This window comes from Chenopodium album, chromosome 17 (assembly GCF_948465745.1).
Source record: "Chenopodium album chromosome 17, dcCheAlbu1.1, whole genome shotgun sequence".
NCBI classification, from domain to species: Eukaryota; Viridiplantae; Streptophyta; class Magnoliopsida; order Caryophyllales; family Amaranthaceae; genus Chenopodium; species Chenopodium album.
The window spans coordinates 50,754,195-50,808,900 of NC_137850.1; the positions used below are offsets into that span (position 1 = coordinate 50,754,195).

At 35.2% G+C, this 54,706-nt stretch overlaps 8 protein-coding genes across 8 annotated transcripts; 2 read left to right on the forward strand and 6 right to left on the reverse strand.

Moving 5' to 3' along the window:
• Nucleotides 1-3,528: 3,528 nt before the first annotated feature.
• Nucleotides 3,529-4,883, reverse strand: LOC145589277 (putative F-box protein At1g65740). The gene is made up of 2 exons (XM_081645803.1): nucleotides 3,900-4,883; nucleotides 3,529-3,843 (listed from the first exon to the last, which is right to left on the reverse strand). The coding sequence occupies exons 1-2, from the start codon at nucleotides 4,881-4,883 to the stop codon at nucleotides 3,529-3,531; spliced, it is 1,299 nt and encodes a 432-aa protein (XP_081501929.1).
• Nucleotides 4,884-10,160: 5,277 nt separating this feature from the next.
• On the reverse strand, nucleotides 10,161-10,679 carry LOC145588476 (basic form of pathogenesis-related protein 1-like). Its single transcript, XM_081645123.1, has one exon. It carries the CDS (start codon nucleotides 10,665-10,667, stop codon nucleotides 10,161-10,163), a length of 507 nt encoding a protein of 168 aa, XP_081501249.1. The 5' UTR covers nucleotides 10,668-10,679.
• Nucleotides 10,680-12,199: 1,520 nt separating this feature from the next.
• On the reverse strand, nucleotides 12,200-12,748 carry LOC145588477 (pathogenesis-related protein 1A-like). Its single transcript, XM_081645124.1, has one exon. It carries the CDS (start codon nucleotides 12,746-12,748, stop codon nucleotides 12,260-12,262), a length of 489 nt encoding a protein of 162 aa, XP_081501250.1. The 3' UTR covers nucleotides 12,200-12,259.
• A 2,001-nt stretch (nucleotides 12,749-14,749) lies between these two features.
• LOC145588478 (pathogenesis-related protein 1A-like) lies at nucleotides 14,750-20,649 on the reverse strand. The gene is made up of 2 exons (XM_081645125.1): nucleotides 20,610-20,649; nucleotides 14,750-15,195 (listed from the first exon to the last, which is right to left on the reverse strand). The coding sequence occupies exons 1-2, from the start codon at nucleotides 20,647-20,649 to the stop codon at nucleotides 14,750-14,752; spliced, it is 486 nt and encodes a 161-aa protein (XP_081501251.1).
• An 809-nt stretch (nucleotides 20,650-21,458) lies between these two features.
• LOC145588480 (putative xyloglucan endotransglucosylase/hydrolase protein 10) lies at nucleotides 21,459-23,433 on the reverse strand. Its single transcript, XM_081645126.1, has 4 exons — nucleotides 23,233-23,433; nucleotides 22,965-23,065; nucleotides 22,652-22,845; nucleotides 21,459-22,082 (listed from the first exon to the last, which is right to left on the reverse strand). The coding sequence occupies exons 1-4, from the start codon at nucleotides 23,420-23,422 to the stop codon at nucleotides 21,680-21,682; spliced, it is 888 nt and encodes a 295-aa protein (XP_081501252.1). The 5' UTR covers nucleotides 23,423-23,433; the 3' UTR covers nucleotides 21,459-21,679.
• Nucleotides 23,434-24,407: 974 nt separating this feature from the next.
• LOC145589278 (uncharacterized) lies at nucleotides 24,408-24,896 on the forward strand. Its single transcript, XM_081645804.1, has one exon. It carries the CDS (start codon nucleotides 24,408-24,410, stop codon nucleotides 24,894-24,896), a length of 489 nt encoding a protein of 162 aa, XP_081501930.1.
• Nucleotides 24,897-42,774: 17,878 nt separating this feature from the next.
• LOC145588481 (uncharacterized) lies at nucleotides 42,775-46,753 on the forward strand. The gene is made up of 2 exons (XM_081645127.1): nucleotides 42,775-43,061; nucleotides 44,881-46,753. The coding sequence occupies exon 2, from the start codon at nucleotides 44,919-44,921 to the stop codon at nucleotides 46,458-46,460; it is 1,542 nt and encodes a 513-aa protein (XP_081501253.1). The 5' UTR covers nucleotides 42,775-43,061; nucleotides 44,881-44,918; the 3' UTR covers nucleotides 46,461-46,753.
• Nucleotides 46,754-51,161: 4,408 nt separating this feature from the next.
• On the reverse strand, nucleotides 51,162-53,637 carry LOC145590143 (uncharacterized). The gene is made up of 2 exons (XM_081646892.1): nucleotides 52,804-53,637; nucleotides 51,162-52,089 (listed from the first exon to the last, which is right to left on the reverse strand). Exons 1-2 carry the CDS (start codon nucleotides 53,457-53,459, stop codon nucleotides 51,333-51,335), a joined length of 1,413 nt encoding a protein of 470 aa, XP_081503018.1. The 5' UTR covers nucleotides 53,460-53,637; the 3' UTR covers nucleotides 51,162-51,332.
• Nucleotides 53,638-54,706: the final 1,069 nt, after the last annotated feature.

A 54,706-nucleotide genomic window follows, 5' to 3' on the forward strand; every position in this document is an offset into this window, starting at 1 on the left:
ATGGCTCTTGTCACATTTACTACATGGTCGATTGCGAGATCCTTGCTGATTCTGTTGTCCCTGGCCCCAGTGGTTATTGCTTCGATTGTTGTTATTACGGCCTCCCTGCTAACCATTTCCACCATTCCCAATGCTATTACCCCCGAGGCGTGGTCTCTTGTCATAACCTTGATGGTTCGATGAACTATCACCATTCCTTTTCCTCTTATGCCTATCCTTGACCTCATGTTCACGTTTCAAAGTCCTTTAGATATTACAAGCTCTATCATAGGCCTCCTTATAAGTAGCAGCAGTACCACCCCCAATCACCTTCTTTTGGATCCTAAAAGTCAATCCATCTTCAAACTTCTGAGCCTTGGATCTCTCATCAGGCACTACATTGGGACAAAACCTAGCATACTCATTAAATTTCTCAGCATACTCCTGCACACTCATACTAGCTATTTGGTTAAACCTACTGAACTCACTGTATTTCTGTCTCTTAATGTGTTCAGGAAAGAAACGATCCCTGATTGCTTTCTTAAAAGCCTCCCAGTTAAAATTCTGTTGAGCTCTTATAGTGGCTCCTTCATTTTCCCACCAAATATCAGCAGCCTCACGTAAATAGAAAGTGGCTTGATCCACCTTCTAAGCATCAGAGGTACCAGCAGCAGTAAAAATCTTGTCAAAGTTGCGTACCCAGTTCTCAACCAACATTGGGTCTTCCTTCCCCATGAATAGTGGAGGTTTTAATGCAGCAAGTTTCTTAGCCATGGCAGCTTGAGGGTCATTGTCATTGTTGTTGTGGTTGTTGTTGTTGTTATTCAGCTGGTTTTGCAACAACATTCCAAGGTTCTGGTTCATTTGCTCAAGAGCTCTTAACCTAGCAGCAAGTTGTTTAGGAGTCTCAGCCATTTGTGCAATTCTTCTCCAACGAGACCTAGTGTAAACGTGGTAATTTTGCATACACAGTCTGCACAATTTCAACACTGGTGTTACCACCATACAGATTTTAACACGACTTATTTAGATCGTGTGAATTGCAATTAAATTATCAACCATATTCTTTCATGTAACACATCAGCACATATAGACAAGAATTAAGAGATTTATTAAATCTCAATAGCATTCATAGAGTTGCCAAATTCCAAACCAAATAATGCAACAACTTAGCATTAGATTATAAATTCGCGCAGTGCTTTTGTGATTTCACTATCATTCAACCAAATCATTACTATACTTGACTAAAGTAAGCACAAGAAAATAAGAGCTTTTTCTCCATAAATAAAATAGATAGAAAATTGAAAAGATTTTTATTACGTGAAATCATAATCATAAAATAGCAAAGTATAATATGTTAATCAAAATTATTTTATTGCATAACCAAAGGAGAATGGAAATCCTCTTTAAAAATACCAGTACTAAACAGCTCAATAAACTATTAGTTACAAATAACCAAAACTATAGTTTCTAGTCATAAGAACTAGCTTTTATTTGTAAAATTTTAACCAAATAAACTAAACGCGACTTTTTTTTAAAAATAAAATAAAATATTCAATCATTATTTTCCCCTTGACTCTCACGAGCTTCACTTTCTTGGGGCTCATCCTCCTCATCATCATCTAGGTTATAGTCAAAGTCTCACTTGGCTTCCATCTTCGCCTTCTCAAGGTATTCCACAGTAGGGATCCATCTTCCATCATAATAATATTTATCATTTGGTTCATCATTGATGTATAAGTCAGCATATTTCTTCTTAAGTTGAGAAAAAGGTCCCCTCAAATGTAGTGTGTGTAAAAGAATTTGAGATCATCTCTCCGGAGTAAGGTAATCAGATTGGCCCTCAAGTACATTGTAATGGAAATGTTCAATGCAGAGATTTAAACGGTTCACGTAATGTCGAATGTTTTCATTGTATTTCATACGAACCATGTAAGGAGAATCAGGTAATACATGTGTACTCTTCCTAGCACTCGACCTTCTTGCAGTTTTACGTTCTCGTACCATCTAATAAAAGAAAATAAATAACCACATAATAAATATAAAATAAAAGTACTATAAAACACATAAGTCCCTTATCGTGATTCCCACACTCACGACTTTCCTAAGCTTAAATCAATTTACAAACTTATAAATAAGTTTTAAACCTAAGTTTTTAATTTAACTAGTTGTTGGCCCGCGCGCTACGCGCGCGGTCCCCCAATTTGGTGATATATATTCGGTGAATAATGTGTAATTAGTCGTTGTTGTATGTATAGATTATTTCTAACATTGTCTTGGTAACAAAATCAAGTACATTTGTTAGCGTTGAACAAAGTTGAAGTTGATGGAATGGATTGTTTTGCTAATCAATTAATGTAATATATGTGCGTTGATTAGCTAGATAATGTCAATAAATTACTCACGGTTTCAAAAGCGGTAGTATTCATTGAAACTTTTTTTAGCTGTTACTCGATCATCCAGGTGAACAAGTAAAAGCGAGATGTCCAAGTCGACTTCAGTGAGATCGGATTGGGTTGAGATCAATTTTAAAATTTGATTCACATTGAATTGGATATTATTCAAGTCGGTTTCGAATCAAGTTGATTGAGTTAGCTTTTGACACTTACATGACATGGTGTAGATTGTGTAGAAGTCAGGGTGTGGTTGGGTTTTTTTTTTCTTTTTTTTTTAACAAAATAATTACACAAATTCTTGATTAAAACAGAGCTAACAGACTTTCTTTGAATTATTGCAAAACGAGTTAAAGTTACAATTTTAATAACAAAAATTTTACCATAAAAAATATATATAATGTACTTCGTATTAGATTAATCATATTACTTAACGGGGTTAAGATTACTGTTACCCTTAAATTGATTGTCTTACAATAAAACTAGGTTAGATCCCGTGCCATGCACGGTAATCTACAATTATATATAGTTAAAGATTATTAATTGATAAGTATTATAATCGTAAATTAGTCGAGTAATAATAAAAGTATATGATATGGTGATACACAATTAAAACAAAAGTAGGCAAAAAGCTGAGCTGTATTTTTTCTTGTTCTAATACATGTCACAATTTATTTTACGAATATAATTTTTGGTTTATATTAGTCCAATTTTTTTAAAAAGATTTGTAAAATCTTTTTATTTTAAATATAATAATCAATATGTATTAATATAGAATATGATAATACGAAGTATTATTTTATGAATAATTTGTTTCCTTAATTAATAGATTTAAAAAATAAAAAAAATAAAAAAATAACTAAAGACACACCAGAAGATGACACGTATCATTGCTGGTGTGTCTTTTAGTATATAGTTATTGATTAACGTAAACTCACCTTATAGAAGACTTGAAGTAAAAATCACAAACTTCTTAATTAAGGTTTTATCAATGCTACTAGTATTAATTTATATTTCAATTACACATAATTGAAAAAACATAAGTACTAAAATGGTGCTACAAGACTACTATTTCATGGTTAACCACGGAACAAAGATAAAACATAATACTAATCTTGCAATTAAGAAAGAAAATCAGTACAAAAACAAGCAAAATCTAAAAGTTGGGCATAAACCATATAGGAGCAAAGTACTTGGAAATTGTATCACCGCCATCATAGAATGATGTAATTTTTCCGGATGTCATGTCAAACATACCCATATCATGTCCACGGACATCGGTTCCCATTGAAATACCCCAATACATTCTTTCTTCATCGTCAATAAAGTATATAGCGTTCCTTTGGCAATTTGGAGCCTCTGATATATGAACAGCAGTAGCATAGTTATCACCAACAAATAACAAGAAATTACCCAAATCCTCAACATTTTCCCACGACGAAGATTTTGTGTCACGAACAAGCTTAAAAACCTTGAAATTAATGGTACGGTAGCAATGTTTATTGTCCCAGAGGTATATATACTCACCTTGAGCATCTTGATATTCATCCGAAATACCACTCTCTTTGGCGTAAGACTAAAAAAATTACCAGATAACTCCACCATATACATCTCTCCTTGAGTCGCTATTGCATGGATTGATGTTTCTCGTGTTTTTCCATACAAATTGTAAGGGATGGTAGTGTAACCTTTAGCCATAACAGGATTAGAAGAATTAGCCGCAATACTAGCTGTATCACAATATCCAATCCCTGCATTACCAATTCCCCCAATATGACTACCCAAGATGACTACTTTTCCATCCCAAACAATGGCATGATGAATAAAAGGGCGGTGTGGATTTCGTGGCCATGGTTCGACTACTTCAGTCCATGCTTTGTCTCCGGGGCGAGCAAAAGATATACTATCAATTGGGTAATGGATCACAAACACAACTAGCTCATCAGTGTTGTTGCTTCCAGGAATCTTTAATACAATGAATTTTCGCACCAAAATTTTCATAGCCCAGGGATAACTCTCCATCATCTCATCTGATGATGATCCGTCTTCATCGTCTGCTGATACGTCTTCATCGTATGTGTAAGTATTTGAATAAGCTGGCAAATCATACAACGAAGGGAGGCTTAATTGAGCTTTAGTAATAGGATTAAATAACTTAACATTCTTGTTAAATTCTTGGATCACAATCCACCCATAGGACGAACCCCAACATCTTTTCTCACTTATGTCAGGAAGCACCATGTTATAGCATTTGCTTTTGCTGATGCTGAAAATTTTCCTACAATTCGACTTGTCATCGTTGCTTGGCTCCAGCTCCGACTCCGACTCTGCTAGCAGCAACCAAGGCGGAGTTGGTTTATTTTCACGACTCCACTCGGGTATAACCGTGGAGTAGGAAACATGATTCCATGAATGACATACAGCGGAAAAACGAATAACTTCCTCAACGGAATCCAATTTCAAAGCAATTCCAGCAAGAATATCAGAGGGCAACAAGGACCAATCACCCATCTACGAACATTATCACATAAATAATTAAGAGTCTCAAAATCAAATCAACTCATAACAAAAAATACCTAAATTAAAAATTAAATCCACCCCGTGCGAGAAATTCAAAATCAACCAAAAAAACAGGGAATATACATTAATTGAAAAGATAAACAGGTTTATTAATCGAATTCTTCTTATATATCCTTGTATATTTGTCGATTTGAGCCTGTCAAAATTTGAATTAAGTTTATAATAATTTAATACTTTTTTTTTTTTTAATAAACCCACCCCTCCACTACCAGCCCAGCCTTTCCCCCTTTTCACGGATTCCCCAACTAAGGGGGCGTTTGGTTCAGACAATGGTATAGGTTTGGAATGAGGAATGAAACCTGGGTGGTATGGGGTTGGAACTTGATACTTAATTTCATGTGTTTGGTTTTTATCTAGGAATGATAGTTTTCCTTTTAATTTTAAACTAAAGGTATGGGTATGAGTCATACCCACCTCCCCCTTGGATTTCAAAAACCCATACCTTGGGGTTTTGAGGTATGGATTTGAAAAATGAAATTTCTATAAACAAACACAAGGTATGGGTTTTGGTCATTCCAAACCCATACCTTATACCTAATATGCTTGAACCAAACACCCCCTAAAAGCATTAGGTTTGGTCCCCGATTTCCCAACAAATTTATAAGAAACCAATTCATGAAGCAATACTTTGAACAGATCTGAATATAATTAAAATTAAAAAAAAAAAAAAAAAAAAAAAAAAAACCAAACTGAAAACAATGACTAACCTGACTTGTTAATCTGAACAGAAAATAGTTATTCAGTTCCGGAAACTGCTTTTGTTCTATGTACTTTCGTCTTTCGGCACCGCTCACTCTTATAACTTTATTATTAGATTTATTGGGTAAAATTTTTTTTAAAAAAAACAAAAACCAATAAAACGATGACACGTGGATATGATAGGCCTCATTAACGGATTTATGGACGGAATCCGTTAGTTGGCGGTGATTGGTGGTAAAAGCCAACTTTTATTTTTTTTATGTGGTGGTAAAATAAAATTTTTTTTTACGGAGGTGGTAAAAACAAATTTTTCATTTTTTGCAGGTGATAAAAGTGAAAATAACCTATAAATAATACGAAGTAATAATTAAGGTAAAGATAGGAATACACCAATCAATTCTTAACACATAAGGATTTCCATAAACCTTTACCGACTTGAATTAGGTCTACAACTTTGTACTCCGTCCCCTCAAAAAAAAAAAAAAAAAGGAAAATAAACCTTTGTACTCCGTAGTAACAATTAAAGCCTGTAACAATTAAAGCCTGTAACAACCAACTCACCTTTCATATGCACTCGTTTGGCCCGTGAGAATGGGAGGGGTGAGATAATTCCTGACCCGACCCGAAGTTATTGAGAGTAATCCTAGTCCGACTCGAACTGAATCTGAATGACCCAAATTTCATACTACTATATCGTAAGAATATTAAATTTTACTCTTTTTTTTTTTTTTTTTTTTTTTTAAGTTTTAAGGAACTTCATCATACTATGAATTACCGCATTTTGAGGATTGGTAACGGTCTTCCTAAGACTAGGTGCACAATAGGGATGACAATTTAATTCGAGTTCCATTCGAATCTGATTTGATCCGAAGAAAAAATCTTCTGTTTAAAATTAGTCCGAATCTGATAAAATACATCTGACTTCGAATATGAGGCGGATCGGACTTGGACCCTACGCAAAGTTCGACGAAGTTCGATCCAAGTTCGAATCCGAGAGTATGAGCATATGCTTTATAACTTGGGACATTTGTTTGCTTGTTTTGTAGCAAAATTTTATTATATAACTTAGTTTATAATTTAAATATGTAATGTTTAAACTTTATTTGGTATGACAATACAAGCAATTATAGGTATACATTACAAAAAAAAAATATTCGAATTATTTCGGAGGTCCATATAAACGGATCGGATTCGGATCCGAAAATTACGAGTCGCATCAGATTCGGATCCTAGTCCAGGTCCATTTACTAAACGGATCGGATTTAGCCACATCCGACCCGAATCCGATCCGTTGTCATTCATATAGATAAATATGCAACTTTGAGCAATTCAAGTTCGAGTGACTTTGATTCTCAAGAAATATGATTTCTGCTGTGTGGTGCCTCTCAGCTCGCTCACTTCAGAGTTTCATAATTTTCAGTATTAGTAAGGGTGGAGCCAGGGGGGCTAGTGAAGGCCCGGCCCCCCGTGGCCCAACTGGCGGCCTTTTTATTTTAAAGGTTGGCCCCCATATATAGATAGATACAATAAAGGTGGAATTATAGCTAACTTTCTAGTGTATAGCTTAGTGGTTTGACTGGAATATGTAAATTTTATCACTTGTTGGTCTGTTGTTCGATTCTTGTGGGTGTCACTTTCATGTTTTTTTTTTTAATAATTCTTTTACTTTTTTTTGGACGGCAATCTTTTACTTTTTAAGGGTTTTTTTTTCTCACTTGAAATTACTACTAGTTTTATTTATATTGTATATTTCTTTTATCACTTCAATCTTACTTTTTACTCCCTCCGTTTTTAAATACTTGCTTCACTTTCCTTTTTTGACCGTTTTTAAATACTTGCTCCATTTTCTTATTTGGAATGATTTTACAATATTTAACTCCTTTCTCTCACCTAGTGGACCTAACCTAAATCATATTTTATTAATTTCATATTCTCTCTCCTTCAATTCTCTCTATTACTTTTGCTTTTTACAATTTTTTATTCTTTCACTTACCCCACTACCTCCATATTTTATCACTTTCTCCAATTTCTCCTAAAACTCCACGCATGGAGAAATGGAGCAAGTATTTAAAAACGGAGGGAGTATTTGTTTATCAATTGTTTTGATTTCAAACTTTCTTTTATTATTTTTTTCTATATTCTAATTTACTAAATTAGTAAATCGCATAACTTTATTTTAAAATTATTCTTTATTCTTATATTTATTTTATTGATTTCACACCAAAAAAAATATTTATTTTATTGATTTTTGTGCAAATAAATCACAAGAGCAATACAAAATATAAACGGGGAAGACCGGAAGACATAAGAGAAAGCAAGCCTATACTCTTATGTCGTACAAAAATCCTTTGCTTTAACCAATAAGGGAGGACTTCATAGGTTGTAATGTTGATTATTTTGATGAAATATTTTATGTTAGTCAAATCTAATTTATAATATTGCAAATATCGTCGGAAAATACAATACTATTTTACTTAATAAATCTCGGCCCCTCATATTTCAATTCCTGGCTTCGCCCCTAAGTATCATTTGCAAAAGAAAAATAGTGTACAAGTATCAGAGTGTTGTTATTATCATTTGCCTTTGTTTAATTTCCCCCTTCTTATCTACCATTATTGTCCATTACTGTCATATATATATGGTCGTAAATCGTGTTTAGTTCTTCCATCTTTGGCTATAAATCTTATAGCATATTGTACCAATTAATGTAATAATGTGTGATGAATAAATTAAACAGCAAGATTATGTATGATAAAAGGTTGTTATGTTGTGTGTTTCTACATCTTCAGGCTTCAGCTCTATCTTGAAAAATGATTTGGTTAAGTGGGATTAGTGAGAAAGAGAAGAAATAGATGAAATTTGCAAGAGAAGAACAGAGGTGAGAGTGGGAAATCTGATTTGGGGGTGATTTGATTTAAGAATTTGCCAATCCGGAAGTGATGAGCATGTCACAGGACTTGCTACCCCATACTCCCATAGTGATTCGTAATACAAATTCTTAAATATGACGAATTTTCATTAATTTATTATAAAACGGATTAAAACTTGTTTCTAATCATGTAGGTAGAGGTATTATAAATTTTACCCTTGTTACTTATAAGTTTTTCTTGATTATATATGTAGTTGTTGTAAGCTATAATTGATCATAAGAGTCCATAGCCCATATCCATGTCATAATTTTGAATTCATGTTGTAACAGATGTATATGTTTGGTTACTATTTTTGTATAATAGATATTTATAGGGGTGGTTGCATCACAACTTTTTTATGTGTCTAAAGAAAATCGAGATGAATATAATCAATATATACAAGTGGTACATAAAGTACAATATCAAATGTGTAACACATTTACTCCCCATATATGAGCGTATGTAATTTGTAAAGTGTCTTACATATAGAGCTTTTTGGCCTATCCCTATGATTGTTACTCCTTATGACTTATATTAGTCACACCAGAATTTTTTAACTTTCTCAGAAGATGGCCTTGGATGAATTAATGAATATATTCCAAGACAAAGAACATGCATGTTATTTTAATATTATTTGCAAATTTGTTCATAAGTGATTTTAGTCATCGTCCAATAATAAAGCATAATACTTGTACACTATTTTTCTTTGGCAATAAATCTTGAAGGAAAAGGTAATAATGTGTAAATGAGTAATAAAAGCTGCCAAGTTGTGATTCTACTATCTTGCAAGAGGCTTCCTTTCAAAAAAAAAAAAAATAAAAATAATAATAATAATAATAATCTTGCAAGAGGCATTTAGGCCGAATTACAAATTGGGAATTAGCTTTTGATAAATGAAAAAGTAATTAAATTTTTATTTAGACTTAATTGGGAGTTGAGAGTTGGAGAAAGGGTAAAAGAATTCTCACCTTCACATTCTCTAGATTGATCCCATTTTGCACCCAGTTTATATAAATTTCTCATTAAAATGAAATAAGGCTTCTTTTTTTTTTTTTGACAAGTACAACTAAAGAACACGCAAAATAAACTAGAAAGACCAAAAAGAAATTGGCAACGAAGAGAAGAGCTTTCATCGCAAGCCAGTGCATAGGAGCAACCCAAGATCTAATCCGTCAACCTTTTTAGCCTATTATAAAGGCCTATAATTTTGGGAAAATAAAAGAATCTTACCAAATGATTTATTGCAAGATTAATTGTTAATTTTGTGAGCTAGACACTTGAGAGTGGAGGGGAAAATAAAAGAATCTCTAGAATTAGAGATAAGAATATTACCAAATGAGTCAATACTTTGTTGGTTCAACAGAACAACAATAATGGATTGGAGTATATAGCAATATTGTCATTCTAACCATAATGGTTAGCTTTGAGTCATTTGTTATAAGAAAACAGGAAATTAAATGATACATGAATACATTTTCATGCAAATTGTTAAAGGATTTTTACAATAATCCCAATGAACAAACAACCACACCACCACCACTGCGGCGGGTTTATTTATTTATAAATTCACAACTTATATTTATTTGATATATAATAAGGCTTAGAAAGGCCTTTGGCCAATTATGTTGCCTGGTGGATTATAGCTGCACATAACAAAAATCCATCCATTAACACATTGAACCCTAGCACACCCAACATTAACCGAATCATGCCAAACCAGTTGAGTATAGGTCAAACAATCTGTACCAACTGCACAAGTATTCGAACTATAATCATACTCAACCTTCTGTTGCAACCATAGTTCTACGGCGTCTGTGCCAGTGAACAACGGGTTGCTACTTACGGCGAGGTTTTCTCCATAGGGCCCGTTAGAACGTAGGAGGGCACAATCGTCAACCCGGCTCAGGGCATATCGTCTGGCATAGGATGCCAATGTGCTGTCCCAATCTATGTTTACAACGCCCACTTCCGCCCTTGCGGCGTTATGGGCATCAAGGTAGTCTTGGGGAGAATTTTGTGCAAGGCATACTTGGACAAAGGCTAGGGTTGCTATGATGAGGCATGAAAATGTTGCAAGTGTATTACTTTTAAACAAACTTGTACACATCTTTTGTTTTTGGAAATTAAGACAAATAAAAAGATATATTAAGGCTCTTGGAAAATATATCAAATAATGCTAAAGATGTTGTACAATTTATAGTGGATAAGTAATTAAAATTTATTTGCAATGTCACCGTCTAAAAGCTCATGAGCAAGAATTGATCAAATGGTTGTCAAAAAATGAAAATTAAAAATTAAGGATTAAAAAAGAAGAAGAAGAATTGATCATAATTTCATTATATATGCTTCAAAGAAATTATCGAAATATTGATTTTATATACTATGTATGACTGTAAACATGCCTATCATTTTGCTACTTGATTTGTTGCTGATCAAGACGATTAGTAAATCACAAATTAAAATGCGGAACTTTAATCTAGCGACCAACCAACTATGCCTATAAGAATTATGAAATAATCAACTTATTGATCCATTCAATTCATAATTCTATACTCTGTGTTCTTTTAACCCCAACTTTTATTATTATTTATTTATGTTTTATTTTTTTTGAAAGATAACCCCAACTTATTATACGTTGAAAAATTATAGATTGAAGTTCAATCCTTGAAAAAGAATTAGCACTCTATAACATAAAAATCCAATCCTTGAAAAAAAAAATAAACAAAAACTAATCAAGATTGAAGTTTCCAAATTAAAAGTGTTGATAGATACCACATGTGAGTTAAGATGTATGTGGGATTGTGGGATGTATGTAGTACATTGGAAAAAAATGGATGGATGGGGATAGCATGTAGTTCAAGTGGGCTACGTCATAGGTACGTATTTCACGTACTTATGAAAATTAAACCTCATAGATTTGTATGAGAAAATAATTCTCTTCTTTAACCTATTAAAAACGGAGTATTCGTGAATTGGAAAAATTCAAAATGAAAAAGAAGTATTTGGAATGCCTGGCTGATTGTAAGAAAAAAGAAAATAAATATGCAGGAAATGTTTGAAAAAACAACCCATGTTGGAATTGGAATCATTTTAAAAATAATTAAGATGGGGCCCAGCCCAACTCATAAGCCCGATACGATTTGGGATGATTTTGGACATAAGTCTGAACTTATTATTTTTTAAGAATTTTAGTTATATTTTTGCCTCTCTCAAAATAAACATGAAAAAGCCATTAAGCCCAGTTCAATTTTACGGGTTTTGGGCAAGTATTTATTGTCCGGACCTTGCCCATTCTAACCCGACATAATTGCTTACTTTTTCTCCTACGACCCTGCCCAATTTTCCATTTTATAATTAAGAAAATCTAAGTACGAGTATCAATTTTAAGTTATAGAGTGCTAAAATGAGTCCGACCCACCATGCATCCGTAATAAAGTTACCCTAAAGTAATACAATAACCGGTGTAGGATAATTGTAAATAAGTTGCACACTTTATTCATTTGTTCTCTTGCATACATCGGTATATAACATACATTGTATATCAAGTAGTGAATATCAAATGCTCTAGTGCCTTAGTGAGCTGATTCAAAGTTTAAACTATACTTTCAACAAATAATAATAGAGATATAATAAGTAGATATTATATGGTTCCAAGGCTCACTTAGAGGATGCATGAGTCGTCATTTTTTCTCCAAAAGATTAGTAAGGTCTTTCGTCTTGGTAATTGCCTGGTGGATCATAGTTACAACCAATGAAATACCCTCCATTGTTACATTGAACCCTAGCGCATCCAAGACGAACTGAGTTACGCCAAACCACTTGAGTGTAGTGCAAACATTGCCCGCCAACACATGAATTTGAATCGTAGTCGTAATTGGCCTTCTCATTCACCCACATTTGTACTGCATCCGTGCCACTGAGTTCGCCGCTACCTCCTGCAAGATTCTCTCCGTATTGCCCTTGAGAATGCTGCATAGCACAATCATCGATTCGATGGTTAGCATATTGTTGGGCGTAAGCCGCCACTTGGTCATCCCACTCTATGTTACCAACACCCACCGCAGCCCTAGCTGCATTGTGGGCATCAACGTAGTCTTGTGGTGAATTTTGCGCTATACAAAGTCGCGTAAAGGCTAGGATTGCTATGATGAAGCATGAAAAAGTTGCAAGGTTTTTGAGTGAACTCATTTTTATTTTTTTTGGGTTGTTACTAATGTAAGTTATGTTACATACAAAAAGGTATGTATTTAATTTGATTACTTGGGATGGATTTTATGTCCATGAGATAGGGGTTTATATAGGAAAAAGTTCTTGGAAATTCTTAGCAAAGTGTTGAAAATTAGATGTAGAAGATGCAGAGCCTAATTAAAATTAGGTGGGATAGCATTTGGAAAATATGGAAATTAGTCTTCCAAAACATTCATCAACATAATACTAGTCGTCTAGAAAATTTTAGTGGTTACAAATAATAAAATGGTGATTGATAGTACAGAAGATGCATTGTTGTATTGTTGGAATAATAATAGTTTGTAACAAATAATACTAGACTTCTAGTATTAAGGATGACATCTTGCAATGCTAATTGCATGCTTATGCTAAATAAGTAAATAGGAGATAGATTGACTTCTCTTGACTTTGGTGTATATATATATATATATATTTATTTATTTATTTTGAAATGGAGGGGGCATAAATTACATTAAGATCTTTCTAAGAGTTTTTTTCCACTAAGAGTTTTTTTTTTCCTTAAATTACATTAATATTTCCCACTAAGAGTTTTTTTTTTCTTAATTTTTCACCACAACACTCGAAAACTCCATCCTTACAATTCTAGCCTGTCTATAATTTTATTTTATTTTTTTCATTTTTGAAAATTACCAATAACTACCCATTTTATTCAATAATTATCCATTTGACTTGACATGTTAAAAAGATCTACCTGTTCTATTACATTATCCAATAATTTTTTTTAAAAACCCCAATATTATAAGGAACATATCCCATGATAAATCTTAAGCACAGGTAGTTATTGTTAATTTACAGACGAAGTATTGTTGGAATAATAATAGTTAGTGAATTGTTAAGGATGACACAAGAATGCAATGATAATAAATTGCTGATGCTAAATATATCAAAATAATGAGACATACTTGTTTCAAAAAAATAGTGAGACATGTTGACTTCTCTTGACTTTGATACGCCGGGAATAAAGGGCTAGAAATTAGTGGTGTGTGTCGAAAAAGTCTTTGCAATGAATTAATTACCCCTCCAAAACGAACAGTTAAATTCACTCTTCTATTTCTATATATACTCCGTAATATTTACTCATTCTCAAGGCTATAAGGACGACGAGAATCTACAACCACAATTTTGCATGTGAGTCGTACTATTTTTGAACTTGCGATGTAAATTTACAGTGGCCTGAAATGTACAAACAAAATTATGATTTTCGTTTCATGTACGTCGTGACTTGCAATTGCAATTAATTTTGGAGTTGCTACAAATTTGACGTAATCTACGACTGATGCAAATAGCTTTGATAAATATAAAGATACTAAGCTAGTGGCCATGGATGGGCAAAGGATGAAGTTGATTTTTTATTTATTTTTGTTTTTATTTTTTGGAAAATCCGTTTTACTTGAACAGGTTACAAGTCATAAAACTTACAAGCTATGGTCTTGCATGCTTGATAATTTTTAAATTTATTGACCAATAGGCAATAAGAATAAAATATCTAGTAGTATCTTTGAATAGTACATACGTAATTGAAATAATTTAGTATGGACTTAAATGAAAACAAAGGAAAGTTGCTAAAAAGAAGCTATGCGTCACTACAAAAATGAACTCAAATAAAAGAGAGTAAGAAATATCGAATAACACGTAAATGACTTCTTAAACATAAAAAGATTCTTACATGCATCATATATATTAGTGTACCCAAATATCATCCAAGTATTATCCTTCTTAATTATTTAAATATATTCAAAAGAGCAAAATATATATCCCTATGATGGTAAGCAGGAGCATGAATAGGGATTATTTATATATTACTTTATTTGATATTTTATATAGTATACACGCTTATTGACTTCTCATAATTTATTAAGTATAAGTGAATGCCCTAGTGAGCATGAAGTATTATATGGTTTAACAAGCTGAATAGCTGATTGATCAGACCAAAAACTCTAGCTAGTAGGGGTTTTCTCCATTAAAATTGCCTCGAGGATCATAGTTACAAGTGATGAAAATCCCACCACCGTTACATAGAACCCTAGCACATCCAAGACGAACGGAATTACGCCAAACCACTTGAGTATAATGTCCACACATCTGATTGAGAGCACAAGTATTGGAATCATAGTCATAATTAGCCTTCTCATCAACCCACATTTTAACTGCATCTATGCCACTAGCATCACCGGGACCTGCAACGATATTCTCTCCATAAGGCCCCTCAGAATGCTCCAGAGCACAATCATCCATACGTTGGTTGGCGTATTGTTGGGCGTAGGCTGCCAATTCATCGTCCCACTCTATGTTTTTGACACCCACCTCGGCCCTAGCCGCGTTGTAGGCATCAACATAGTCTTGTGGTGAATTTTGTGCATGACAAAATCCAGCAAAGGCTAGCATTGCTATTGTTAGATAATAGATTAATATTATCTCGTAAATATTCTGTAAAATATATCTTGTGTATTTTAGGTTATTCTCGTGATTAGGTTGTAAACCCTATATATATTGTTTTAATGAGAAAGCTTCTCCAAGGAGAATTACACTATTCTACATGGTATCAGATTCACTTAGGGTTTTCTCTCTATTTTTTTTCTCACAAACCCTACCGATCCTAGGCCGGCCTCCATACCGTCCACCACCTGATTCTCGGTCACATCACAGCCGCACCTCCTTCCCATGGCCATTGATGATGTCACTCCTCCCCCTCCTCCTCCTCCTCTTCCCCCCTCAAACAACTTCCACCCGGCTTACGCTGTCAACAACATCAACAACCTTATGCGTGTCACTCTTGACCATGAGGAAGCCCATTATGGTACTTGGTCCGAACTTTTTCAGATTCAAGCTTGTGCCTATAACGTGCTTGATCATATCGATGATAAGGTCTCTTGTCCGTCGGACATTGATGATGCAACATGGAAGCGTTTGGATGCTATCGTGAAGAATTGGATCTATGGAACCATATCCAAAGACCTTGTCCACACTATTATGAAACCGGGTGCTACGGCACTTGAATTGTGGAATCGACTCAAGGAAATTTTTCATGATAATAAGCACACAAGGGCGGTTTATTTGGAAAAGCAATTCAGCACCACAAAGCTTGAGAATTATGCTAACATGTCCGATTATTGTATGCAATTGAAACTTCTTGCCGATCAATTGAGCAATGTTGATAACCCGGTTTCCGATAGAAAAATGGTACTACAACTGATTGCGGGTCTTCCCGAAGGAAAGTACGATACTGTCGCTGCTTTGATATCCCAAACAGAGCCCACACCGAATTTCAACAAAGCCCGTTCCATGTTCATCTTGGAGGAGACAAGGAAGAACAAACAAGAAGAGCATGGGCAAGCCTTTATTGCTCAAAATTCTCAAGCCGGAACCGCCTCAACTCCGTCGCAGCAGCAACCTGCCTCCGACCAGCAGCGCCAGGGTGGTGGCCGTGGCGGTGGCTGCGGTCGTGGTCGTGCTCCTAACACCAAAAAAAACGGAAAAGGCAAGGGGAAGGGTCGAGGCAGTAGCAATTCGCAGCAGCCTCAAAATGCAACTGGGCCTCAACACCAAGCCCAACAGCAATCTCCTCAATGGGGAAGTCAGCCCGTGTGGCAACAGCAACCATATGGACAGTGGGCCTCACCACCCTGTCCATATCCCACTGGCCCAGCACCACAATTTCGTGGCCAACAGCAGTCCGTGTTGGGCCCACGCCCATCCAATAATCAGGCCTACTTTGCCGCACCTTCTCAATCCAGTTATGGGCCGCCAATGACTCCAACGGAACTTGGGCAAGCCTACAGCTCCATGAGCCTTCAACCTCCCGACAACGGATGGTATATGGACACCGGGGCGACCTCTCACATGACTCGTGATTCGGGTATATTTTCTAAACTGTTTAATTTGAGTTTTCCTCAATATATTTTAGTTGGTGATGGCAAACGCATTCCGATTTATGGTTATGGCAACTCTAAACCCCCCCCCCCACCTAACCCCTCTTTTCACCTCAAAAATTTTCTCTATGTCCCTAACATAATTAAAAATTTAATTTCTGTTAGGAAATTCACTTGTGATAACTCTATGTCTGTTGAGTTTGACCCTCTCGGTTTTTCTGTGAAGGACCTTCATACGGGGACAACTCTAGCGAGGTGCAATAGTGTGGGGGAGTTATATCCATTCTCAAAGTCTTCCGCTACTCATGACAATAGTCATCTATCCTTAGCTGCTATTTCTCCTTCAACTTGGCATCATAGACTTGGACACCCGGGAAAACCTGTTTTTGATTTTCTTAGGAAAAACAATTTTATTAATTATAATAAGAAAGATAACTCTCATTTTTGCTATTCATGTCCTTTGGGTAAACATGTAAGGCTTCCTTTTAAGCCATCTACTTCAGTTACTTTTTCACCGTTTGACATTATTCATGCGGATCTATGGACATCTCCTATTTCTAGCAAATTGGGACACAAATAATATCTTGTTTTACTTGATGATTTCTCTCATTTCTTATGGGTTTACCTTCTTAAATACAAATCTCAAGTCTATGATATTTTTCTACAATTTCGAGCATATGTTAAAACTCAATTTGAAAAGGAAATCAAATCATTCCAATGTGATAATGGTCGTGAATTTGACAAATCCCCTTTTCATAATTTTTGTGCGGAAAATGGCATGGTTTTTCGGTTCTCTTGTCCTAACACTTCTTCCCAAAATGGCAAAGCCGAAAGAATTATCCGTACCATTAATAATATGTCTCGTACTATTCTTTTCCATGCCTCTCTTCCCCCCTCTTTTTGGGTCTACTCCGTTTGTTTGGTTGCCTATATTCTCAATATACTCCCTTCCACAACCATACAAAATAGGACTCCAACCGAAGTTTTATATCGTAGAGTGCCCTCCTACGATCACCTCCGTGCTTTTGGTTGTCTATGTTACCCAAATATTAGTGCAACCGCGCCTAATAAACTCTCTCCTAGATCTAAGCCATGTGTTTTCTTGGGATTTCCGTCTAATCATCGAGGCTATATATGTTATGATTTATCAACTAACAAAACAATGATTTCACGTCATGTAACCTTTGTCGAAGATATTTTCCCTTTCTCAAATCTTCACACTCCCAAAGCTACTGACTATGATTTCTTGCATTCTGTAGCCTCTGATGATCTTACTCCTTTATTTCACCAAACTCTTTTCCCTCACCAAACACACGGCCCACTCACTCAAACTCCTCCAGCCCCGCAAATACCCACGCAAGCCCACACTCCCTCTCCTAAATCTACCCAGCAGAGTAGTCCGCAAGTGGGCCGCGGTATAGGCCTGCAGGCCGCGCCCACCTTGCGGACTCCCCTGTTTCCCTCCCCTATTTCCCCTACTAGCCCACACCATACAACATACACTTCCCCTTCCTCACCAAATGAAATCCAATTCGGATCTCTACCTCATCCAAGTCCCATTCCTCACCCTCAGCATGATACCCGACCCACTCACACCATGCACACTCGTGCTATGAGTGGGATATTTAAACCGAACCCGAAGTAAAATCTAACGGTTCAATCCATCTCTCCCATTCCAAAAAGTCCCAAACTAGCCATGCTTGACCAAAATTGGAATGCCGCCATGAATGAGGAATTTAATGCTCTTACTAAACAGCATACTTGGGATCTTGTTCCAAGACCGGAAGGGGTCAATGTTATTCGTTGTATGTGGTTATTTAAGCACAAGTACAGGGAAAATGGTGACTTGGAAAGACACAAAGCAAGACTTGTTGTGAATGGCAAGTCTCAACAGGTTGGTGTGGATTGTGATGAGACATTTAGTCCCGTGGTGAAACCGGCGACTATTCGTACTGTTTTAAGCATTGCTTTGGGTAGGGACTGGCCTATTCATCAGTTAGATGTCAAAAATGCGTTTCTTCATGGTGACCTTAAAGAAACCGTGTATATGCATCAACCTTCGGGATTTGTTGATCCCAAAGCTCCCACTCATGTTTGTCGGCTAAATAGATCTCTTTATGGTCTCAAACAAGCCCCACGGGCTTGGTACCAACGGTTTGCTAATTATCTTTTGCAGATTGGTTTTGTATGTAGCAAAAGTGATAATTCTCTCTTTATTTTGTGACATGGTGCTAATGTTGCATATCTCTTGCTCTATGTTGATGACATTGTACTTACAGCTTCCTCAGAACAACTCAAGAGTGATATTATTGCTCTTCTCAAGTCTGAATTTTCCATGACTGATTTAGGGAAGTTGAGTTATTTTTTGGGAATTTATGTCACCCGCACAAAGGATTCCATGGTTCTTTGTCAGAGTAAGTATGTCGAGGAAATTATTCACAGGGCAAAGATGGACAATTGCAAACCGGTTGTTACTCCTGTCGACACTAAGTCGAAGCTTAGTGCTCACGATGGTGAGCCAGTGCAGGATCCCTCTCTCTACAGGAGCCTTGCAGGTGCACTTCAGTACCTCACTTTCACAAGACCTGACATTGCTTATGTCGTTCAGCAGGTTTGTCTCTTCATGCATGCTCCAAGGGAACCTCACTTTAACTCTCTTAAGCGTATTATCAGATATATCAAAGGCACTTCTGATCATGGACTATATTTATATCGTTCTGCGCCTACAAGACTTATTTCTTATACAGATGCCGATTGGGGCGGCTGCCCGGACACACGACGTTCCACTTCAGGGTATTGTGTTTATTTGGGTGATAATTTGGTCTCATGGTCTGCAAAACGACAAGCTACATTGTCCAAGTCAAGTGCCGAAGCAGAATATAGAGGTGTTGCTAATGTTGTTTCTGAATTATGTTGGCTCCGGAATTTGCTCATCGAGCTACATTGCCCAATTCGACGGGCATCCTTGGTTTATTGTGATAATATTTTTGCCGTCTACTTATCTTCTAACCCGGTACAACACCAACGTACCAAGCACATTGAGATGGACATTCACTTTGTACATGACAAGGTTGCCCTTGGTGAGATGAAGGTTTTACATGTTCCGTCTTCATATCAGTACGCGGATATTTTCACAAAAGGATTACCTCGCCAACTGTTCTTAAATTTCAGAGACAGTCTCAGCATTCGACCTCCTACCGCTTCGACTGCGGGGTTGTGTTAGATAATAGATTAATATTATCTCGTAAATATTCTGTAAAATATATCTTGTGTATTTTAGGTTATTCTCGTGATTAGGTTGTAAACCCTATATATATTGTTTTAATGAGAAAGCCTCTCCAAGGAGAATTACACTATTCTACAGCTATGATGAAAAATGAAAAGGTTGCAATGGACTTGAGAAAATTCATTTTCTTTTCTTTTCTTTCTTTTTTTTTTTTTTTTTTGTTGTTGTTGTTGAATTACACAAATGAAAATAAATAGGCTGTGAAATTTTTGCATAAGATTGAGTGAAATTTATAGAGGAAAATTAATTTAAAAAATGTTAGCAAGTAGGAGATTAAATATTTACACAATATGGTTTAGCCGGCTTTAGGAAAATCACTAGTGTTTAACATTTTCTAAGGCAAATGGTTGTGCAAATAATTGTATAAAATTAAACATAAAATGAGTCTATGTACCACGTGGTCAATAATCAAAAGCTAATGATATAAAAAAAAAAAAAGAAATTGTATATACGTAACATTTGGTATGTCTACGTAAAAATGTGTTGAAATTTTAGATAGGGCCAAACTAGATTGTGCGATTTTTATCCTCCCTATATCAAGCTAGTGGAACTAAAGTTTAATTTCAAACAACTATGCCTAAACTATAAAACTACTATACGTATATATATGCATGCATGATAATTCAAAGTTGCATTTCTTAATTACAAATGAAAATAATTATTTCTAGGATCTGACTGACAAGCATCCACGCCCCCCCCCCCCCCCCCCCCCCGAATATTAGATGATACTTATTATTTATAACTTAAAATAGTATAAATTTAGAATGTATGCCAAAATCACGAGTCAATCGATATTGTTTATATATGTTTATATATTTTTCATTGATAATTTCACGTTTATTTAGTTCTCTTGTCTAATGCCCTGAGAACGCTAGTTAGTTTTTTCTTATTTTTAAGCATCAAACCCATCTCTAAAATTAAAGAAACAATTAATCCAATATTGATTTATTGTTTATATTCAATGTGATGCGTGATTCAAATAAGGTGTACACAACCATGATCAAGTTAGCTATGCATTTTGACAAATGGCATAGGGTAGGTAACCATGCCTCAAAGAAACAGTACAATAGTATAATTTAATTTATTACATTAGGATTTACAAGTTATGTACGTCAAATTATAAAGCGGATAGTTATGCATAAAACTACACCTAAAATGGCTAAAAGTAATAACAAACATGCATAAATGTATTATAAATATTTCATTCTTATTATTATAAATCATGTGTTGAATAATTCAGCCAGTGTACCGGTACAAATTGAATAATACTACTGCGTATATATTATATCAGCTAACGGCTGCTTGAATATCAATTAATTTAGTACCAACTTTAATAAATTTTTGCTAACTCGATCTAGAAGGTGTACTATTATGGATTTTGGAGTTCAAAGTTGGCACATACATAATCAATTCGGAAAACTAAAAAACATGATGGGAATGAAATTGAGTAATGAATACTGAAATTAAATAAATTTTCATGTTGATACAACTCCTAATTATAACTTCATGAACAAAACTACTACTTACAAATTATCGAAAATATACTCCGTATAAATATTATTTCCATTCGCGCTTCTAAAAGATAAAATAAAGATACTACTATGGGTTTATGACCACAATTGCTAGCTATTCATCTGGTCTCTTATTTGTCTTAATGTTACATAACAATTAATGGCAAGAAAATTCTGAATTTGCACAACATTATTCCATGTAATTTTAATATTTAGGAAGGGAGCACTCCTTAGGAAGATTGCCTTGGAACCTCTTATTATCTTGGCAATAATCATAAATAAGGTGATATTTCCTCACCCATTTATAAAACCTTCTTTGATTCCAATTTAATGTGTTGAATCTTTCTTTGTTCCACCAATTAGTAGAGCTAACTGCCTTACAAAACCTTTGATTTCCTCCCCAAACACATGCATCAATCTTGTAGTTTCTGAAGGAAGCAACAAAGGGTGCCTTCTTCCAATCGATTTTATCCTTCCCTCCTCTTGTTGCCCAATCTTCGCCGTTCCATAAGCTTGTTTTTAGGCTCATTGGTTGTGATCTTGGAAACCCTACTCCTTTATCTGCATGGTTTCTGTAAACCCTTATAGGGACCCAATCCACCATGATCCTGTATGCATTAATCCAACATATATTATTGGTTATATCATAAATTATAAGCTTGGAAAATTGAATAAACAATATTGTATGTATTATTGATGTTAGGGCAAATGTAACTATATTATTGAAAGATTATTACTGATATGATGTATGTATTATTGATGTTAATTAGGACGAATAATATAATTATATTATTGAAAGATTATTACTGAACATTGATATGATGACTTATTAATTTATTAGACAATGCGAATTGATTGGTAATAATTTTGATTGTTATATGATTGAAGGGTGACTTGTTGTGTGTCTCGTACATAAATTTAGTGCAACAAATTGTGGTTAGGTAATATAGTTATTTATGCACAATGAATCAAACCAATGCAATTTTTTATGGGAAAAAAAAAGGTTGATAAGTGCTTAAACTTTTTAAAGTTGATAGATGATGCACTTTGGTTGTGCAAGCATATGCATATATGAAGTTTTAATTTTTAAACAAAGCTATATCTTATAAACTTCACTAACTAAGCTAATTGAGATCCACATTTTCTAAAGCAAAACATGAATTGAAGAGTGGCTTACACAATTTCGTAAACGTTCCAGAGAATAGAATACGTATGGAAGTCTGCTGATGGATCAAACCACAAAGAAACCCTCTCTTCCCTATCGCCGAAGCCATCAGAGTATATGTTTGTTTGAAGCATATAAGGTTGCCCTGTAACATTTCCTAAGAACTCCAAGTCTATCTCGTCTCGATTTGGTGAATTAGATGCAAGCTGTATTGGTGTTTATAACAAAATTTTAGAAAATCTTCAAAATTAACAAGAAGGGAAAAGTACTAAAATGATGAGAAAATTGTTGAAAGGAACAAGAAAATTATAATTATAATTCTTACATAATAGGCTACAACAGTGCCTGCTGAATAACCTTGTATTAGCTTAATTTGCATGTCTATTTGCCCGAACAAGAACAAATTGTTCGAATCAAAAGAAGCACCTATGAAAAATAATTACCAGATACAATTATTAGCTACATAAAAAAAAAATTGTAACAAGTTGAAAATTGGGTTTTGCATGCACAAATAAATAGCATATATATATATACGTAGTAGTACACGTACTTTGTATATGTGATAATAATAAAAAGGGACCGTACGTACGTACCTGATTCATGATCAAGTTTTAGGGTTCTTGTCGTGCCGTCAGCTGATGTGTTTACATGATTTGGAGCCCATGAGATGAAGAAATCCTTGTTGAAGTTCCCTGTAGAAACAACAGAAGCAAGAGAAAATGGAAACAAAATCGCGCTAGTAACGAAAACTATTGCAAAGAGTCCATAGTGATAGTTTGTCATGGTGACTTTGAGAATAATATTAGCTTATGAAGAAATAATAAAAAGATTGGTGTGATTATATATAGGTAATGCATGAGGAAAAGAAAGGAATAAAATAGCAGACTTTTATGGTTTAAGCAAGACATATCTTTTGAAGGAAGTAAAGAGAAGTCTTAAATTAATTCGTTGTCAACTTCTCAATGGATGTACAAGTTTCTTTCGAAAGTTTCCTATGATTTAAACTTGTTACAATGTTGATATGATACTTTAATTTAGCAAAATCACATGACATAATATCAATCATTCTGCATTTTTTACTTTAACTACTAGAATCCATTTGATAATAGGTGATCAGGTGGGATAGTCTATCAAAGATATATACGTAGTACTTGTACTTTATATTCTTTTAATTACATAACAATTAATCTCAATACACATTTTGAGTTTATTCTTGGTTTGAAATTTCGAATAAAATATATATTGAATAACATGTTGAGCCCCTATGCCACGTCAGCTTTGTACAGCTGGCTAGTTTGTTAGCTCTAACAGAAAGTTGTTAGAGTTTGTTATTATTACACTATATATTCTGTAATTGTAAGATTATTCTAGAGATTCTTCTATAATAAAATTTCCTCTCATAATTTCTCTCATATTTTCTCTCTAGAATTTCATCTTCTTCTTCCGCTTATCATGGTATCAGAGCTCGGAATTTGATGATTTCTGAGTTTTTCCTCTGTTTTCTTGCTTGATTTCTTCTCTGTTTCTTCTCGATTTCTTCTTTTCTTCTTCCGATTCTCTTTGAATTTTTCTGCAATTCATTTTTCAGTTCGATTTTCTGAAAATGGTTGCGAATTCTGAAGATATTTCTAATTCAGTTTCTAATTCTTCGAACTCTATGAATTTCAATGATCCTTATTATCTTAGTAATGGCGATCATCCTGGAATGCAGCTTGGAAGTCATATTTTGACTGGATCGAATTTCTTGAATTAGAGTAGGACTGTGAAAATGGCGTTGATTGCACGTAATAAGCTGCAGTTTGTTGATGGAACTCTTCCAATGCCTGCTTCAGATTCTTCAGATTATCAGAAATGGATACGAAACGATTATATGGTGATGTCGTGGATTTTAAACTCAATGGAGAAGGTATTAGCTGAATCCTTTATGTTTGTGAATTCGTCTCATCAACTTTGGCTTGAATTGAATGAGCGATTTGGACATACAACTGCACCAAGAATTTTTGAGTTACATCGTAGTTTAACTTCGATTCAGCAAAATAATGCTTCGATTGCTGAGTATTTTGGCCAATTGAAGGCTATTTGGGATCAATTACAGATCCTTGAAGGTTTTCCTGATTGCACTTGTGGTGCTATGAAATCATGTAGTTGTGGAGTGCTCAAGAAGATTCTTGAGAATGATCAGCGTAATAAGCTAATGCAATTACTCTCAGGTCTGAATCGAGATTATGACCAAGTTAAGGTGAATCTCTTAGTGTAACACCCCAATAATTCTCTCTTAAAAACCTGTGAGAAACCTGTAAATAACCTGAACAAATCCAAGAGAATTACTGGTGTGCTACCGCCACGTGTTCAAACGTTAAGGCTATCTCAGAAGTTAGCAGCGGAAAACCAAAACAGTTTTAAATAAACCTCAAAGCAAAGTATTTAAATCAAAATAAGTATTACAAGTTGGAACCTTTAAGGCCCTTATTCAAAACCCAAAAGTAAAAGTAAGTAATTAAAATTCAGTGTTAAAACAAACTTAAACCAAGAGAAATAGTGTCAAATAAAATCGAGTTAAATAAAATCAAACTTGCAAGAAACGCGAAAATAAGCAACCAACTCTCTACTCAAGATCCCACAACCCTGATGAATGCTGCATGTGAGAGAACCTGTGGTTATTCTGCTCCCCAATATTACAAGTGCAAAAATTGGATCGTCACAGGGTCATTTGAAGGCGAAGGCCATGACCAAAGAAGGACACACACACAAAAGCACGCAATCAGCAAAGCTGAGTACATACAAGCTGCAAAGTAAAATAAGGGAGTACTTAACATGCTACTAATAATCAATCATACGCATCATTAAATCACAAACTCAACACACGACTCGATTATTTAATTTATTAAGACTCCACTAGCTAATAGTAGCTAACTCATTTCAATTTATTCATTGGATTTAGCAATAGACAAGGTTGTCCAACCCATGTCCCATTTGGAACATCAATAAAGAAAAACCCCATGCCTCCTTTCGGAAACATCAATAAACATCCAACGACCACGGGCGCGACTCCGTGACCGTAGTTAGTATGAGATCTCACCTAACTCCTAGTTTTATAAAAAAGTATTTGAAATAAGAGACTCGTAGATCAGACGGCCTCGAGAAAAGTACACGGCTAATACCCCATGCACCCCAACCCCTGATTGTCATTACTCTAGAAGTGCACCAATCCAGAGTTTTATTGCTCATCCATCTTGCACTTTACGTGATTTACAGGTTTAGACTTGGTGATGACTCACATGCATAACAATTCAATCAATCCAATATCAATTCAATCAAGTAAAACAACTTTTCAATTTCAATTCTTGATTTATTAGTGGCAAGCAACATTTATTATTTATTCCTTTACTACCTCGGTGTATAAACACCTTGAGTGCATAAGGCACCCCAAACTCTTAACCTTGTCTTATAAGACATGAACCATTCCTTTACTCATCCTATTTCATTAAATCATGAATGAGTAATAATTGAATCATTTCACCAATCACATACCTTTGCCTCTAAGCACACCTTGCATAATTAGTACATAACCAATAATTGCAATAATAAATAATGCACATCAAATGAAATTCACAATGTATAACCAAACAATTTAACCCAGTCATCCCTAGACATGGTACTAAGTTCTCGATCCATCCTTAAACATGCACCTAAAAGCAAGGTTTTGTAACTTGTACGTACCTTGAGTAAACAATTCGATTGGCCACTTTAAAGACTAGAAATCACCTTCTACAAAGTCCTCTCCTAAACCAAATAATAAGGAATAAATCAATACCAAAGCAATTAAAATTACAGCAATACTAAATTATTTAAAAACCTCTCAAACCATTAAAATAAAGTCCTTAAATTAATCCAATTAGCCAAAACTAATAGTACAACATCCCAACTACAAGTTTAGGTGTTAAAATCATGAAAATATAGTGTTTAATAGTAAATTACAGCAACTTTAAAGTGGTAAAATAAATCTGAAAATTTGGTTTAAGCATATAAAATAATCCCATAAGCATAATTATTTGAAAAAGCCATCATATAGCAATTTAGAGTGTTAAAAACCCAAAAATACATTAATTCAACGCAATTAGAGGCTTCAAAATAGAAGATACAAAATCTGAAAATTTATTAATAATCAAAATAATTGAACTTAAACATAATTTACATATAATATAGTTAGATAACTTAATTAGTACGTTTTAAACCCTAAAACCATGAAAAATCAACATTTAAACCCTAAATTTATAATTAAACCAAATCTGAAAATTTATTAAATAAATTAAACATGATGAAACTCATAAATTTATAAACTTTAATAACCCAAGTATAAAATCAAACCATAATAATAAGAATCCATAAACAAAATTTAATAAAGATCAAAACTTTAATTAAAAATAACAAGAATAAGAGAAGGAGAAATAAGGGAAGGAGAAAGGAGGAAGGGGCAAACTGCTGGCTGGGCTGCTGGTGGTCGGCGGCAGGCAGTGGCGGCAGGCAATGGCGGCAGCAGCAGGGCAGTGGCGCAGCAGCAGGGTTTTTTTTTTTTTTTTCTCTCTTCTCTTCGTGAAAGCAGTAGGAAGAAGGAGAGTGTTTTTCTTTTTTTTTTTGTACGTGAGATTTGAGGGAGGAGGGGTATAAGGGTTTTTATTTTGGGCTTTTTAATTTCCTAATTAAATTAGGAGTGGTATTCCTAAATAAACTAGGATTATCAATAATAAAAAAAAAACACTACTTTATTTTAAAAACTTCCATAAAATAATTTATTTAATAAAATTACCATAAATATAATTACAAAAATAACATATAATTAAATTGTAATTAAATTAAAATGTGGGGGATTACAATCTACCCCTCTTAAAAGAAGTTTCGCCCTCGAAACTTAACCCAAAAACCATAATTTTTCAAAATCGTTCAAACTTTTTGTGTTTTGTATTGCTGTAAATTGCTTGCTTCTTAACAAACATACTTAACAAATCGGACTTTGTACTCAATGAACTCATATTTGGCTTAAGTGTACATACTTTTATTGTATGTAAACGCAATAATAATGCATAATGATAACCAAAAACATGCAAAAACGTGCAAAATCAAGCAATAAATGGTATAATTAAGGTAAAAGCGCGAAATTACATCGCATTCTTCCCCCCTCAAAAGAAAAGAGTTACGCCCTCGTAACTCACCTCGTCAAATAACTCGGGATACTTGTTCCTCATTTCTTCCTCGGCCTCCCAAGTGGCTTCTTCATATTCCTGATTAGACCAAAGGACCTTCACTATCTTCACATCTTTGTTTCTAGTACTGCGCACTTTGTGATCTAATATCTTTACTGGTCTTTCTTCATAAGTTAGAGACTCATCGAATTGAATAGTCTCCGGTTGCAAAACATGGGTTTCGCTAGGCACATACTTCTTTAGCTGGGAAATGTGGAACACATCATGCATTTTCTCAAACTCCATTGGCAAAGCCAATCTGTAAGCCACCTTTCCCACACGTTGGAGGATTTCATATGGCCCTACATACTTAGCACTAAGTTTCCCTTTCTTGCCAAATCGCATCACACCTTTTGTTGGAGAAACTTTCAGAAAGACCTTGTCCCCAACATTAAACTCATCATCTCTTCTCTTTAAGTCAGCATAACTTTTCTGTCTATCTTGTGCTGCCTTGATACGCGACTGGATTAGTCTCACCTTGCCCACCATATCCTCAATGAAATCTGTACCCAAAGTAACCCGTTCACTGTAGTCATTCCAGCAAACTGGACTTCTGCACTTCCTTCCATATAGTGCTTCAAAAGGTGCCATCTTGATGCTTGCATGGTAACTGTTATTGTAGGAAAATTCTATCAAAGGTAGGTGATCCTCCCAATTTCCTTGGAAATCTAAAGCACAAGCTCGTAACATATCCTCCATAGTTTGGTTTGTTCTCTCAGTCTGACCATCTGTTGCAGGGTGAAAAGCAGTACTCATCTTCAATGTTGTCCCAAGGTTCTCCTGCACTTTTTGCCAAAACTTTGATAGAAACCTCGAATCTCTATCTGACACTATGTCCTTAGGAACTCCATGCAACCGAACTACATTCTTCACATAGACACTTGCTAGCTGCTTCTTTTTCCAGGTCTCTTTGATAGGAATGAACATCGCTGACTTAGTAAGTCTGTCCACAATCACCCAAATCGTATCATTCCCAGAACGAGTCTTGGGTAGGCCTGTCACAAAGTCCATGGATATAGAATCCCACTTCCATTCCGGTATCTCCAGGGGTTGTACTTTTCCCATGGGTCTCTTGTGATCTATCTTCACCTTCTGGCACGTCAGACACTTGGATACAAACTCAGCTACCTCTCTCTTCATATTCGGCCACCAATAGAACTCTTTCAAGTCCTTATACAACTTATCTCCCCCGGGGTGAACTGAATAAGGTGTATTATGGCACTCCTCCATGATTTTTCTTTTAATCTCCTCGCACTTCTGTGGTATACACCATCTCTCTTTATATCTCAAACTCCCATCCTCATGAATCTTGAATTCAGTCTCCGCACCACTAGTCACCCGATCCCTAATCTTTTGAAACGACTCATCCTCCAGTTGTCTTTCTCTAATCTCCTCAAATATGGTAGGTTGGATGGTTAAAGCACTCAGTAATCCCTCTAACTCTCCTTGATTGATAACCTCAAGGTTCAATCTCCTCATATCTTCACACAACTCATTAGCCACAATTAAAGCATTGACATTATGACTCGACTTTCTGCTAAGGGCATCAGCAACTACATTTGCCTTTCCCTCATGATACTGAATGTGGACATGGTAGTCTGTGAGGTACTCTAGCCATCTACGTTGCCGCATATTCAAATGATCTTGGGTGAAGATGTACTTTAGGCTCTTATGGTCTGTGAAGATCTTACAAGAAACACCATAAAGGTAGTGCCTCCAAATCTTCAAGGCAAACACAACAGCTGCAAGCTCCAAGTCATGGGTAGGGTAATTGACCTCATGTTTCTTCAGCTGTCTCGATGCATATGCGATCACCTTTCCATTCTGCTGTAATACACATCCCAAACCATGCTTCGAAGCATCACTATACACTTCGAATCCTTCTCTCCCATTAGGTAATACTAGCACTGGTGCAGTAGTCAATCGCTCTTTGAGGGTTTGAAAAGCTGACTCACAACTCTCATTCCACTCAAACTTACTCTGCTTCTTCATAAGGGTAGTCATGGGTCTAGCTATCTTCGAAAAATCCTTAACAAACCTTCTATAATACCCAGCTAATCCCAAGAAACTACGAACATCAGTCACATTCTTAGGTGTTGGCCACTCACTTACTGCCTTAATCTTCGCAGGATCCACAGATACACCCTCTTTCGAAATGTAATGCCCCAAAAATGCAACTTTCTCCAACCAAAAATCACACTTAGAAAACTTAGCATACAACTTGTTCTTTCTAAGGGTTTCAAGGGTAGTTCTCAAGTGCTCAGCATGCTCTTCCTCATTCTTCGAATACACCAAAATGTCATCAATGAATACAACTACAAACTTATCCAAATACTCATGAAACACTCGGTTCATCAAGTTCATGAATATGGCTGGTGCATTGGTTAACCCAAAAGGCATGACAGTAAACTCATAATGCCCATATCGAGTTCTAAAGGCTGTCTTTGGAATGTCTTTATCTGCAACCTTCAACTGATGATACCCCGACCTCAAATCAATCTTCGAAAACACACTTGCCCCCTTCAGCTGGTCAAACAAGTCATCTATCCTAGGTAAAGGGTACTTATTCTTCACAGTCACATTATTCAGCTCTCTGTAATCAATACATAGCCTCAAGCTTCCATCCTTCTTTTTCACAAATAACACAGGTGCTCCCCAAGGTGATGCACTAGGCCTAATGAACCCCTTGTCTAACAACTCCTGTAATTGAGCCTTTAGCTCACTCATCTCAGCTGGTGCCATCCTATAAGGTGCTTTTGAGATAGGTGCAGCTTCTGGGACTAAATCAATGGTAAACTCAAGTTCCCTCTTAGGTGGCATTCCTGAAATCTCTTCTGGAAAAACATCTAAAAACTCATTCACAATGGGTACATCCTCCATCCGCCTACTCTCACTCATACTCAAATCTTGGACACAGCAAAAGTACAATGGACATCCCTTACTCACTAGCTTCTTGACCTTCAAAGCAGAAATAATCCCAAAACCCTTAGGCTTCCCTAAACGTCTATATGACACCGTCTTACCCAAAGGATCTCTCAACTGCACCCTCTGCATCTCACAGTCTATCTTGGCCTTGTATGAACTCAGCCAATCCATCCCCAGAATTACATCCAAATCCCCTAGATTAAACTCAATAAGATTCGAAGGAAAGATAGCTTCTCCTATTTTCAAAGGCAAGCCTTTGAATGTTCTATTACAATGGACAAGTTTGCCAGTAGGCAGACTAACCGACACATCAACATGACTGGACTCAGTTAAGTTTAATTTGCGCACAACAGAAGTAGAAATGAAAGAGTAAGCTGCTCCAGAGTCAAACAAAGTGTTGACAGAGGCAGAATGAATAGAAAAAGTACCAGTAACTACATCTGAGGACCTCTCAGCTTCTCCCTTGCTCATCACAGTCAAGCGTCCGGGAGTGTTGTTTCTTGCCTGGTAACCATTGTTGTTGTTGCCTGAGTTGTTGCTGCTGTTGCCAGATCTGTTGTTGTTGTTGCTACCATTGCCAAACTTCCCATTCTGACCATTTCCCCTGTTCCCCTGGTTGTTGAAGTTGTTAGGCCTCTGTTGAGTGTTCCCACCATTCCCACCACTTCCCTGTTGTTTCTGTTTGGTGTAACACTCATATTCCCTGTGCCCCTTCTTGTTACAGAACCGACAAGTCACTAAATTCCCATCACAATCTCTCCCAGGGTGGTTTCTCCTACACCTCTTACAATGGTAGGTTCTCTCTCCATTGTTAACAGTAGAAGAGTTGCTAGCAGTTTGGTCACCTCTATCAAATGAGTTCCCATTCCTAGGCCTCTTATAGCTACTTTGGTGCTTTGGTCTCCCAAAGTCCTTCCTCTTCTCCCCGGCCTTGGCAGTCTCTCCCACACTCTTAGAATTTAGGTGGTACATGTGGGCAGCTCTTTCATATACCTTGTCTAGGGTTTTAAATACCTTCCCCGCTAGGTCTTTTTGCAGTTGGTTAGTTAACCCTTGCTCAAACCTCTGAGCCTTCAGCTCCTCAGTGGGTACTACTTCAGGGGCAAACCTAGCAAGTGCCATAAACTTATTATAATACTCAGAGATTGTCATCTGCCCCATTTCCAGGTTTATGAACTCTTGGGCTTTTTGTTTCTTTAGGAAAGGAGGGTAGAATTTGTCTCTTAAAGCGGTTTTGAATACCTCCCACCCAAAGTTAGGCTTGGCTTTCACTAGCTCACAGTTATCTCTCCACCAAATGCCAGCTTCGTCCTTAAGATACATGGCTGCCTGATCCACCTTCAAATTATCAGGGCAGTTCAGTGCCACAAACAATTTGTCAAACTCACGTATCCAGTTCTCTAAGAAGGTGGGGTCAGCACCTCCCTTGAACACTGGGGGTCTCACTTGTGCTAGCTTCTTGAACATTTCTGCCTGGGGGTCAAGTTGATCCCCTCGGTTTTGGTTCAGATTCTCTGCCAACATTCGGATGGCTTCAGCAAGGGCGGCATTATTGGCCATGGTAGTTTTACGCCTGAAAATATAGGGACATCATACTCTAGTTCAAATACCATACGCATATACTCACAGAATCATCATAATAAATATCACATATATTGGTTCAAAAGGGCACCTTGCTTTGCACCCCTTTGTCCCAAGTAGAATCATACAAATATAAACACAATTCACACCCAAATTCAAGTAAAGTTAAGAAAAATAATCCCCATACCACGTCACTCTTACTAGCTTAATCATAACCAAAGGAAATATCTTAAAATCTTTATTTCACTAACTTTAACTTTCTTTGGCTCACAAATATTAGTAAAATGAAACTTCTAATATAAAATAATGACTTTATTATAACTTAAACAAAAATATGAATCCCAAAGAACAATAACTCTATAGCTTTAGCTACTTATTTAAATTAATCATCTAAAGCATACTATAATAGTTCTAATAACTATTATCAATGGCAAGTTGCCTTATTCATGCTAACTTTACTCTAAAAAAAATAAAATATCTCAAGGTATCACATTGCTGTTCCTATCTTTCTTTTCATCATAGTTATTGACATCAAAATCGGGATCCTTTTCATCATCTGAATCTTCAATAGTTATGTACTTGTGAAGCGGATTAGGATTCCTAGTAGCTCTTTTTCCCGCATTTGGATCTTCCAGTGGTGGTTGTAGCCATTCAAGGTCATCCTCATCTGGAAAGTCAATAAGGGTATAGTCATGGAACATTCTTGTATAAGTTTTAATCTTATGCTTCTTATTCTTCGCAGTTTTAAACTCATGTACATATTGGTAGTCTTCTTCATCAGGATTATCTGGCGTCATAATCCTTTCGTACCTCTCTAAGGTATCTTCACTTCGCGCATCATTCTCATCCTCAGACACAACAACAGGGTTGTTCCTAATAGCATTATTCGTGCTTCCAGACGTGCTTACTGAGTCACTCATCTCCTTTCTACGTCATCCCAACGCAACGAACATACAAAAGCATAACACAAGCACATCACAAAACACATCAATTAAGACATTAATTACTAAATGTTAGATAAATAAGAAAAATGACACTTCAAATGACAATAAAATGTAAAGATATGTATGGAATATGCATGCATTCCCTTCTTAAGTCTACCCAAAGCTCACCAAGTAGACGAAATAAACTTCAAAATCATTTTAGATAAAACGTTTCAAACATACCAAGTTTCGAAAAATCACTTTAGCCTTTGAACTTAAATCCTCAATGTTAATTAGTTAGGCGCCTAAGACATGTTAAGCTAATTAATTGGCTTTAGTGGTAATTAAATCTAAACCTAAGCTCTGATACCACTTTGTAACACCCCAATAATTCTCTCTTAAAAACCTGTGAGAAACCTGTAAATAACCTGAACAAATCCAAGAGAATTACTGGTGTGCTACCGCCACGTGTTCAAACGTTAAGGCTATCTCAGAAGTTAGCAGCGGAAAACCAAAACAGTTTTAAATAAACCTCAAAGCAAAGTATTTAAATCAAAATAAGTATTACAAGTTGGAACCTTTAAGGCCCTTATTCAAAACCCAAAAGTAAAAGTAAGTAATTAAAATTCAGTGTTAAAACAAACTTAAACCAAGAGAAATAGTGTCAAATAAAATCGAGTTAAATAAAATCAAACTTGCAAGAAACGCGAAAATAAGCAACCAACTCTCTACTCAAGATCCCACAACCCTGATGAATGCTGCATGTGAGAGAACCTGTGGTTATTCTGCTCCCCAATATTACAAGTGCAAAAATTGGATCGTCACAGGGTCATTTGAAGGCGAAGGCCATGACCAAAGAAGGACACACACACAAAAGCACGCAATCAGCAAAGCTGAGTACATACAAGCTGCAAAGTAAAATAAGGGAGTACTTAACATGCTACTAATAATCAATCATACGCATCATTAAATCACAAACTCAACACACGACTCGATTATTTAATTTATTAAGACTCCACTAGCTAATAGTAGCTAACTCATTTCAATTTATTCATTGGATTTAGCAATAGACAAGGTTGTCCAACCCATGTCCCATTTGGAACATCAATAAAGAAAAACCCCATGCCTCCTTTCGGAAACATCAATAAACATCCAACGACCACGGGCGCGACTCCGTGACCGTAGTTAGTATGAGATCTCACCTAACTCCTAGTTTTATAAAAAAGTATTTGAAATAAGAGACTCGTAGATCAGACGGCCTCGAGAAAAGTACACGGCTAATACCCCATGCACCCCAACCCCTGATTGTCATTACTCTAGAAGTGCACCAATCCAGAGTTTTATTGCTCATCCATCTTGCACTTTACGTGATTTACAGGTTTAGACTTGGTGATGACTCACATGCATAACAATTCAATCAATCCAATATCAATTCAATCAAGTAAAACAACTTTTCAATTTCAATTCTTGATTTATTAGTGGCAAGCAACATTTATTATTTATTCCTTTACTACCTCGGTGTATAAACACCTTGAGTGCATAAGGCACCCCAAACTCTTAACCTTGTCTTATAAGACATGAACCATTCCTTTACTCATCCTATTTCATTAAATCATGAATGAGTAATAATTGAATCATTTCACCAATCACATACCTTTGCCTCTAAGCACACCTTGCATAATTAGTACATAACCAATAATTGCAATAATAAATAATGCACATCAAATGAAATTCACAATGTATAACCAAACAATTTAACCCAGTCATCCCTAGACATGGTACTAAGTTCTCGATCCATCCTTAAACATGCACCTAAAAGCAAGGTTTTGTAACTTGTACGTACCTTGAGTAAACAATTCGATTGGCCACTTTAAAGACTAGAAATCACCTTCTACAAAGTCCTCTCCTAAACCAAATAATAAGGAATAAATCAATACCAAAGCAATTAAAATTACAGCAATACTAAATTATTTAAAAACCTCTCAAACCATTAAAATAAAGTCCTTAAATTAATCCAATTAGCCAAAACTAATAGTACAACATCCCAACTACAAGTTTAGGTGTTAAAATCATGAAAATATAGTGTTTAATAGTAAATTACAGCAACTTTAAAGTGGTAAAATAAATCTGAAAATTTGGTTTAAGCATATAAAATAATCCCATAAGCATAATTATTTGAAAAAGCCATCATATAGCAATTTAGAGTGTTAAAAACCCAAAAATACATTAATTCAACGCAATTAGAGGCTTCAAAATAGAAGATACAAAATCTGAAAATTTATTAATAATCAAAATAATTGAACTTAAACATAATTTACATATAATATAGTTAGATAACTTAATTAGTACGTTTTAAACCCTAAAACCATGAAAAATCAACATTTAAACCCTAAATTTATAATTAAACCAAATCTGAAAATTTATTAAATAAATTAAACATGATGAAACTCATAAATTTATAAACTTTAATAACCCAAGTATAAAATCAAACCATAATAATAAGAATCCATAAACAAAATTTAATAAAGATCAAAACTTTAATTAAAAATAACAAGAATAAGAGAAGGAGAAATAAGGGAAGGAGAAAGGAGGAAGGGGCAAACTGCTGGCTGGGCTGCTGGTGGTCGGCGGCAGGCAGTGGCGGCAGTGGCGGCAGGCAGTGGCGGCAGCAGCAGGGCAGTGGCGCAGCAGCAGGGTTTTTTTTTTTTTTTTTTTTCTCTTCTCTTCGTGAAAGCAGTAGGAAGAAGGAGAGTGTTTTTCTTTTTTTTTGTACGTGAGATTTGAGGGAGGAGGGGTATAAGGGTTTTTATTTTGGGCTTTTTAATTTCCTAATTAAATTAGGAGTGGTATTCCTAAATAAACTAGGATTATCAATAATAATAAAAAAAACACTACTTTATTTTAAAAACTTCCATAAAATAATTTATTTAATAAAATTACCATAAATATAATTACAAGAATAACATATAATTAAATTGTAATTAAATTAAAATGTGGGGGATTACACTTAGGTTCAGATCCTCTACCACATGTTCATAAGGCCTATTATGCTTTGCAGCAAGTTGAACAGCAAAATAGGTTGAATAATACTCAAGCAGAATCAGTTGAGGTGAATGCTTTACATGCTGCTAAGGTTTTTCCTAAGCCTGTGTATCAGAATTATAAAAGAGATTTTAAGAAGTCTAAGCATGATCTTGTTTGTGAGCATTGCAAGAAGAGAGGACATGCTATTGATAATTGTTTCAGATTACATGGTTTTCCAGATTCTTGGAATAAGGAGAAGCCTAGGTATCCATCTAAGTTTGCTGGTAATGTGTATTCTGCTTAGAGTAGTGGTACTACTGCTGGAATTCTTGGTGCGGCTCCTCAAGGTTCTTTGGATAATTTTGGCAAGAATGTGGATGGTTCATCTCAGACAGATCCAGTTATGGTGTCAGCAATTTACAATCAGGTGCTCAAGATGTTTCAGCAGAACAATCCATCAGAGTCAGATGATAATCCTCTCAATGCCAATGTGAATTTTGCTGGTACAATTTCTGTCTCTAATGTGGATAATTTGATGCATACTTTTAGTAGAGATTGCTGGATTATTGATACTGGAGCATCAGATCATATGGCATCTAATTTGGCATTGTTTGCTTCTTTAAAACAGCTAAATAAATCAATTAGAGTGTCTTTGCCTGATGGAACTGTTAAATATGTTGAGTATTCTGGAACTGTTAAACTGAATTCTGAGGTTATTCTGGATAATGTGTTTTATATTCCAGATTTTAGACATAATTTGTTGTCTGTTGGGAAATTGCTTGATCATAATCAGCTTATTGCTGTTTTTGATCATAGTTCTTGTTCTTTTCAGGACCTAGCTTCTAAAAGAGTTTTGGCTTCTGGTTCAAGGCATGCTGGTTTATACAAGTTTTCTAAGCAAGTAGATTGTAATAAGTGTGTGTCTAATTCTAAGGGCACTACTCAGTCTGTAAATAATGCTATTACAGCTTCAAAACATGTTCCTAGTTTAGAAATTCTCCATGCTAGACTAGGTCATCCAGCTATTGGGTGTATGAAACATGTAACAGTTCCATCTTTTGGAAAATTGAATAACACTATTGATTTTAGTTGTGAAGCATGTGTGTTAGGGAAACACCATAAAATGCCTTTTTCTTTGTCTACTTCTCATGCTACTGCTGTGTTTGATCTTATTCATATTGATCTCTGGGGCAAGTATAAAAGACCATCTCTCTCTGGTGCATCCTATTTTCTTACAATTGTTGATGACCATTCTAGGGTTACTTGGACTTTTCTTCTTAATTTGAAGACACAAGTATTCTCTGTGGTTTCTCAGTTCTTGCAGTATGTTTTAACTCAGTTTAATGCCAAAGTTAAGGTTGTTAGAAGTGACAATGGCACTGAAATAATACAAGATGTTTGTGCTACTTTGTTTCTTGACAAAGGAATAATTCATCAAAGAAGTATTCCTGGTAATCCTCAGCAAAATAGGAGGGTAGAGAGGAAGCATAGGCATCTTTTGGAGACTGCAAGAACAATTAGGTTGCATGCTGGTATGCCTTACAAGTTTTGGGGTGATTGTTTGTTGTCTGCTACTTTTTTTATCAACATGGTTCCTACTTCTGTTTTGGGTTGGAAAACTCCATATGAGGTGTTATTTCATAAAATACCTGATTATTCTCAGCTCAAGGTTATTGGATGCTTGTGTTATCCTGCTGTTAAAACCTTAGATAAATTTGCTCCAAGATCTGTCAGATGTGTATTCATTGGTTATCCTTTTGGTCAAAAGGGATATAAGTTGTATAACCTCGAAACTCATAAGGTTATGCTCGGCAGAGATGTTTTGTTTGTTGAACATGAGTTTCCTTTCAAAACTCAGTCTTCTGTTCTTCCTTCTACTTCTGTCTCAGTTTCAAAGTCTTTAGTCAATCCTGCTTTGGATAATTCTCAGGATTTGTTTCAGGTTACTCAGTCAGTTCCTGATAATTCTTTGTCTATTTCTTCTCCTTCTCATTCTTCTTTTCAAAATTCTTCTCCTCTTTCTCATATTTCAGATTCTGTTCCTTCTACTTCTGAATCTGATCATTCTATTTGATCCTGTTACACATTCTAATTCTTTATCTCCTCATCATGAGATTTCTACTATTGTACCACCTGTGAGACATTCTTTTAGGCAAAGCAAAACTCCTTCCAAATTTAAGGATTTTGTTTTGACCAAACCTCTTCATAAACAAGTTTCTCATCCTGATTCTGATATTTCAGCATCCTTTAATGTATATGCTGAACCATCTCTAGCTTCTCTTCATCCTGATTCTTTACATAGCTTGTCTTTGGTTATGACTGCATATGAACCATCTTCATATAAACAAGCTAAGGATCATTCTGAATGGGTTGAGGCAATGGAAAAGGAAATCCAAGCTTTAGAAGCTAATAATACATGGGATTTGGTGGATCTTCCTGCAGGGAAGAGAGCTATAGGTTGCAAGTGGGTTTATAAAACAAAATTTAAACCTAATGGTGAGGTTGAAAGATGTAAACCTAGGGTTGTTGCTCGGGGTGATAAGCAAATTGAAGGCAAAGACTACAAACACACTTTTAGTCCTGTTGCCAAATTAACTACAGTCAGAGTAGTTATTGCTTTGGCTGCTGTCAGAAATTGGGATATTCAGCAGTTGGACATTAATAATGCCTTCTTACATGGGTATATTGATGAAGAAGTGTATATGCAACCTCCTCCTGGTTATTCTAAGGCTTCTGCAGGTCAAGTTTGTAAGCTAAACAGGTCCATTTATGGACTTAAGCAAGCTTCTAGGTGTTGGAATAAAGAGTTGAGCAAGTTTCTGATTCAATGGGGTTTTACTCAATCCAAACAAGATTATTCAATGTTCATTTTACAGTCTGGTTCTTCTTTTACAGTTGTAGTTGCATATGTTGATGATTTACTGGTGACTGGAAATGATGGGTCTGTTATTGCAGCATTGAAGACAGATTTGCATAATGCCTTTACTATCAAAGATCTAGGGGCTTTGAAATATTTTTTGGGTGTAGAAGTGACTAGATCAGACTCTGGTATTTTGTTGAATCAGAGAAAATATATCTTAGATCTTCTCAAAGATCAGAACATGGAAAATTGTACTCCTGCTACTTTTCCTATGCCTAAGGGATTAAAGTTAAGCAAGTATGATGGGGAATTAGTTCCTGATCCTGAGGTTTACAGAAGGTTAGTTGGGAAGCTATTGTATTTGAATCTTTCAAGGCCTGATATTTCTTATTCAGTTCAGCAACTAAGTCAATTTTTGAGTGAGCCAAGAGCTCCACATTTGTCTGCAGCTGTTCATATCCTCAGATATCTCAAGGGTTCTATCAATATGGGACTGTTTTATCCAGCAAATTCAGATATGAACTTGATTGCTTACAGTGATGCTGATTGGGGTACATGTACTGATACAGCTAGATCTTTGACTGGTTATTGTGTTTTTCTAGGAAATTCTCTTATTTCCTGGAAAACAAAGAAGCAAAAAGTGGTTTCTAAAAGTTCTACAGAAGCTGAGTACAGGAGCATGAGTCATAAAGGTGATGAGGTTGTTTGGCTGGAAGGTTTGCTGTCAGAAATTCATGTTTCTGTTCCTTTGCCCATTGTTCTGCATTGTGACAATGTTTCAGCCCAACATATTGCTGAAAACCCCTGTTTTCATGAGAAAACTAAGCACATGAGGAGCAAAAATCAGAAAATTGATGTACATTACATCAGAGATTTGGTGCAGTCTGGGTTTATAAGGTTACAACATGTGAAATCTGCTTTGCAGCTAGCAGATATTATGACCAAGCCACTTGGGACTAATCAACATAGATTCTTGGCTTCCAAGATTGGTCTTGTGCAGAATTCTTCATCTCAAGAATGGACTGGCTCGAGTTTAGCCTGTCATTCTTGAGGGGGGGTGTTGAGCCCCTAAGCCACGTCAGCTTTGTACAGCTGGCTAGTTTGTTAGCTCTAACAGAAAGTTGTTAGAGTTTGTTATTATTACACTATATATTCTGTAATTGTAAGATTATTCTAGAGATTCTTCTATAATAAAATTTCCTCTCATAATTTCTCTCATATTTTCTCTCTAGAATTTCATCTTCTTCTTCCGCTTATCATAACATGATCCTAGTGAGGGACTAAGGGTTAGAGGATGGTAGCAATCGACCAATTTTATTTTATTTTATTTTTTTTCCTTTAAATACTAAACGAAACAATGCAATTTAAGCGTGTAAAGCACAAAATTCATTCACTATGAATAAAAAACAAGTGTGATCAACAATGATAAAATTAAAGGGGTTTTCTCGATAACTTGGTACATGTGCTGACAAAAGCTTGTAGTTTACAGGCTTAATTATGGAATGAAATTGCTTTATGATTCAAACTTTTGTATGCCTATTTTTATTGTCAAATGTATATATAAATATATTATGCCAATCTTTGGCAATACACAAAATTAAAACCTTTTTTTTAAAAAATGACATATCACATATTTTCTTTCTTTTTTGGAGGGATAGTTGAACAACTAACTTAGCTTAAGTCTGTTAACTTGGGCTTCATGTTTCTTTTCAGAAGTTTAATTTAGATTCTTTTCTTTTACAATGTCCAGTTTACATAGTTGTAACAAAACCAATGTTACAACTTCCCTAACAAAATTAAAAGATCTCCCTACTTTACAAAAACAAAATACATACACTGATACACGTGGGAAAGTGTCACGTATTAATCACGCTAAGCTTGATTTGATTGGACGGAAACTTTTATTTTATTTTTAAATAAAAAAATTTAAACATATAAAGTCATTTTTCCTTCGAAAGAAACATCAAAAATGTGAATATGTGGGTTGGGTCGTTGGATTATTGTTTACATTACACAATTACTGCTTTGGGTCAAAAGCCCGATAGTTGAAGCCCAGGCTGAAAAAGGCTAAGTATTCTAATGACTTATGACTTTTATCCATTTGGGCTTTTTAAGGGGTTTTTTTTAACTTAGAAATTTGTGATATAATCTAGTATTAGAACCAACTCAGAAATTTTTCTTATCTTGCTAGGATAGTACTGGTTGGCAATGAGCAAGCGTGGGAGAATCATTGTCCTCCTGCAATTGCCTCTTTTGTACTCATGGACAATTTGTCTTCTAGTTAATCCAATTCCTAGCTTTGTTTCGAAAAAAAAAAAAAAAAAAAACCAACTCCATTTTCTATAACTAAACTTTTATATCCACTTGTAGTAAACTATTTTGGGAGGTTTCAAAATAATATTAATGATCATGTGAACTACATTAGTACGTTCACAAAAATTGTGAATGATTTTACCGATATATGCATATATCACCCATAAAATAGAGTAATTCAATGGGTATAATAATCATCCAACGAATGTAATGATTTTTTTAAGATAAAAAGAAAAAATGGTTTAAAAAATAATTTTTATTAGGAGATAAAAACTCAAAAGATACCTCTACATTTTTGTAGGGTGAACAACGTCAATGATATCAGTTTATCACGAAGGTGAATATTAATGACATTTTTCATAATTTATACGGAGTAGAAAACTACTTTCCAAAAGACTCCCTTTAGCCCTTTTTTCCCCTAAAAATCCAGTTACTTAACCTTACTTAGCCCAAAAATAAGAAAAATGTGATTGGTATATTTATTATGTACGGTTAATTTTTTACATCCCTCCAATAATATTGATGTGATTTAATGGTTGAACCAAAAAAAAAATTATAATAATAATAAAAAAATAAAAAAAAATTGATGTGACTCTTTGAGTTCATCTAACCATTTGTGCTAGACACATTGGGACAGCCATTTTGTTGGGACACAGAAATTATTGGTAGTTTTTGCTCTGGACTAGAGTGAAACATAATGCTAGCCAACATTTCTCTTTTGAGTCACAATTTCTCAAAAATTACCTACTAAATAAGTGTAAATTAGGAAAATAATTCAATCCAAGTGCTAATTCTAATTCACAAAGAAAATAAATTTAGTTTAAGTAACAATAATAAAGATATTACTTAATTCACCTTATTTCACTTCTTATGAGATAAATACTTTCAATATAACTAGATGTAAAAGATAAGTCTAGATAAATATATAAAAAATAAATTCACTTTGTAAAAATAAAATCTCTATCAACAACTAAAATAAAAGTCTATCAAGTTTGAGTCTTAGGTTACAAAATATTAACCAACACAGTATGCTCTCTCAATAAGATTAAGTCGAGTCAATTTTGACAAATCTGTTTATTAAAAAAATATATATATAATACGATATTTATGCTCTCAATAAGATTAAGTCGAGTCTATTTTGACAAATCTGTATATTCATGTATGATGATTGATCTACGTACACTAAAGTGGGACCGTGGGATTGATTGTGGGCCGAGTTATTAATCGAATTGAACGAGTCCAACATAAAACTTGAAGGTAAAATAAAAAAAGTGTGGAGCCTCCATTAACACTCTTCAACAACAACTCACCTGTGAATGAGTGAGAGTGTCATCTCTCATCAATAATTTATCTTTCTAACCATTAACTAGAAGAATCCACGTTTTCCCAAATTCAATCTCAAGACTTGTGTCGCCAATTTCAGATCCTTCCTTAATTATTACTAAATTTCTTTGGGTTTTTCAAAACCCCATCACATTAACTCTACTCTTCACTTCACTCTCTTTCTTCTGCTTCTAATTGCATTGCCCAAGCTCTGTTCTTTGCTTCTTTATTAGGTATAATCTCTCTCTTTCTCAATTTTATTCGTTGATTCAATTCTTAATGTACTGAATTTGCCCATTTTCTTATTTATTTTGATGTTTTTGAATTGGGATTTGGTTTGTTCTTGGTGATTCTTTTCTGGGTTTTGATTGATTGCATGAATTGAGCTGAATTTATGTTTTTTATGCTGATATTTTGTGTTTTTGGTGTTATTTTAGAATAGGGTTTTTCACTTTTTTATGGGTTTTTTAGTGTTCAGTGTAATTTAATTGTTAATCTTTGTGGGGTTACTGTAATTGTGAATCTAATGATGGGATTTGTGTTTTTTATGAGAAAAGAGATGATGTTATCAGTGTCATTCTGAACTATTTTCTGATATGGGTTTAATCTACTTCGTACATGCTGATAAATGAATTAATTACGATGTATTATGTATTATACATTATGTACCTGTGGTTGTACTTCTCTTGAGAGCTATTGGACCTTGATACATTAGTGCATACAACCTGTCAAGGATGGAATGTCCTTATCAATCCGCTTTAATTGGCCTATTCGATTTGTCGGTGCCAAGTGCTTGATCATTTTCCTGGCGAACAGTCGCTATTCATCATCATTTCAACATTGAATTATTATGGATTAATGGACTTGACCGGATGTTTGAGTAATTGCCCCTTTACTGTTATTTGTGGAGTTTGGATTAGTGAGTGGCGTTACTAGTAAAAAACAAACGTCTTTGCAACAGCTCCACCAAGCCCTAGCTATTCCTCTTTAGAGGCTTAAGGAATGGTCTTATATGGACGTTGTTGCATGTTTTGTTCGTTTAAGAGACTGGCTTGGCAAAATGCTCCTGTTAGTACCCTTAGACCATAAGTGAAAACAGGTGACTTACAGAAGCTAGAACCATACATGGGTATTCTGTTGGCTGTATCCTAGAAGGCATGGATGATTGCTGTTCTGTTATCTTCACCCAGTATATGCTAGATGCTTTGTGTTTATATCAGCTGTTGCTATTAGTCGATTCTGTTAAAGTTGTTGAATGCTAGGATAGCACTAGATCTTTTCTTTTTCCCGAGCAACTTTAAACTTCTGTGGGTAATAGCTATTTTAAAACTCAAGATATGCGTTCTTTTAAAAATGTAAAAATGAATCAAAAAACTCACAATCACCTGTATGTTTTTGTGACTGGCAGGACAGTAACTTCTCCAATCTTTCATTACCCTTCATTCTTCGTTACTTTGTATAATTAAGGTCATATATCTAGGCTAGACCACCAAAGCTTTTACTCTATGGGTACCACATTACTGAGATATGTGAAGTTGGGAGATAATTGTGCACTATGTAATTTCCATTAAGACCTATGTTTCCCAAAAGACTGTGTTTGTCCTTGTTATAAAAGATATATTTATGCTAACAAGTTCGACATCATCTTAGGTGCATTCCTGGACAAGGTATTATCTGTATGTTTTGTTACTCTAATAGAATGCCTATAAAAAGGTTTTATCTGTACACGTATAATTCTACTGTAATACTTGGAGAGGCATTCCGGACTGATTTAGCTGCAACCTGTAATATTGGCACTCCATCCAATCCATACTTGTCTTCTGGAATATTTTAGGAACCAACCATCTTTGATACTTCTCACATGTAATCGATCTAATCATCTGAATGCCAGAAGCCATACAGCTAGCAGTTCTTACTTCAGTCTAGTTGATGTTTTTGCATGATTTTACAGCATGATGAACTTGAGAAACCTATTGTTAGAATGGTTACAGTAATTGGTCTTTGCTGCCATACTTAAACCTTTGTGAATTAATGTCTTGCCTATTTTTATAGGTGGTTTGTTACTGCAGCTGATTATCTAGGACGTCAAAATGTTCAAGCAATCTCCTAGTAGGAATAATAGATCTAAAGGAATTAAAGTGAAGCACATCTTGCAAATCTGTGTCTTGCTGGCTGTTTGCATTTGGTTAATTTACCAAGTCAAGCATTCTCATGAGAAAAGGCAGGAATATGAAGTTAAGGATGTGGTAAAGGTTCAAAGTGATAGTGTGATCCCAAGAATCGGGAGAAGAGATATTCCTAGAATCACGGAGGTAGATACAAATGGTGAAAAACATGAAGAAGATGAAGATGAAAAAGATGGAGAAGAGGAAGATAACAAACATGAAGAGGATGAGTCAGAAATAGAGGATGTCAAAATTGTAGAGAGAGAAGAGGAAAGAGGAGGTGGAGATGATGAAATAGATGAACACGAACCAGAAAAGACGGAGACTGAGTCTGAACGTGAAGAGGAAGCTGAAGATGAAGATAAAGAGAGGGAAGAAAAAGAGGATGTCACCGAAGAAAACCATACTGAAGATGAAGAAAATGATGATGCTCATGAAGTGCAACCTGAAAAGGAAGATAATGAGGAGAACACTGAAAAGGAGGTTCATATTGAATCTGAAGAACATGGCGATGGTAAAGAAGATCACGGTGAACAAGAGGTCACATCAGATGAGCAGGACCATGATGTAGGGAGAACAAATACTCGTGAAGCCCAAGAAATGCTTTATAGGGCTGATGATGCTTCCAGTGAAGTTGCTCACAGTGTTCAATCTGTTAATTCAGAAACTGAGAATGTGACATCGGGTCACGGAAATGAAATGTGGGGAAAGATCAACTTTGGGCAGGAGCATGATAACAAAACCTCTGATAATGCTGAAGAGTTGATCAAACCCGAGGTGCAACCAAGAGATTTTAACACTGGGACTTCTAATGTAACAGTTACTGAACCAAAGAACTATATAGTCAACTTGACAAAGCCTGATGCTAGCTCACTACAGAACTCAACATTGCCTGAAATCACTAGTAATTCAACTGTTGCTGGTGGTCAACATTCTGCAGCTTTGCTTTCTAATGAAACACAGACAACACTTGATTCTAATGTGTCCCAAAATGGTACCGTGGAATTGCCTGGTGATAAAGAACCAAAATTGCCAGGCAATGTATTGGAACAGGATGTTAAGATCGAACTAGCTACAGATGACAAGAGCCGAGAGGAAACGTCAGCAGATGGCAATAAAGCTGACGATGTAAATACTAATAATGGAGAATCCTTAAGCTTACACAATTCTACATTTTCTACATCCCATGACATTACAAATGATAAGGATACCAAGGAAGCTGCAAAAAATAGCTCTGTAGATAATGAAAATCAGGGTGATAAATCAGATAACAGTGGAGAAGCTGCGTCAGATGAAATTGCTGAGTCTCACTCTGATGAGGTTACAGGCCATATTCAGCATGACCCTATTGATGCTTCTGATACTACTGCCCTTATGCAGGAAGAGAGAGAATCTAGGACGGATTTGGACACACTGCCTGAGATCAGAAATGAGATTCAGAACACAGAAGAAGTTGTGTCTGAATAATTTGTTCAGATTTTGCAATGTGAGTAATATTTTCCAATCCCCATATTAAGCTGTAATTTTAGTTTAGTTATGTTCTTTTTTCGCCTACATAAACATGTTAGGTTGTGGTGTTAGTTCTATAATACTTCATATATCGTTTGATCATCTAGAAAACAGTAATCTCAAGTTTGCAGTAAATGTAGGTTAATTTAAATTAATTCAGCTACATGTCTGAATTTAAACCCCCATTCCCTGGCTGAAGAACAAAATCTTGCTTAAATCTGCTGTTAAAGTTTTCAATTCTTGCAACCTGCTGGAAAGAACTCAGCACTAAGCTCTACTGGGGTCTTACATTGTTTGGTTCGTAACCCATTTCAGGTTCATCAGCAATAAGTAATGCCTCATAATGATATAGATTTAAGATTATACGAATAGGTTATCTTATACCAGTGGCAGAACCAAGGGGGGGCTGGGGTGGGCCATGGCCTCCCCCTTGGTGGTATAGATTATATATAAAAGGTTGCAAAGTATTATGGTAGTTATTGTTAGTTCAGCTGGTTTTAGTTGGTAATGAAATATATTTTCACCTCAGGTTCAAAACCTAATCCCAACACTTTTATTTTTTATTTTACTTTGCACTTTTATTTTTAATTTTTCTTTGCAATACTTACGTAGTATATTAAGTTTGGCCCCCTTAATAAACAATTTCTGGCTCCGCCCCTATCTTATACTATCGATTGTCAATTTACATGACATATACAACTTTACTAGTACCGCAGCATATATGAACAGATTGAGGTGATGGACTGAAAGGTGTTCTCTGAATTCTTATAATGCACTTGAGGATTTCTTTTTTCTGCATGTAGCATTTAGATATGAGTATAACTCAATGGCATGCCTGATAATATACTTGTATAATGCATACTCTTATACTATAGTACCTTGTTTGGTGTTGAGTGATGTCGTCTACAAAGTTATTTTTTAATCCATTTGGGTCTTAAACGATTGGGTCTTTCAATTTTCTAACCCCTGTTTTCTGAGTCTTGTCTAAAGATTATGTTTCTACTGATTCTACGCTTTTCGGTCTTGACATTATTTATTTGTTTTTCTCAGTTGATTGAGATTCAATGTCTTTAATTAGTCATATAACCCGATTGGTAGATGATAATAAGTGAATGATGGGATGAGCTTCTATATAGCTTTTGTTTTTTGGAATAATTTATATGTCGGGTTTCATGATTTTACATGAATTGTGTATGCAACTCTGCTCTCTAATTTGTGTTATTTTAAAATCCCATTTCCATTCATTATCAATTTATCATACACTTTGACACGAAATTTTCCTTACAACATTATTCGCAAACTAAATACCATTACCGCCATTAATTGTTGCCTATCAAACGAGTTGTTAAAGTGTTCGTGTCGATGGTCAAATCCTTATATTATTTAAACCCTTCTTAACAGGCGCTGAATCGTGCAATTATGTTTGTATGCTCGACAAAGGTTTGACCTACCACTTCTTTTTCCATTAAATGAAAACAGATGAGTAACTTATATCATCTTCAAAAACGTTGACTTGAAAATCAAAGCAACAAAACAAGTGATGAACTACATAATTAACATATCTAATAACGATTAAATTAACAGAATTAAATAGTTAAAAATTGACTCATTATTGTATAGTTTGCCTTGAGATTCCATTTCATTGCTTTGTTAGTAGAAGAAGAAAATGAAGAGTGAAGACTAAAGTGTTAATGTTAGGCAACCAAACCCAACTTAACAGAATATTACGGAATAGTTTGATCTACTTACTTTCCTGGCCTGTTGTGGCTACTATTTAGTCAATACATATCATCTTAATAACATATGGTTTAAAAAAAATTACAAAAAAAAACTTAAAATTAAACTAAAAATGATTGGTCAAAATCATAATTTTTTTTGGATTCTTTTGCTCGACTTTCTTAGCCCATTGAAGCTTCAAACTTACATTCACCATTGGATATTTGGATCAACCAACTACAGAAAATAATTGGCAAATCAAAAGTAAAAATTATTCACAAATAATTGTTGCATAGTTGGGAATTTGGGATGTACACCTTGAATTTTCAATATTGAAATGAGCACTTTTCTTTTTAGACTTTCACAAATATTTAATAATGTCAAATTTGTACTTGTAGAATGATAATACGTAGTAGTAATTTTTTTTATATATGTTCTATTAGCCAACTAGTTTAGTTCAAGTAATTGAAAGTACTTAAATACAATGCCTTCACACACTCCGCGAGTTGGTTAATGCTTGAGATTTGAAGGTTTGAAGCAAATCATTTCTTATGCTTCCATTGTACATCATGATAACATTATATATCATCTAATGAAATGCACACGAAGCTTGCAACAAATAATAACATGATTCTTTGAATCTTATAAGAAGATTAAGAACAATATATAATAAAAGATTTAGCCTCTAGTAATCTACTAATCTATGTTATCTAAGTAATCTAACTATGAGAAACTCTTAGGAAGCTGACTACCCATAAATTGTAGCCTTACTTTTAGCAAACATTTGTATAATATGAGGCCATAGTTTGTTCTCTATATTAGCACCATACCTATGTGACTTTGTTTAAAATTGCTCAAAACTTGTCTCTTTTTGGACCCTCAATTTCTGCACTAATAATACTAATTGTCATAATAAAACCCTTAATTTGGTCACAAAAGAGATGTAGAATGAATTAATTAACCAACATTAGCGAGTAACGATGCTTCTCTTCTATTTCCATCTACCAGTTCTTGGTCCAAGAAAGTAGGATGAATCTAACTTCTCCTTATCTATAAAGTCAATAAAGAGCTAATCACGCATCTAACACACTCATTAAACAATAATTTTAGTGACTCATCTACTCAAACATGCTTGTAGATAAGCACGTATTGCGTGTATCCTAATGTATACTTAAGCGTACTTGCTATAAGCTTTTTATTATGTGGCAGATCGAGAGGGTGTAATTTTACATTCTAGTGTTCGATGAAAGTCGTTATTAAGTATTTCATCAACTATGTTGCGTAGCTAAAATCTTGTATGAGACATATCTTACATGCCAATATGTTATGCAACAATAAGTTGACTAGCTAATTGGTTTTTCACTCTTGTTACAAGACAGCAATATAGCACATAGGCTTATTAGACTAAGTATGAGCCTATGAGGCATAAGGTAGACACGACATGTTATTGTATTGCCGTTACAACAAGATACGTTATAGATTAAAATTTAGACATACAAACATGACACAGTGACACATGGACTTATATACTTAGACTGACTAATTGAAAATTCATTATGATATGACACGTATTAAGTAGGATGGTCACGGGTCGGGCCTAACCAACCCCAAAGCACGCGATTACAATTTAGACATACAAACATGACACAGTGACACATGGACTTATATACTTAGACGGGCTAATTGAAAATTCATTATGACATGACACGTATTAAGTAGGATGGGTCACGGGTCGGGCTTAGCCAGCCCGAAAGCACACGATTAGGCCGTGCCGACATCCTTCTCTACAAGAATACAAGAAAGCAGTTAATGAAATCAATAAAATAAACCTCTCTCCAATTCTGATTCATGCATAGCTTGTGGCAACTTCAGGAGTCAGGGAAGGCTCAAAAAAACAACAGGCCAAGTCATATGAACTGTGAAACTTGAGTATTAAGGGCACTAAAATTAAGAGTATACACGTACAATTATACTCTTTTAATAATACATCCATACTCTAAACTGATAACACCACCCTGTACACGTGGTCCTCTTTTGTTGCACTGTATTTTTATACCTGTATAAATCCAATAATTCACATGGTTGGACTATCTCTGAGTTAGCTTTGGATGCCATTCTTGGAATTCATTGCTCTGCCAAACTACCTGGATCTCAGCTGGGACTTTTTTTCAAAAAAAAAAAATGTTTTTGCTGGTTTAAGAAAAACTATGTTCTATAATATTACTATATTGTATATTTCTGATATCTTTCCATTTTTTTTCTTTGAAACAATCTTCCATGATTTTTTTAACCATGTTGAGAGGAATAACAGAAGATCTAGCTAATTTTGACCTAGATAGCATGAAAGTATAAGATTTCAATCAAGGTCAATTTGTTCTGGCAACAGGTCATAGTTAAACAATGAGATATTTAGTTTGATTTGAAATCAATTTGAGGCTTATTTGAATATATTCCCACATTAATTTATTACGGAGTATATAATGAATTAACAATAGTTAAATTTGTTTTAAAGTTTTGTCATATTAAATCTTATAAATCGAATACACTTTAATTGTGAATCAAATTATTGTAATGGCCAATTGTTTCATGTTTATATACCAATGATACGTTGATAAATTTCTCAAGTTGCTCCTATTAATGAAACTTAACACAATGTCTACCATGATATTCGTTGCATAGAGAAAGAACAATACGAAGTATTATTACTACCTCCGTTTCATGTTTTTTGCAACTTTGGCCATTATTTGTGAGATATAAAATATTCCAAAGTTGCAAAAAACATGAAACGGAGGTTGTAAATTCTATAGGACAATTCCACAATTCTAATTGCTCAAGTAATTGTTTTGGATTTTCTCGCAACTTGTAATTGATATTTTTCTCCTTTTTTGACACATAGAAATAATTCAAATAAAAACACAACAATATAGCCAAGAAAAGAAAGAATGGACCAAAAAAATTTCCTACTTTAATTTTTTGCAATTTTGCACTCATCAAAATAAGACGCTAAAAAAATTGGGCAACACTTCCACTGTACATCCAAACGAAAAAAAGCCGTTACCAAAAGAAAAAAAAAAAACAAAAATCAATCCACCTCAAACAACAAAGCTAATTGAATTAAACAACAAAATCTCCACTCTGTTGTTGCCTTAGCTCTTTCCTTAGCTTCTGAGAGAAGGGCCTACATGCGTCCATGCTTAGATCCATTGCAGCGGCTAAGGCCACAAATGCGGCTGCATCCTCCCTGCATGTCACATGCTGGGCCCCAACTTCCACTACTGGCTTATTCCCTTTTTCTTCCCCTCTTACTGTTGATGACATCACAAACCCCTTATACATTAGCCCGGGCCACCAGCCCGACCCGGGTATTTCTGACCCGGATGACGATGCTGAGCCCGACCCGGTCCATGATCCGAAGTCTATACTGCTGTTCGGGCTGCTGGCGGGGGATGGTCCGGTGGTTACATCGATGTTGAACTTACCCCCGGGCCGGACCGGGATTGATGATTGGGCCATGGTGACCCCAGCGGGTCCCATTGCGTCAGGGAGGAGCTCAAAGCGATGCCCAAGCCCTTCCGACCCGAGGCCTGTGCGCTCTCGCCAGGCCTCGAGTCGGCCCCAGGGCTTCCATGTTTGGTCCCCCGGGCGCAGTATGAGCCATGCACCCGGGTTAGACTTGCTAACCTTGTCCGACCCGTGGGACGGGACAAACGGGGTTACCATCGAGGCGGCTGCAACTGGGGACCCCGAAAGATCATGTACTGTTATGGACCATCCTTTGCGCTCTTTTACATGGCTTTGGTGCTGATGATCCCTGTCAGCTTTGAGTGTGCTTAGCCAACTTCTTGATGTGCTTGGTTCTGATATTGCTGAGCTGTTTTAAGAATGGACCAAATTCATAATCAGCACAAAATTTCAACCGACTGAAAATTCTGAAATAATGATAATAATAATAATAATAATAATAATATAAAATTTTTGAAAGACTCAATTCAAAAATATTCATCATATCAAAATCGAGAATTTATGAGGTGGTCCAACGCAATATTAGCTGTAAGCCTGTAAATGATTACGATGTGTGCAATTGCCAATTGGTAATTACACCATATAATCGTATATGCCGTGAAATTTTTTCCTAAAACACGCCTTAAGAGTTGGACTTTGTTCTTGTACTACGTATTACACAATTCAACCAAACAACCTCAATTTTGGTTTTCAATTCCTTTCAAAATTTTATTAATTCAATACCTTATTATTGCCTACTTAACTACCTTTATCCAAATTTCATAAATATATTGATATTAATAACTATAAAGAATCATACTACTACTCTTAGATCATTAAACAATAAATTAGTAAGTGACAATCTCAAAACATACATAAATTGCTTTTAACAATGCTCGCACATGTAGACCTTCTTTGAATTAATTACATTTTTATAGCAAAGGGACATTCAAGGGGAGTTGTAATAAAATTGACCAAAATCACATAATTGACCAAAAACATAAAATTACCATAATCATGATTAAAACACAATTAAAGCAGAAAAGCTAAATAAAAATAAAAAACGAAAGAAATAACAACTGACCTTGATCTCAAATTATGATCACCATGCCTAAAACTGAACTTGCAAGTAAAAACAGGCTGTCTAATATTCCCTTGAACTTGAAATACTTGTGGACTACATCCGGGTTCACTATCAAATTCGAATACAAATCTCGGGTCGGGTTGAGCTTTAACACTCAAATAAAGTTGCGGGTTCAAACCCTTCTTCTTTTTCTCCCCTATTAAAACCCACCCGTTTTGCATCATTGTACTCGTTTTCCCTTCCATTACATGTTGACTTAACTCCAACGGTATCGAAGCGGACCCGAGTAATTTTCCGGATGATCCAAACCCGCACCCATTAGCCGATGACTTGGTAGTATACACTTTTATCTTAAGAGTAAGTCTGCTACTACTGCTGCTGCTACTACCACTTTTCCTCGAAGTCGACCTCGACTTAACGAGGGTTTCCAAATCTGACTTAGTCAGATTGAAGCAGGCCGACACGGTCTGGAGTTGTCCGTCAGGATGAATAGCATCCTGAGGGATCAAAGGGACCGTGGCGGCCTGCTCGGGGAAACCCTTAAGCTTTATCTTACAATAACACGAGGATGACTCGTCGGAGTCGGGTTGAATACCCGACGACGACTTGATCGCTAAGTTCCCGATGACTATTCGAAGGAACTGGCAAGGATCCATTTTCTTTTTCTTCCCAAATTTTCTGTCGAATTGTATTAGGTGTGAAGAGAGAAGAGGAAGATGAAAAAGGAGGTTTATATTTGTAGTGGGGATGGATAGAGAGGTAGGAAGAAAGAAAGGATTATTATTATGATGATGGGAAAAAACAGGCTGGAATTAATTGGAGAGTGGATTACAAAGAGAACAAATAATAATTAAGGAAATATAAAATGTTAAATTATTATTTAAAAAAAAAAAAAAAAAAAAGAGAAAGAAAGCGTGGGTGAGGAGAAAAATATGAGCTGTGGATGGAGAGGGTGGGAGTGGTGGCCAGTGCGCACGTACGCTAAAAAATAAGGGATGCCAGCAAATTTTCAATTTTTTGTATTTTGCCACCAATCAATTAAACACCTCTGTCATCTTCTAACTAATTATTATCTAGTTTTTGATTTTTGGACCCACTTTTAAACTTAACCTAGTAATTATAATAATGTGAAGAAGTACTTCCAAATACAACATAAAATGAAGTGTGTGCTTTTTCTCAAAAATGGAGTAAAATTGGGTTTTTTTTTTCTTTTTTTTTTTTTACCAAAAAAAAAATGAAAGGAACTTGTGGGTGAAAGAAAGAAAGAAAGAAAGAAGGAAGAAAAACTTAAAACTATTGATGAAAGATGTGAATCTCATTTTGTTTGATGGGTTTTTATAGGAGTCATCAGTCTGGTAATAATAATTTATGAAAAGTTAAAATTGGTAAGAAATAGGTTAAAGAAGATTTTAGCAGTACGACATTATAATATTTGGAAATAAATCAAATGTTTCATATATGATGACGATCTCATTCATATTGACCATTTTACTTTTTCGAAAATTCTAGAAATACGTCTATTATTTTTATACTTCACACTTAGGCCCCGTTCACTTCACCTTATTTTTGTTGAACTTAAATTATTTTTACTGAAACAAAATTATATTTACTGAACTTAAATTATTTTTACTAAACTTAAATTAATTTTGCTGAACTGAAATTATTTTTGCTGAACTGAAATTATTTTTACTGATTTTCTATTATAATTCTTCATTAAGAAAACTGAATTTTACTAAACTGGACTTATTTTTACTGAACTAAAATTATTTTTACTGAACTGAAATTAATTTTACTGAACTGAAATTGTTTTTACTTAATATTATTTTTTTAAGGTGAATTGAATAGGGCCTAAATTAATTAAGCACATATTGGTAGCATTATATCGTGGGCTCGTTAATATGGC

Excerpts from the sequence above, each read along its gene's own strand:
- LOC145589277 (XM_081645803.1), bottom strand. The coding sequence starts at position 4,883 with ATGGGTGATTGGTCCTTGTTGCCCTCTGATATTCTTGCTGGAATTGCT. Across the intron at positions 3,844-3,899 it reads TGAATATCAAGATGCTCAAG|GTTTTTAAGCTTGTTCGTGA; the intron begins GTGAGTATATAT and ends ATTAATTTCAAG.
- LOC145588476 (XM_081645123.1), bottom strand. The coding sequence starts at position 10,667 with ATGTGTACAAGTTTGTTTAAAAGTAATACACTTGCAACATTTTCATGC.
- LOC145588477 (XM_081645124.1), bottom strand. The coding sequence starts at position 12,748 with ATGAGTTCACTCAAAAACCTTGCAACTTTTTCATGCTTCATCATAGCA.
- LOC145588478 (XM_081645125.1), bottom strand. The coding sequence starts at position 20,649 with ATGCTTGTCAGTCAGATCCTAGAAATAATTATTTTCATTT. Across the intron at positions 15,196-20,609 it reads AGAAATAATTATTTTCATTT|CAATGCTAGCCTTTGCTGGA; the intron begins GTAATTAAGAAA and ends ATCTAACAATAG.
- LOC145588480 (XM_081645126.1), bottom strand. The coding sequence starts at position 23,422 with ATGACAAACTATCACTATGGACTCTTTGCAATAGTTTTCGTTACTAGC. Across the intron at positions 22,846-22,964 it reads GCACTGTTGTAGCCTATTAT|CTTGCATCTAATTCACCAAA; the intron begins GTAAGAATTATA and ends ACACCAATACAG. Across the intron at positions 22,083-22,651 it reads TGGAACGTTTACGAAATTGT|GATCATGGTGGATTGGGTCC; the intron begins GTAAGCCACTCT and ends TAATGCATACAG.
- LOC145589278 (XM_081645804.1), top strand. The coding sequence starts at position 24,408 with ATGGCGTTGATTGCACGTAATAAGCTGCAGTTTGTTGATGGAACTCTT.
- LOC145588481 (XM_081645127.1), top strand. The coding sequence starts at position 44,919 with ATGTTCAAGCAATCTCCTAGTAGGAATAATAGATCTAAAGGAATTAAA.
- LOC145590143 (XM_081646892.1), bottom strand. The coding sequence starts at position 53,459 with ATGGATCCTTGCCAGTTCCTTCGAATAGTCATCGGGAACTTAGCGATC. Across the intron at positions 52,090-52,803 it reads GATCATAATTTGAGATCAAG|CTCAGCAATATCAGAACCAA; the intron begins GTCAGTTGTTAT and ends TTCTTAAAACAG.